General features: G+C 39.6%; 2 protein-coding genes across 2 annotated transcripts in view; one reads left to right on the plus strand and one right to left on the minus strand.

The window, feature by feature from the left end:
• zgc:101810 (uncharacterized protein LOC493612 homolog) overlaps window positions 1-1434 on the plus strand; it is an 8591-nt gene extending 7157 nt beyond the window's left edge. Inside the window, exon 8 of the mRNA XM_036562100.1 lies at window positions 631-1434. Coding sequence (XP_036417993.1) covers window positions 631-801 — 171 coding nt within the window. The 3' untranslated portion in view covers window positions 802-1434. The remainder of the gene's footprint in view (window positions 1-630) is intronic.
• Window positions 1435-2646: 1212 nt separating this feature from the next.
• Window positions 2647-38560, minus strand: si:ch211-168d1.3 (ras and Rab interactor 3). Its single transcript, XM_036562099.1, has 11 exons — window positions 38343-38560; window positions 24271-24396; window positions 23434-23542; window positions 21329-21401; window positions 20883-20974; window positions 18430-18791; window positions 15330-15828; window positions 9723-10028; window positions 6697-6828; window positions 6024-6190; window positions 2647-4339 (listed from the first exon to the last, which is right to left on the minus strand). Exons 2-11 carry the CDS (start codon window positions 24394-24396, stop codon window positions 4016-4018), a joined length of 2190 nt encoding a protein of 729 aa, XP_036417992.1. The 5' UTR covers window positions 38343-38560; the 3' UTR covers window positions 2647-4015.
• Window positions 38561-72089: the final 33529 nt, after the last annotated feature.

Raw genomic sequence — 72089 nt, forward strand, 5'->3', positions numbered from 1 at the left:
GGTGGTTCTTCATCACGAACTTAGGGCGTTTGCCATTTGAGTCCTGCTTCCTCTTAGTGGTTCTTCTTCATGCTCCTAGGGAGTTTTCCTTTTAAAAACTTCCATGCTCTTGCTCGCCAGTGTCACTCTAAAGACTGTAGCAAGCTGAATTTACAAAAATATAAACAACTGATTTGGAATTGAAAAGGGACAGTTCACTGACTTACTTGAATGATCTGGCTACTTTCATATTTTGCAACATCTTAACTACATCTGGATGATCAAAAAGAGTCAAGACTTATTAGATCTATCATTCACTGACATAATAAAGCAGTTATATTGTCTGTAATCAGCTAATTGTGAAGCACTGGTCCATAAACACATCATCAGTCTTTTGCATAACTGAAACTACATGTTAAGGCAATGAAGGAGTTCAGAACCTATGATCTCACACTGTAACAGCGTCTGATATACTTCAGCATTTGAACAGGCAGTGACATAATGAACGCTAGCAAGTTATTTAAAGCATGAATTATTATTAAAGCAAATTACTGCTTATGTAAGAGTATGCCACCCACCTCTTGGCTGCATAATCAAACCCCACAGCACTCTTTCTCTTACTCATTTCTCTCTTTTTCTCTTCCTCTGCAGAAGTTCAAGATCCGTATAGAAGATCCTCCTCGCCGTAAGCACATGGTGTTCATGGGTGGGGCCGTGCTGGCCAACATCATGAAAGATAAAGAGTCATTCTGGTTGTCGAAAGCAGAGTATGAGGAGAAAGGGCTAAAGGTTCTGGATAAGCTTGGTGGAGCTGTGAAATGAAACCTGAAACTATGCAGATATAAATGTAAACACTATACATCCAAAAGTTTGCAGACACCTGTTTATTCAATGTTTCTTTTGAAATCAAAGGTACTATTCTGAGAATGCTTTGCACTGGATTTTGGGCCATTGCTGTGAGGACTTGATTGCATTCAGCCAGAAAGGCATTAGTGAGGTGAGATGATAAGTTATGGATCACAAATACCACTTTACTCCAGACCTCCATTACTCCAGAGAACGCAGTTCCTCTGCTCCGCAGCTCAATGCTTGGGGCTTTATACTTCTCTAGCTGACTCTTAGCATTGGGTATGGTGACCTTAGGCTCATGTGTGGCTGCTTTAAAGGGTCCAATTCTATTGGCAGAGCTTTTCTAAAGACATTATACAAGCTGCATGTGCAGAACTGAATGCCTCTGTCAAAGGGTGAAGTTTAAGTTCCTGAATTAACCAATCAGAAGGGATGTCTGGATACTTTTGGACATATAGTGTGCATTTACACAGACAAACACAGTAAACAAAGGGAAATATGAGGATATTGTGAAAACCCACTATTAAGTGGGATAATCTAAAAGAAAAATAAATAAAAATCAATATTTGAAATTATAAATAGAAACAAAAGCACATTATAACATTACTCTCAGTTTTCTGTCTTCTGTGATAGTTTCCTTTACTTTACATGCCTAAACTTTCACAAGCTGTAAAAATGTTCATGCTTAATATCATAAAAAGCTGCTGGTCTACAGTGCAGTTTGTTGTACAGTACACTTTAAGAGAATCTTGTTCTCATCAGCGGAGCAGGTTGCTGAAGACACTGAAAGAAGAACCTGAATGCCATCTAGTGGAGTGTACTACACTCAGGGTACTACACAAATACAGGCTGATTTCTGTTTAGACAAAGCGTGTCCAATCTTATCCACGAGGGGCTAGTGCGGCTGCAGGTTTTCATTCCAACAGGAGCAGGAGCTCACATGGTCAGTTGTTGAACCGACTGATTAAACAAGTAGAGTCAGGTGAGCTCCTGTCTGATTGCACTGAAAACCGGTAGACACACTAACCCTTTGTGGATATGACTGGACACCTCTAAAATCTCATTTACACAATTTTTCACTTACCCCAGATGTGCTTAATCAGTGAAGACATGTTTGGTGTCCAAATTTTGCTTCTTTAGTTTTAAACTGGAGTTATGAGACTACCATTGCTAACAAACACCAGACGTTAACAGTCATTTTTCCATAAATCCATCTCCAAAACTACAACCAGGTTCCACAGACATGTGGAAATGGTTTAGAACACAATTTGACTTACTGTGAGCAATAAAAATGAACAAAAATTCACAGTAAAGCTGGACCCTGAGAGCAGCTATTTTAGACAGGTGTTGTGCTAAATTCCAACTCCCCCACAGAATCTGACTCCCCTTTATGTGAATAAATGTCACACAGGTATATTGATGCTAGGTTATGTTTGGCATTTCTGCTCTTTCTATTTATAAAAAAACGCCTTCAGTTCATAAAATAAAGATGAACAGTAATATATGAAAAAGAAAAAAACAGAAATTAATGTTCAGCTAAATAGTGAAGTTTTGTTCAGTTTGTCTCTGTGCAACCTTAAAGAACATGGATGGAGTTTAACGTGTTGAGAGCGGTTTTGGGGGCGTATTTATAGAACCGATTTGGGTGACTATTGACTTCTAGTGTTTAACTATCTTAGCCTCGTGGCTTCAGTTAAAACTAAAGAAGCAAAATCTGAATGCCAAAGATTCCTGTGTGATCAACTACATCTGAGGTAAGTGCAAATTGTGTCAAATAGCTTTTTACCAAACCATTATTTTAATATACTGGAAACAGTATTTTCACTCAGAGCATCCACAAAGATTTAATGCAGTTTGTTACTGAACAAAAATACAGCACAGTCGTATCAGTGCATTCAGGAAGAAAAAAAAATTAGATTCTTGCTTTAGCAGTCCAAACATGCACATTTGACATCAGTGACAACTCATCATCACAACTGACTGCATGCAGAAATCAAATATTTTGACGACATCATTCCAAATATAAAGTCCATTTGCACTGACTGGCAAATTGTTCCTCACTGGAATTGAATTCGTACTCATTTACTCACACAGAGTTTAAAAACCATACATGATAGCAATAAAGTGTTACAATATTAAGTGTCTTTATGGATCAAACACAACAGGAAATGACGAAACGGTCAGTTAACTCAATGTAAAACCAGTCAATCAGTGTTTTTGCGATCACTTAAACCACCATAGGGTGTTACCATTACAGCACATTCAGCGAATGCAACACGGTACGAAACACAGGCTGGACACTGCTCCTCTGTCCAGCCGGAACTTCTTCATGACGTCCATTTACATGGAATGTCTAGAGAATTCACCGAGATGAGAAACCAACAAAATTTCAGCTTAGACATTATTAATACAACTCAAAGACCTTAGCTCATTCAGTCAATACTGAGCAAAATAAAGTAGCTCTAAATTAAGCAAAGTACAGTTTTTCAAGTTTTACGGTTTAAAAAGATACCAGAGACAACCTTGAAATACTGAAAAAAATGATGTGCTGTTACAAGACCAGAAATGATCTTCTGTTTTCTCCTCATGTTAAAGCACTACAATACAGCTGAAAGAGTCTTGCTTCTTACGGACTCTATCACATACTGACACTTGGGGCATCTCAGATGCATACGTGTAAATGTACATAATAAATATATATATAGAGATTTATTATAGATTTTTTTTCACCCACCTGTTTAAAAAAGATGCTGTATAAAGACATCATGTTCAACACTTTGGTATTGAAGTTCGGCAGGCAAAGACCCTTGGCAACCATACTAATGACACTGACAACTAGAACCACAGATATTTAGATTCTGTGCAGCAAGAGTTTAAAAAAAGAACGATGGTTCCTGATTCCTTTACTGGCAAATATTGCTTTAAGCATTATTGCCAAGGATCTTTCTCCATTCCAGCTAGCTTTGTAGCCTGAAAGTGAGCTTTTCTGTGTCTTCAGTGGCAGACCGACACGCAAAACTGAGCATTTTTGCAACATCTGAAGTAAACAGTCACCCACACATACGCACACACATACAGGCACAGTCCACAGGCCTTCATACTAAACCTTAGTGGAGTTCAGGGCCAGTGAAGAGGATCTCGCGAAGCTGAAACTGAAACAAATCAAAGTCCTCTCATCTCTTCATCTTCACTCTTCGCACACGGACTCCTCGATGTCCACTGCGCCTCCTCTGGTCAGCCTGCGCATCTTGCTGAAGTCGTGGTCCTTGCGGAGGTAGGACAGGGTGGCCGCTCCCTCTGCGTGCGTGCCCAGCTCGTGGGGCTGTGTGTGTAGAGGAAGAGGCTGCATCTCCCCTCCGTTCCTCCAGAACAGACAGTAGTGCTGAGGGTCACTCACTCCGAACGCTCCAGCGCAGGTCTGGGTTAACATCTCCACACTCTCACCGGCCTTCCAGTGCAGGGTCCGCGCTGCACTCTGCTCTGTGTTCTGGAACAGAACCCGCACAAACCTCTGCACACAGACACACACACACACGGGCAGTGTGATTAGAGAATGTTGACTGGGATCTGTCTCCCTGTGAAACGTTTGGGGACACTTTCTTGCTTCCTTTTACTTCACAGTAAACAGGTTAAAAAAGTTAGAAAGAAATATTTTTAAAATGCTTTTAAAACAGCTTGTTGCTAGCGCTGAGTATATTTTGCAATACTCAGCTGGTTTTGCCTAAATAATAATTTTCCAAACTGTTATTTAACACAAATATTGAATTTATTTGGCCCAATGTTGGTTTAAACACTGCAAAAGTTTCAGTGCTGTACTGTAAGAAATCCTTTTTTATACTAATTTTCTTTAAGGCTGAAAAAGCTGGCGAGTCTTCATCAGAACCCAATGTTGTACAAAATGTACTGTTCTCCTTAAAACAAGCAAAATGATCTGTATTACTTCCCAAAACAAGCTTTTATTTTTTATTTTATTTTACTAGATAAAAATGACTTAAAAAGTAAAAACATAAAGAAATAAGCTAAATAATCTTAGAATATTCTTACAGCACTGTCATCATAAGATACATTAGATATGTTAACTAGATTTAAGATGTTTTCACTTGCCAAGATATAACTTTTTGTAGTGAGATAAGCGCTGCCAATAAATGTCTGGGGTTTGGCATTATTCACAAGATAGCACTGTCAGAAAAAGGTGATACTGTTTTTCTCAAAATAAACATTGTTAGTGTTTAATAAGTTATCACAAACCGACAAATAAATCATGCTTATTTGTATTAAAACATTGGTACCACTTCAGAATAAGACTACCCTTATAAAACGTCTTTAGAATGCGTTTATTAATGGTTATTAACTAGGTCATAAACACTTTAAAATCATTAATAAGCAAACACAAAAATAAAAAGGACAACAGTGAACTGCTGTTTGCTTAATAGTGAACCCACATTCACTTATACTGTTAAAGCTCAGATTTTGATGTTTACTGTTCTTACTTTGTCTTTTCCATCAGTCAGCATTTAATGTATCAGCCTCATCACATATTCATATTCATCAAATATAACAGCTCACTTTTTTGTTGTAACTGCTTATTAATAATTTTTAAAATGCTTAAGACATAACTACTAAATATTATTTAACTAATTGCAAAGCATTTATAAACGCTTTATAAGTGCAGTTTTATTCTAATGTAGTATCAAAACATTTTAAAACATTTGGCAGGCAGTGGACCTAAATTGATGGAATTTAAATAGCATAGACACTGAAAAAAGCTGTTACAAACCAGCAATAAAACATATTATGACCAGTTATAGTGTAACTATAAAATGTTTTGTTTTAGTTTCTTTTGTTAAGGTACAGTAATGTGGTAGACATGGCCTGAAGTGGGTGCTGAAGGACCACCTTCAAATTTCATGCAAACACAGAGCTGACAGGAGCACAGAGATGAGAAGGTGGTGATGGGGGTGGCGGAGCACATCACTCATCAAATGTTTGGAAAAAGACTGAAATGGGAGCCAAATCAGGTACCCAGAACAATAAAGGAGCGAAATGTTCAAGGTTATTCAGAATAAAGCATTGCATAGAGCATGCTGACAGCTGCTGGAGGAAGACAGTGAATAGAAACAATGTAAGCTAGACGTTTAGAAGTTTGTGTGGCTGGACCAGCAGATGAGTGTGAGTGTATGTGTGTGCTTTTAAACCTGGTTTTGTTGGCTTTCTCTTTGGATCTTGGCCTCTTGGCCCCTTCTTCTGCTCCACTCTCTCAGACTCTCTCTGGCTTCGTTGGTTAAGCCACTGGTGGATGGGGTCCCAGGCTGGCTCTGGATTAGGCACACGCTGGCGTAGACACTCGTCAAGTAGTACCCTCCTACAGAATAACATTCATGTGGCAGCTCAGGCTTAGGTCCTCATAAACCCATATATTTCCGTGTTTACCACAAGACAGTTACAGCTGAATGGCTGACAAAAAAACATGTCAACACAGTAGCTGGCAATGATTCACGCCAGTCGATATACATATTCTTCACATAATAAATTTGCCATTTGCTTAAGACCATCAGAATAGAGGGCCGTTTTAACATACTCTTAGAACAAGCTTGTTCAGTCCCACTGCAGCTTTAATTGCTACTACTACTACTTTTGTTCATCAACTCAGAGGGCTCAAAGTACAGATTTTGAAACCTATCCAATTATATTAAATACACAATTCTGAAAGTCGATATGTTCAAACAAAAAACTGAATATTCATGGCATTACTAATAAATAGATGTTACACACAGTGGTATTAAAGTGAATTACACTCTCAGTCAGAAACCTCCAGTGTACAAAAACTTCAGTGTTCTATGCTACTGTCCTTCTCCTAAGGGCTCTTACCTTCCCCTGTCAGCCATGATGGCTCCAGCAGCTCCATCATGTACTCCGTCTCCAACAGCAGTTGAGGGATGTTACACTGGACTACCACATAGGACAGCACGGGCAGGAACTCCTCCGAGCTGTAGTCCTGACCTGCAAGCCAGCAAATTAAACAGAGGTCAGAAATTCTCCACAGAAAAAAATGCATAGAAATTTCAAAATTTAGCTACAGTGATAAATATCCAATCACTGGTTTGCAAGTGCAGAGATGAGATAGTTCATGGTCCAAGGCAATGTATCTTTTATGGATGAACATTGAGAAGTGATATGGGACTATAAAGAGTAAGGAACCTGAATTTGAGCTGGAGTTCTGGGCTGCTTTTGCTTTACACTAAAGAGCTGAGAGAAACATTCCATGAACAAAAGTTTTGGGACACCTACACATTACACCCACTAGAGCTTTTATGACATCCTATTCTAAATCCATAGGCATTAATATTTATTAATTAATTAAAATTAATATGGACAGTTATAAGCATTAATATAACAGCTTCCACTCTTCTGGGAAGACTTTGTACAAGATTTAGGAGTGTGTCTGTTGGAATTTTTGCTCATTCATCCAGAAGAGCATTTGTGAGGTCAGACACTGATGTTGGACGAAAGGGCCTGGCTCGCAATCTCCATTCTAGTTCATCCCAAAGGTGTTTGATGGGGTTCAAGTCAGGGATCTGTGCAGGGCAGTCAAGTTCTTCCACACCAAACCCGGCCAGCCATGCCTTTATAGACCTTGCTTTGTGCACTGGGGCTCAGTCATGCTGGAACAGAAAAGGGCCTTCCCCAAAACTGCCCCCACAAGGTTAAAAGCATGCAATTGTCCAAAATGTGTCTGTATGCTGAAGCATTAAGATTTTCCTTCACTGGAACTAAGGGTCCTGGGCCAATCCCTGAAAAAAAAACCGCATAGCATTATCCCTCCTCCACCAAACTTTACAGTTGGCACAATGCAGTCAGGCAGGTAACGTTCTCCTGGTATTTGCCAAACCCAGACTCGTTCATCAGACTGACAGATAGAGAAGCGTGATTCACCACTTCACAGAATGCATTTCCACTGCTCCAGAGTCCAGTGGTGACCTGCTTTACACCACCCACCCTGCCCCCCATTTGGCATTGTGCATTTTGATCTTAGGCTTTTGTGTGGCTGCTTGGCCACAGAAACCCATTTTGTGAAGCTCCTGATGCACAGTTTTTTTGCTGATGTTGCTTCCAGAGGCAATTTGGAGCTCTTTAGTGAGTGATTCAACAGAGGATAGGCACTGTGCGCTTCAGCACTCACCAGCCACACTCTGAGTTTGCATTGACAGGGGCAGATTGAGCAGGACAGACATTTCACCAGCTCACTTGTGGCAGAGGTAACATCCTATGACAGTGCCATGATTAAAGTCACTGAGCTCATCAGTACGACCCATTCTACTGCCAGTGTTTGTCTATTGAGACTGCAATGCTCTGTGCTTAATTTTATTCATCTGAAACACCTGAACTCAACAATTAAGAGGTGTGTCCCAATACCTTTGTCTATATAGTGCATGTAGAAGGCAGGAGAAATAAGGGATGCAAAAACTGGTGGGAAAAACTTTATCATAGAAAATAGAGGGGAGAGATGGAATGTGTGGTCTTTCTCCAAGTTATGTCATATCTCATTTTTTCATCGATTATCCCAGTGATTTGTTATCTGACAACACTTTCCGGATTAAAGATTTCTATCAAATTACTACCCACTGTTTCTGTAAAGGCATTTATGGGTGATATTACTGTAAAATACCCTTAAATATCCCCCTAACGTGCTGTATTTTGACTACCACTGACACTCTATATGACTAATAACACTGATCTAAGTAAAGAAAGTCCACAAACAGCACTTTTCTTTGTGAGACACTGGGCACTCCTAATGAACAGAAAGGGAATAAATATATGAATAAAGTTTAGGATGCCCTTGCTACTCTCCTAGAGGAGGAAGCTGCCGTCTCCATGACTACGGATTGCTGTGCTATTTTCACAAGAGGCAAAGATCAGAGCTTACATTTACAGCTTTTAGTTTACAGAAAAAGATAACAAAAAGAAAACAAAAATCTACAACATCCTGCCAATGAAACAATCAACATATGCAATAAAATAAGTGTTTTAAATTGATGCTTGCAGGGATTCAAGTTTAATGTGGAAAGAAAAACAATTATTAGGCCTGTGTCCAGTGATGGTTAAATTACTGCAGTAACAGCGATGGTAAATACTTCTTTACCGGCAGTTTTAAAAAAAATGTCATTCTTTTATTGATTTACTTCATGCATACCGTAACAAGATAGCTGTGTTTCCACATGTGAACATGACTGAACCTTCAAACACTGGGTGGGTAAAGTGATATCCTACATTAATATCACATTTATTGTACCTAGCATAGATATGACTGTTCTAAAAACACTGTGCTGGTAAAACATGCTCAGTATGGCAGGCAGATATTATGTGTGTACAAAGCTGCATTTGTTAAGGCATACAATTTAGGACATCCTCACACCACAGCGTGAGGTCTCAGACTAAAAACTGACTTCATGTTTCAGGAAACACGTATGAGTAAACTTATGGTCTCAGGCAAAATGGCTTCAGAGAAAAAGACATCAGGCTAAGAGACCACACACCCCAGCATTGTTCGCACCTTTGTGCTCTTGGGTGTGTGTGTGGATTCGCTCTTACCTAAGAACAAATCTCAAATAAGAAAACATTGGTGAAAGTTAGAAACTTCGTGAAAACTGTGTAAGTGGTTTTTAAGAAGAAATTTCTTCGTACGAAGGATTGGTGAACGAGGCCTATTGCTCTGTCCTCCATCGTGCTTAACAAGTTCTACTTCAGTGTATGCAGGCTCGCTGTCAGAGGGTTTTAGCCCACTCCTGCTTCCACCAGTTACTTTGGGTTAGCTCTCAATATGGAGAACACTCCAGGTGAACATGCAAACGGAGGCGGAGTGGACAGGCCGGAATGAGACTGGAGGGCTCACTCACCAGGTTGTGTTCCCATGGCCTTGTACACACTCTTGCACACCTGCAGCAGCAGCAACACTTTGTCTATGGGCGAGTGGCTCCGCTGCATTAGAGTTAGCTTCTTCTTCGCTCTTTCAATGCCTTGAGCATCCAGGACTCCAGCACGCACACCCAGGCGCTCTAGCGTCCCCTGCTGGCACGCCTGCAGGCTGTTGGCGAATCTCTGGAGAGAGCCGTCTTGGGTGTGGAGGCAGAGCAGTGTCTGGCCCAGCTGGAGCTTCAGTGGTTTCAGAACACAGCCAAAGAGAGCTTTCTCCAGGGCCAGGTCTGCAAGGGGGACACAAAATGCATTATTGGAAATATTGAAGTGTGTCTGTGTGTCTTTATAGGTTAATGTGCATGGATTTTACTGAACAACCTGCAACTGGTTTGGTGTTGGTTTTGTTTCATTATATAAAATGATAAGAAATGTGCTGATAAAAATGGATAATGGTAGCCAAAGTCATTGGTATGGATACGTAACCACTGTAAAAAGTCTCAAAGTGTACTCTTCATTCCCCAATCAACACAGTCCATGTATGAAAATTAAGCTGCAAATATTGCTCATTTTGAATTCAATGTAATGTCACCAGCCTGGACTGCTTTTTTGCTTCAGCCAATCAGAACAGGAATCATTTAGATACGGTACTGTGCAAAAGTTTGAGAAAATTACAATTACAAAAGGCATTCATCTGCGCAGTAAGTGTTTATTTGCTCACTAATATTGGAATAAATACAAATAATATTAATATAGATAGTTGAGTATGTGAATGTGAGTTCATTCAACTATTTTCAAACCTCTCCTTGAGGAAGCCCAGTACTATTTGTAGTTAACATCCAACAGATGTTTTGGCTCATTCAGTACTTCATGTTAAATCAGGTTGCTGGTGATGAAATTTAACAAATCCATATAGTGTCTGGGTGGCATTGAGGAGAAACTTGGAACCAAACTTTGTTCTTCAGACTAGCTCACAAAATAAGACATAGGAAATTCTTATTACTGTATTTATATTTGCATATAGCATGATATATGCTGTTTTAGCACGCTAAAACACACTTATCGCCAAAATAATTTTTTAATTATTTGCTTTTAATTAACCTACTTTTGCACAGTACTGTATCAGTGCTAAAGGCACAGTAAGATAAACAGCATGTTGGAAAATAGTCAGGTAAATAATTCTGACTGTTTTTGGTACAACACACATAGCATAAGTGGCCCTCAGAGAGAAATACAAAATCCAAGAAAAAAAGCAGGATATGGGCACTTTAAGCTTTCAGTGCACGTGATATGCTGTGTTATATTCCTATTACATAATGCTCCATCTGTTTAGCAATTTTGTGGGTCTTAGCTAATAAATATGAATCTACATTCTAACACAAGCTGAGTGTTACAGTCCACATCCAAATAATCCAACAAATCTCCTTTTAGGAAAACATGATGCAGAGCTGTCATGAGGCGGCAACCAATGACAGATGGACCTTATCGTATTATCACACACACACACACACACACACACACACTAACCCGTGTGCAGAGCAAACTATATTCTGCAGCTCTTTATCTCTCCTCTATTCCCACCTCACACACACGCACACATCGCGCCTCCACTGACGAGAGTGCGTGGGACTATGATATGTGCTTATGATAAACGAGAAGCACAAAATGCAAATGTCTCCACCAACACAGCGCTGCTAACGCAACACCAAGCAGCTTCGCTCCAGAGACTCAGAGGCCATGTGTTTGTGCTATTCTCTGCCTAGTCACATGCATCTTTCCATTTTCCTCTCTCTCTCTCTCTCTCTCTCTCTCTCTCCCTCTCTCTCACTTTCATCCACACACCACAGAGGCACACTCGCCTTTAAGACCTATCATCCAAATTATTTATAAGAAAATCCCAGTTTACAATGTACACACTATACATGTTCAAACGTTTGAAGACACCCACTCATCCAGCATTCGCCCCATCACCCTCCAAAGCCCCCTCCTGCCCCCCCAACAGTCCCCACCATCTCCACTTTGCTGCAGTAATAGCTTCTAGCCTCTACTCTTCTGGGAAGGCTTTACACTTGATGTTTGAACATTGCTGTGAGGATTTGATGTCATTCAGCTACAAGAGCTTTAGTGAAGTCAGGTATTGATGTTGTATTGATGCCACTTCAACTCATCCCAAAGGTACTAGATGGAGCTCTTTCACTCTGGAGAATGGAGCTCCACTGCTCCATAGCTCACTGCAGGAAAGCTTTACACTCCTTTAGTTGGACATGGTAAAAAGCTGACTAAGGCTACTTCTCTTTCCCATGTAATGTCTTATAAACTTCCACCTCTACCTTCCATTTTCATACCCCACCACCATCCCATCTCCTCCTTGTTCCTCAGACATATCGCTCCTTCCTTTCTCTGTTCACCAAGTGGGGGTCCATCCAGCCTTCTACCAGACCGTATAAGACAATGCCGGAGTGGGTAATCAGGAGAGTCAGGAGAATTCCCGATGGGTAGGTAGCGTTTTGGACTGGTTGCTGTGACCTAATGTACAGCCCCGGTTTGTAACTGACTCTTGTATATCAGATAGAGATGAGATGAAGCCGAAGACAGCTTCTTATTTTCATTTCCCATTCCACCTTGAATGATGCAGCAGTTATAAGGGATGCACAACTCCAGGCCTGGAGGGCCAGTGTCCAGCACAGTGTGGCAGTTTCCCTCCTCAAACACAGCCACTAAACCTTGACATTAAGGTTGAGGTCAACCAGGTGTGTTTGAGCAGAAAAACCACCAAACTGTGCTGGATACCAGCCCTCCAGGACCAGAGTTGTGCACCACAGGGTTACATTCAAACACCTGAACTGGTGCTAGTTTGGAACTGCTACACCATTTAGGTGGAACTTATATTCCAATAAGACGATAACATTAGCCTTGAGAGATTAGCTTTTTAAATTCAATGCAACAATGCAACTGGCTAACACAACAGGCCAGGGGCATTAGAGGTGGGGGAGCTGAGGGGGCTGCAGCAACCCTGATTTCAGGATTGCAACTGTTAAATACAATAAAAATAAAATGTTCTGAGCTTTATAGCAAATTGAGTGTAGACCCATGTGTGCTTATTTTAGAGCGGAGTATGTATTTTTGTATTTGTATCTGCAGCAGATGCACTGTTCAAGTGAACACCGTATTTTCATTACAGTGAGCTGAAAACTGTTGGCCACTCTGGGGGTGCCGCCAAAACACACACAGGTTGAGGTGCAAAGAGGTAAAGCAAATGCAGTTCTGAGTCCCGAAGCAGCCTGACATTGTTTTTTAAGCTTAAAAGAATTATCTAATGTAACAGTCATATCTCCCACTCTGGGTGTGTTTCAATCTCATCGTGTGACCATGAGCGTCACATAATCAGTTACCGTGCTACATACCGATAATCTAATTAGTCACCACTCAGCTCATTTGCATAAAGTTTGTCCAGAATGAGAGAGCAATGATGTGCTTCAGTGGCTTGATGTGTCAGCTAGATGTATATATTGTCACCTCAATATAGCACTATATGACACATTCTGGTTGAAGTAATTCAGCACGAAAAATGAAATAAATAAAAAAAGCAAAAATCAAATTAAAAAGGCAAATCATTTCTCATGATGTCATTTGTCACGTTACATGTACTCTGCTCAAAATTTCAGCACTCCTAACTGAAAACACCTACCCACATCCCTGCAACAGGCTGTGCTCTACAAAGTTCAAAAACCAAGGAGGCACTGAGAAGACCAGAATGAAAAAGCTATTTAAGGAGGATGAAGATATAGCCAAACAGGTAAGCAGTGGGAAATGTTGACAGGACCTTAACTTACTTAGCTAGCACTAGATTTTTTCAGGTCTGAAGCAAGAGTGTAACTTTTTTTTAACTCGAGTTTTGGAAACTTATGTTTTTCCACCTATTTTCATTTGACTTGAATGCCCATTTTGACTGAAAACTAAATTAATGTAATGATTTCTTTGCCATTTGAAAATATTGTACACACACACACAGTTGCAACTGTTTTGCATAATTTGAAAATTCATCTACCCATGAATACATACATATATGTACACTGATCAGGCATTACATTATGACCACCTCCTTGTTTCTATGCTCATTGTCCATTTTATCAGCTCCACTTACTATATAGGTGCACTTTGTAGTTCTACAATTACAGACTGTAGTCCATCTGTTTCTCTGCATACTTTGTTAGCCCCCTTTCACCCTGTTCTTCAGTGGTCAGGACCCCCATGGACCCTCACAGAGCAGGTACTATTTGGGTGGTGGATCATTCTCAGCACTGCAGTAACACTGACGTGGTGGTGGTGTGTTTGTGTGTGTTGTGTTGGTACGAGTGGATCAGACAGATATATATATATATATATATATATATATATATATGCACCCTGTTCCTTCCTCTGCACGTCAATAAAGATATGAATTAATGCATGAAGCAATGCATTACATTGTTTTATAATCCCTAGATAGAATACACACACACACACACACACACAAACACACAAAGTGAGACACACAGTCTCTCAGGTAGTGAGTGTGATTTAGGACAGTGATATAACTGATAATCTTATTGGATTCTGATTTGCTGATCATGTCTTTGAGCCTCCCAGATTAAGACAGGCTGAACAATGTCTGTCAAAATGAATGAAATCATTATCCTGCCAAAGCACACAAGCCAGCTGTGATGACATACAGCTTACTCATCTGTAATGCATACAATCCAGAGCCTGCTAAACCAACCCTGTGAATGTGATTCTGATCTTAGTCGAGCCTGCTTCAATGAAGATTCAATAGGCAAAAAAAAAGAAAACACATTACATTTTCAACACTCTTAAGACTTCAGATTTTTTGCCACACAGCCTAAGCTTATAAATAACCTCAATGATTTGTCATTTAATCCTTAGAATTTACAGTTACTGCTAGTGAGAATAAAATCAAAGTTTAATTTGATATGACTTCTTTCTCATTTATTACTCATTGAAACATGAAGATATATTAAGGTTTCACACTTTCAATCAACTCCAAGGTATGGAAGGTATTTTATCATGATAAAAAAAAGACATAAACATTTATCTTTCTGTCTGTTTTTGTTGACAATGAAGTGCACAGAGCCATTTCCTGCTAGGCAGCCGATTAGGGCCCCCAAGCCAGCAGGGGGCCCCCCCAAGTAAGTACTTTTTAAAAATCGGTTGTGGAAAACATATCAGTAGATCTACAGATTTTCCTATTTTTTCCATACAAAAATAAATTAACTACTATTTATTTTTCTATTCTTGCATATGAAAGAAGAAGATTGGGATAGGGGACCAACAAATGTTCAGAAACTACCCTGGAGGTGCAAACACAAAGCTGTCAATATGTAAATGTAAAATTTATGTAATTGTAAATGATTATATAACTACATTTTAAATGTTGTAATTACATTTAAAGTGAACCAAGTACAAATCTAATTCACTATCTAGTTATGTAATTAATTATGTTATTATATTCAAATAGCAGAGTAACACAACAGTAATAACTCAGGACTTTTAAAGGGAAAAAAAGGACATTACACTGATCAACAGCCCCATACCTTTCTCATTCTCAGGTACAAGTGTTTCAATAGGGGGTTCCAGTTCTCCAGCCTCCAGCAGAAGGCTCTTGGCCTGTGAGAGGAACCTCCTGATTCCTTGCAGTAGCTGCATGGCGGAGCTCCAGCCTGGGGCTTTCATCTCCTCCTTCTGCTTCTCAAGGAACTCCTGGACCAAGGAGCCGAAGACAGATCTCCTGTCCCGGGACAGCTCATCCACCAGCCGGGCCACTCGCCGCTCTGGGGCGAAAACACACACAAAGGCAGCGCTCATGCGGCGCAGGGTGGAGGCTGGGTTAGCCACGGGGAAACGTGAGCCCCGTGCTGCAGGAGGCCACTGGATGCTGGCATCCAGCTGAGAGTCCTCCTCCTCCAAGCTGCTGAAGGAGCTGCTGCTGTCCAGCTCAGCCAAGGAAGGAGCACGACGCCGCTCCAATGCTAAGCAGACACCCTCTTCCTGGACCATCTCTTGCATCTCTTCTTGTTGCGGTGTCGATGTGTCCTGAAATGACAGAAAGGCAGTTGGGTTGGGAAAACTACTTGCATTGTAACTCAACAAGAAGCAGTGTTAATCTAATATTTTAGCAACTAAATGTGTTTTCCATGAAAAAAATGAAAAAAATAGTGTATGAAGTTCCAGTTGTCCAGGATGTGTGAAAACCCAGGTATTTTTACAATGTTTGTAAACGTCATCTGCTCCTTTTTTACGTGAACAGAAATTCTAAAAAAACAAACCTTTCATGTTATTAAGTTTCATTAACAGATGTTAAGTTAAGCACATTGTTTTGTTCTGCTGGAAAGCTTCTGTTTCAGAGATACAGGTTTTTATTTCGACAGTGACGATATGCATTTGTGTTTTTGAACATTAGCAGGTATGAACCTCCTAGTCAGGCCTCTACACACCAGCAACACATGGTAAGCAGCTGCTTACACATGGAACTGAGTGGCGGCTGGTCTTGACAGACCCCTATGTAACTGAGCACAAGAATACCAAAAAGAGCTACGAGACCTCCTGGCCTGAGAGGGACCTTTCCCTACAGCTAAGGATTCTTGCAGGGCCAAGCAATAAGAAGAGCAGAATGCTGGACTGTTCACTGTATGATCGCAACCAAACTTTATATTCCATTGCGCCCCCAACTACACCTCCAAAAGCTGAGTGAAGTTCAGTCAATGGAGTGCTGAACTGCAATTGTTCATGGAATGCTGAAGCAAAAGTTATGCCACTCTCTGGTTGACCATCAATAACCTACTAAGCACCTTCAGCAACCCTGAACCAAGCAAACAGGACAACCTTGAACAGCTCCTCATGCAGAACTGATAGGCAGCAATGGAACGTAGCTCACAGAAAAGTGCTAAAGACCATGTGGCAGTTGCAGAATGAGCAGTGGCTAGACAAGGTGTGAGAGATCCAAAGCTATCCTGAGAGGAAGGACCTGCACAATGAATATGACACCAATAAAACAGGTAATGGAAAACCTTTCCATTATCCCTGAGAGCAGCAGCATTAGCATGCACCTGTAGACCACACCATTCTAGAAGAAACCCCAATTATTCACAACCTCACCAAGCCCCCAACATTTATGGAAGTTCTAGCAGCTGCCTGGCACTGACAGCCCCCTGTAGAACCACTGAAGCAAGGAGGGTCAAACCCATCTATGATGACAGTAGAAGAATTTCTTTCCTTGCTGTTCATGGTAAAGTCCTAGCCAAAACGATACAACAAATGATACAAAATAATACAATCTCCAAGGCCTTTGACTGCTTAGACAGAGAGCTTCTATGGGGTGTGCTCTTCAAGTTTGCCTGCCTAGCCAAACTTGTTGATGTCCTCACGTGACCAAGAAAGGCTGATGGGTGGATGGCTCATGTGACCAAGAAAGATATGCCCATTGTATGCCTGTGTATGTATAAGGGTACGATGGGCTCACAAATGTTCCATAATTCCAGTATCTCGGCTGAGTCCTGTGGTCCTGAGGATAGCAGCACTGATCTTGAAGTTCAGCTAGCATGATCCGCCTCTGATCTGGAGATCTGGCACCTGGCCTATCAAAAGGTATTTTGTGTGCCCCATAGAGTGTTATATCATAGCCAATGCTTAACAAAAAGGAGATTTGAAGAGGAGAGTGCAATGTGGCATCCCACAAAGCTCTGCTTTAGGGCCCTTTCTGTTCCCTCTTTATTTACAGCTCCTAGGACACATAATTTTTGAACATTATGTTTCATTTTTACTTTTACTCACGCAAGGTCAGCGAGTCAGTGGCATGGTTACACATATTGACTTTTTGACATTTTGTTTTGCTGTCCACGAACAGGTATTCCTGGACTTCAATGACGAGCATTCAGCACCCAGGTTTCTGAAAACATCAACATCCTGTTTATCCTGTTTTTCTGAAGGCAAAACTTGACAGATGAGTGAAAATTTAACTCCTGACGCAGTGTTCTGCTGACTGTTGCAGTACGCTGTTGTTGCTGTTGTCGGTGTCAGAAGTTTCTGTATCTCAAAAACATCACATATCCATTTTACCACCATCTCTCCACCATTATGAGATTGCATTTTATCACTTGAGAAACATAACAGAAATACATCACATGCAAACCCTACAAGATGCTGAGAAATTAGCTCTCTCAATTATTCTTTCATAACTGCTACATTAGATTACTGTAATGTGTTACTGATTGGTCGCCCTGCTGATAATCACTTGGAAGATGCTGATGCTGATGTCACCTGGAAGCACTGTTCTCTAGGTGGGATATGCAAGCTAGAGGATGACAAAACAGCCAACAGACAGCAAAGGATCTAAAAAAGAGGATGCCCTATGTGGCTCCAGATTTGCTGTCACCAGTCACCAATAACTCAACATTAGGGGCAACAGTGGAAATTATGATTGGAAACAATGGACTACCTCAAACGAGTGCTTTAAAATGTGATGTTGCTCGAGTTGGAGTTAAACATACATGTGCTGAGCACTTCACCCTGTTTTATAATGTTTAAAAACATCACTGCTTTTCTGTAGGAGGAGGTGAATCTAGCAAAGGTTATGTTTAGAGACCTATATCCACCCCCTCTGCATGCAACTGCAAGCATACACACACACACACTTACTGGAGGCATTTCTCCCAGCATGTGCTCATCCTCTTCCTCGGAGGTGGGAACCAGAGCAGGGGTTCGTCTGAGCACACTCAGTCCCCCTGCCCTCCGCGAGCCCCCCTGATTGGCCCTCAGTCTGTCCGAGTCACTCCACTCCGGTTCCGCAGAAGACAGACAGAATGAGGACTCAGTAGAGACGCGCACTCGCAGGCTGCGTTTGAACCTGTGCCGCTTGTGTGAGGCCCCTCGGCTGGGTTGGGGGGGCTGCAGGAAGAGGGGGTTGATGAAGCATGGAGATCCTGCTCTGGATGTCCGACGCACGGACACTGCAGGGGGGCCATTAGGAGGACCAGGGGAGGTCTGAGAACTCCAAAAGTCTGAGAGGGAGTTAGAATAACAGATTATGTTATTCTATCTGTTATTCAGATTATGTCTCTTATATTATTTTCTTGTGTATTGATCTATTCTTTTCCATTCTGTTCTGTTGATTCTGTTCTTTTCTGTTTCAGTGGCAGCATTCAGTATTACTGGGCCCAGGGGGTCTAGACCCACCCACTTTTGTTACTGGCCCACCCAAAATGACTGCTAGAATTTTCAGTAACACTTTCTATGAATGTCACCTTTGTAAGCATCTATAAACACATTCATAACATGTTATAATGCATTCATAAGGCATTATAAACATGGCTATAAATATTTATAAAAATGCATTACACGTTATAGCCATGCTTATTATGCATTATGAACTGTTAACATAATACATCATAAGTACTGATCATAACAAATTATAAGGGCTCATAAGTCGTATTTGTCCGCTCTAAGTAAAGTGAAGCATACTGTACTAAAGCCTCCTCCAGTGTTAAGGGTGAGGCTACAAGTTGAAGTATTTACTGAAATACTTCAACGTACAAAGAACAGCACATTACAGGCTTCAAAAGTCAGATTTTAAACTGATTTTTTTAGTGCTGCCATCAGTGTTTTACCCAACATGGGGAAGTCAATGTACACCACCGTTAGCTTGGTATTTGTCTTTAACGCTCTCCAAGCTGGGACTGACTTCTTTGGCACTGACAGTATAACATGTTATCAACACTACTTATAATGCATTATATTAACAATTCATAATGTATAATAAACATGGCTATAAAGTGTAATTCATTTTTATAATTGTTTATAATCATGTTCATAATGCCGTATGAATGCATTATAACATGTTATAAATGTGTTTATAGATGCTTACAAACGTGACATTCATAGAAAGTGTTACCGAATTTTCTTTCAATATTAAAATCTTATGAATAACTAAACCAAAAATACAAATGAATATGCACTCACAGTAAATATGATATATTCAATAATATTTTTTTTGCTATGACCAATCAATATTCCAACTTCAACAATAACTGTGGGTTTGCTAAGTGTTGCTCCCTCTTGAGCCACCAACACACTCTCAAACACTCATCTACCATTCGCAGCACTAAATCTAGGGATTAGTTCTCATCATGCTGGTATGAGAAGTTTGATTCCTGTGTTATCAGTGAATATGGTCAACATTTAAGGACTGGAACACAGACTGTTTTAAGCACAAAGGAGCCAAGTAGAGCATACAGCATCAGCTAAATACACTACCTACAGTTATCCAACTCTGAATGTGGAATAATCGTCAATCATGTCCAAAGACCATGACCACCAAAGACATGAATGTTAAATGTTAGAAACTGGCAGCATTTTAAAGTTGTGTTGGACATTATTGCTCCTGTGTGCAAAGCAAGAGATGCAAGTTTAGATTTTTTTTTTTTTTTTATCACAAGCTCAAAGTTTTAAGCGTTCTAGTCAGCTAGATTGTCAGTTTCTCCTACTGCGGTTTTTCTACTGCAGTGTTTGAACACTTATCAAACGCCTCAGTTATGGTTTATACTTTTTGTATTGTGGCCTATAACTCCCCGCCCGCGGGAGTGAATTCATGGTTCAGCCCACTCGCGAAAAGGCAGTGCCCATCCAAAACAACAGTTCTGGTACCACTTCTATTCTATTTCAGTTTTATTCAATTCAATTCTATTCTATTCTCCTGTTTTATTTTATTCTGTTTCTATTCTATTTTATTCTCCTCTGTTCTGTTCTTTTCTATTGTTTCTGTTCTGCTCTGTTATGTTCTATTTATTCCATTTCTCATTATTTGTTTCTTTTTTCTATTCTATTCTATTTGCCTATGTTCTATTGTATTGTATTGTTTGTAGTTTTATTCAGTTCTAATCTATTCTCCTGTTTTATTTTATTCTGTTTATTTTTATTCTATTCGTTTCTATTCATTCCTTTTCTCCTCTGTTCTGTTCTTTTCTATTCTTTCCTGTTCTATTCGTTTCTATTCGTTTCTATTCTATTCTATTCTATTCTATTCTATTCTATTCCTCTTTCTCTCTAGCATTCTGTGTGTGTACACATTTGCACGTGTTTAATCATCATCTTACCCAACCCGAGGTGTGAGATGGTCTCTAGCTGTGTGTGGTTGGTGGCTTGAGCGATAGCTTCAGGAAGCTCCAGTGGGAAGGGCAACACATCCCTATGGATCACACAAACACACACAAAAACACACACATGAACACATTCACACACCCACACTTATTTTCTACTGCACTGCAGTATTGCGTTCTTCAGAATTCCTCAGAAACTCCGCTTCTGACTGTTATTTTACATTAAAAATGCTAGGAGAAACACAAACTTTAAGAAGTACATGGTTTGGGTGTATTGAGTCAAAATAGTGTAAAACTCCAAAGTTTTTTTCTTCTCATCTGTTAAAGAGATAAGACAGTGTTTTCCCAGGACATGATAGATTGTATTTGTGGGTGTGTCTGTGTGTATGTTTGTATGTTTGTGTGTGCGTGTGTGTGTGTGTGCCTGGATGTGTATGTTGTACCTGCTAATGCAGTAAAAGGCCACTAATCTGCACAGGTCAGGAAAGCTCAAGGCTGAACTCTCTAAAGAGAATGCTGCAGAGACACACATAAAACAGATCATGTACACATTGCATACACTGACTTCTCACTGTAAAATTAATCAAAGAAATAAAAATAATCAATAAAATAGTCAGTAATATGGTGTATGTTTCATTTATTTAAATTAAAGGAAACTCAAGGTCAAGATACCAAGCTCACTGCCTGGTCACTAAGAAACAGGCCTGGCATTAGAGGGTCATTCATCAATCATTCATTCAATCATCATGCCCCACTAAACCCATGACCATTTATACTTACTTCTATAGTGGGAAAAGGCAAAAAAACAGTCAAAGTGAAACTAAACTATAAGTGCATGCTGCTAAGTTGCTGTAAATGTGGTTTTCCTGTTAATTCTATCCAGAATGTGTGGCTCTGGACAGATCAGCTTTACATTTTATACTTCATATAACTAGTTTTATTGTATGTGTGTGTGTGTGTGTGTGTGTGTATGTGTGTGTGTGTGTGTGTGTGTGTGTGTGTGTGTGAATACACAGCCCCCTCCTCAGGACCCTCTGTGGTTTTCAGATGCTCCACTCATAACTGAGTTCTGGCACTGGGGCTGCTATAAAACAGATTAATTAAATGAAATCTGTGAATCACTGTTTAGTAACTGTTAAACTCTTTTACTTTTGACAGACTGCTGATATTCTGCTCTGCACCTGCCAAACACATGATGAAGATTAGACTGTGCTGTGACCATCACTGACGGACACACATTACTCATCATTTTCTCCTCAGAGCTGTGGGCATGATAGGTTCTGAGTGACTAACAAATTTGGTGTCAATGCTTAAAGCGGACAAAAGAGAAGTTGTATGAATCACAGTATTATGAGTATCTGCAATATGTATGTGTATAAATGTTCAAAATGGTATATAATTGGTGCAAAGCAAGTCTAATGTACTTAGTACTGTAGCTGTCTGAGGACCCATTTCCACCAACAGCAACACAATCTAGGAGTACAGTTTTTTTTTTTTTGTTTGTATTGACCATGCTGTCACTGAAATGCAAATCTGTTAACATTGTTAGTGTTAGTGAGTCGTAACACAGCCATGCACTTCCTGAGAGGTTCGAACAACTGTAGACTATACTATATGTAGTCTATATAAACTCTAGACTATATTAACATATTTCCTAACTGATCAAATTAACAAAGAAATATAAATAATGAAAAAAACATATATATTTCAGCTCAACATATGGTGAGTCACAGTTGGCCAGTAGGCATAAGGGTTTGATACACTACAGGCCAGTTTCCCAGAACCAGATTAATCCTAATCCTATACTAAAAAGAATTTCAGATGGAGATTTACCATTAGCAAAAACTAGACTTAATCCATGTCTGGGAAACCAGCCCTTGATGTCCAAAAGTTTGCAGACACCTGCTCATCCAATGTTTCTTCTGAATTCAAAGGTATTAATAGGGAGTTTGTCCCTATTTGCTGCCATAACAGCCTCTGGTCTTCTGGAAAAGCTTTAGACTAGATGTTGGAAAACTGCTGTGAGGATGTGAGGTCAGGCACTGGTGTACGATTAATTGTGGATGGGAAATGCCACTCCAGCTCATCCCAAAAGGACTGGATAGTGCTCCATCACGCCAGAGAATGCGTTTCCACTGCTCCACAGCCCAATGCTGGGGGCTTTCATACTCATTGGGCTTTGTGACTTTTATCATGTATGGCTGTTCCGGAGTATCCTATTCTATTGGCAATGCTCTCTATGGAGATTGTAGAAGCTCTGTGTGCATGACTGAATACTATTCTTTGTACTGAACTGTATCAGCAATACATGCACCTTAAAGTAGCTGAATTCACTAATTTGAAGGGGTGTGTGGATAGTCTTGGACAGACCTACTGGTTACATTACAGATATATTTCCAAGACGTCAACACAGCTTCAAATACTGCAATTGTTACATAATAAATGCATTATGTGAACATATATTAGGATCTGATGTGTATGCACTATAGTGTTTTAGTGTCACCTTCATGTCAGTGCCTGTGAAGATATCTGTGTGTGTTACACTCACTGGAGTCCTCCTCACGGATGGGGTACTGTGTGACACTCACGCTGCTCTCCTGGACTCTCACACACAACACCTTTCTTTGAGTAGATGCACACTTACATACCAAAAAAGTCTGTGAAGAGACATGCATAAACAATCAAAACAAAAACAATCAATATAAAAAAAGAATATTTTAAAATATTTAAAAATATTTTTATAATTAAATTTAAATTGTATAATTTTAATTATTAAGGATTTGAAATGAACAAACTGACAAATGAATTTCATGTTCATTAAAACAGAGTTCGATGCCACAGCCATCTGATCTGAGGCCAGGAGTCCAAGCAAGCATAACTGCTTCACTCTCTTGGACTCTTGGCCACAGATACCCCCCCACCCTTTTCCCTTCTTAGTGCAGTGTTAGCCAGCAAGGGAGGCCATTCGATGTTGTAACACATTTGGCAGTTGGTGTACCCCTCTAAGTGCACTGAGCTGTTACGTTGCATTAGTGGCAGTCTGAAAAGATGTGGTGGTGCAAAGTGGTAGCATCAGGTGAAGAGGAGACCTAACTAGCAATTGGATATGATTTAATTAGGAAAAATGTGTAAATGGACTAATGCTGGAATTGCTGTTGACCCTGTGTACGCAGAAAATGTTGAAAATGCTGCTGTTTTAAAGAGTATGGCACACAGCCGTAACTTTTTTATGCTCACAAATATGATGTGTCTTCCCAATGAGATAATCTTATAGGATCACTGGTGCAGCCAAACTGATGACAGAAATATGAGGGGATGATTACTGGCTATTTAGCATGAACTGATTACAAACTGATACATTTTAGTGATTCAGTGGCTACCTCACCCCAACTATTTCTCTCTGCAGAATGCAGAGGGCGGAGTCAGGATTGATTGATAGCTGAAGCCAGATGGAGTGTGTGAGGAGGAGGCGGTCCAGAACACTCAGACTCTTCTGAAGAGAGTCATCCATCTGTAATACAGAGCAGAGGGGTTAAAGCACAAGCACACACATACACACCATCCAGGCACAGTGTTCAGTGCCCACAGAGAGAACACACATTCTTGATCCACAATGTGGTGGGTGTCAATGGTGGTCATCATTTTTTGCTTATTTGATGGCAAGAATTCACCCTCCCTTGCTTTTTCTTGTGCTAAATAATAAGCATAACCCAACATTTGGCAAAATTTGGGTTCTCAAACTTCTCACAACACAAAATGGTTACTCAGCACCGGCAGCAGCCACTGATTAAAGCCACCAAATTCAAGTTGCTTTTTGAGTGTAAAAATGCGAAAGCCACTCTCTAGAGCCAGTGTTTGGTTTGACCATTATGAGAAACACAGAAATGCAACAAGGCAGCCTCTGTTGCAAGAGGACCTGCTGTAGATATGAAGGACTGTTGATATGAAGGGCTCATTCTAAGCTCTAAACAAAAACACAATGATTTGTAGTAAGAGGTGATTCTACACACTAATGAAACATGGTTTTGTGTACTACATTTCTGCTAACAGATTCCCATATATCTAACACATTGAACCTTTAAAGTCCTACAGAACACAATGTAAACAATACAAAATACAAAAATTGAGTGTTATATTAAACATTCAGGAATGCTTGAAAGAAAAAAACAAGATATTTACAATACAACATGACTTAAACACATGACTGAACAGACCTGAGAACTGTCTGGGTGTGGTCCTAATATTCTAAAGAGCGCACGTGATTCACAACCCTCTGTCCAACACTCTCAACCCGCTCCACCACTAAGCTAGCTTGATAGGTCAATCATTTGTGCTAGGTTAGCTTTTGCTTGGTTGTTAGCTTTCGCTTGGTAAGTTTCTCTCACTCAAACAGAGAGAGATCATGGGAAATACACAGTTTTGTTAAAGCTGTGTGGACAGGACAAGCCACATCATCCTTGTAATTAGTGAGGGACTTATACAAGAATAGGACCGCCCAGTTTACAAAAAAAAAGATTTTTTTTTTTAATTTTTACCCGATTTTTCTCCCCAAATTTAGTCGTCTCCAATTCCACCCGCTAGTTTGGACTCCCCCAATCACACGATGCTATCAACGCTAGGAGGGCGAAGGCTAACACAGGCTTCCTCCGAGACCTGTGAAGCCAACCACCGCTTCTTTTCGAACTGCCGCTCACGCAACGTCACTGGACAGCCGAACGCGCTCGGAGGAAAGCGCCAACCGCCAGATCTGTTACGTCAGCTAACAGACGCCTGCGCCGACTAGCATCGCGCTGAGTGATGGGGGGAGAAGGAGGGGCCATCCTACCCACCCAGAGAGAGCGAGGCCAATTGTGCTCTCTTGGACTCCCGGCTACGGATGGCTGTAGCATCACCAGGGATCGAACTCGCGATCTCCTGATGATAGGGCCAACGCTTAAACGGTTGCGCCGCTCGGGAGCCAGAAAGAATTTTTACTAAGTACATCTGCTATTTAGTGGGAAAATTATTCACAGGACTTACTTTGTATATTGTGTGCCCACAAGACCAAGACTTACGCCGATTAGCCATAACATTATGACCACCACCTTGTTTCTATGCTCATTGTCCATTTTATCAGCTCCACTTACTGTATAGGTGCACTTTGTAGTTCTACAATTACAGACTGTAGTCCATCTGTTTCTCTGCATACTTTATTAGTGATGGAGTTTTTAAACACCTCATCTCTGACTTCACATCTACAAGGTGGATTGACAAGGTAAAAGTGTCTAATAGAGTGGACAGTGAGTGGACATAGTGTTTAAAAACACTACACTAACACACCACCACCACGTCAGTGTTACTGTGGTGCTGAGAATGATCCACCACCCAAACAGTACCTGCTCTGTGAGGGCTCATGGGGGTCCTGACCACTGAAGAACAGGGGGGCTAACAAAGTATACAGAGAAACAGATGGACTACAGTCTGTAACTGTAGAACTACAAAGTGGAGTATGAGTAAGTGGAGCTGATAAAATGGACAATTAGTGTAGAAACAAGGAGGAGGTCATAATGTTATGCCTGATCAGTGTACATACTTGGTTGTCTGGGACTTTAAGGAAAAACAAGCACATGGTCGGAAATTTTCACCTTCGGTCATGATGTCATACAGAGATACCAGTGATTCCAGTGTCATAGTGACAAAGAATTGGCCGCTTTCTATCACTTAGGCCTACTCACACAAACATACACATGCACAACCATTAACACCACCAAAAATCACATTAAATTGATGATTACCAAACAATCTCCAACACTTTGTCTTTTCTCTCTCTATCCCTCTCTCTCTTTTCCGTCTGAGTATCGGCAGTGTGACACTGTGTGGGCAGCCTAGAGAGGGCTTGAGTGTAGCGGCAGATGGTTGCCATAGCAACAGATGCCTACACATGCTAACAGGCATTCCCACTCAGTCCCAGACACCTACTCTACCGCCACACACACACACATACACACACACACACACACACACATATACACACACCCCTCATCAAAAAGGCTGTAAAAACTTGGCAAAGTAGAGAGGGTGGTTTTCTCTCTCTACATCTCTCTCTCTATCTCTCTCTGTGTCTGGTTAGTTTCAGGAGAGTTCTTCTCATCATAACTCCTGCTCATCCCTATGCACTTCAGGTTATTTTTATAGATCGTGTTTTTGAAGCCCACTCCGCTGTCACTTCCTCTGCCCGGCTTACATAAGACAACAGCAGGCACAACAATGAAGGAGGGGAGGGGGGCAGTGATGTCAGAAAGGTAACGACAGAAGCAGCGGAGGAAGACGAAGTTTATTTTAGAGCCTGCACACTCACTTCCGAACTGAACCGTTTTAACACTGCCCTCTCTCTCTTGCTCACCAACGTCAGTAGGTCAGTTTGAATTTCAGAGAGCAGGATACGGGTCAAACACTTCCGTAGAGGCACGAGCGCTGAAAAACAAGCCTCCACAACGAGACTTAATGGAACAGTTCAGTGAAAAATCTGATTTATGTGGTTTTCACCGAGCCCAAATGCATAACCAACTGTTGACTGTTACTCATAAATATGAACAACAGGATGCTGCTTGCTGCTACTACAGCTTTTAGCTATGAAACATATTTTTGTCCATTTTTTGTCCAAGTTAGATTTTTCTGAGTTAGAATATTCTTTTAGGAACGGTTAACTGAACAATCACATGCACACAATTTATGTCCGTACTGCAGACATAGCCAAACAGCCAAGCAGTCTCTAAAGCTAACGTAGCTATTTACGAAATTTTACCTCACCAATTAGCATTAAACTTCATGCCTAAATCATCACAAACTTGCCACAAACCATGTCGAGTTGTTATGTCAAATAGTCTTGTTTATGTGGTTTCTGACACTGTATGACATACTGTTATCCATAACCAAAGATAGGGTGTGCTGTGGCTACTGTTGTTAGGTATGCAAAATTTGTCCAATTTTGACCCAAATTAAATTTTTCTGAGCTATTACACTACAAATCTGATCACTGAAAAAATGTCCATTTTAGCCCTTACCACAAAAATATTACTTCTGCTAAGACATGTTTTGTGTCTAAAGTTTGTTTCTTTAGTTTCGTATGTGAGCTAAGTAATATAAGTGTACATCACCCAAAATGGCTTTAGTGCAAAACTAAACAAACACCGGAGCTATTCCTTTAAAGTCAACGTGAAATCCGTTTTCTGTTTGTACTGTTATGCATCCCTTTGGCCTCGATTCACTAAAGGACCATTTCCCAGAACTCCTTGGGAGAGCATGTGACAGATGAACTTCCTTGTTCAACCAATCATTGCTCTAAGTCCCCTGATTACCTTCACCTGTTTTCTATGTCATATGACCTGTTTAGTTTAGTTTATAAGCCTGAGCTCTATCTTAGCCAAATTGCGAGGTATTGTTTCTCCTGCAGAACTACGGAGTGTTTCCATTATGCTTTCGGTTGCCCTTTTGGTATATTAGACTCTTTTCTGGATTTCTCATTTTTGTCTCTGTTTTGCCTTTTTGCTATTTTGAATTTGACCTACGCCTGTACCTCGACTATGATGTTTGCCAATACCTTTTTTATTTAAGCCTTATCTCGTAGATTTTGGTCTGTCACGTTACAACTGTGGCATATTTCTAAATAAAACATGGCATCAGAGAGGATTTCAGGGCTAGTTGAGCATTTCACTTTCACTTTTTTTAAAAAATGAAGCTCACACTGTGTGGGGTAGATGAACACATAAAACATACAACACATGCCCAGAACTTTTTATCTGCCAAAGTCATAATAAAAATAACATTATTCGATAATTAATGGGCTGAAATGGCATTTTCACTTCTTAAGCAAAAAATCAGTTGTTTATATTAATAACATGAATCAAATTAAGCGCTACATCAAATGTAAGAGGCAACTGGCTCATTAGCACAATGAGTTATGCGTCTATAAGCAGGATAAACTAAAGCTCAAAAGATTACTACCAGCTTCTCATAAAGCAGTACCAACAATCAGAATCAGTTTTTCAGGATTTAGTTGTAGAAAATTTTGTGACATCCACTGGAAAATATCTGACAAACAATATTCAAATACAACATGAGTGCAATAACATTATATCATTTATTGTGTTGAATTCAAAACTGCAAAACAGATCAGCCAATAAAATAATAAAATGGCTGATTGCTGAAGGCATGATTGGGGCAAAAATATTTTGGCTGATTCCGATTCTATCCCTATTGGTTAGTGTGATTTTTTGCTGGTGCACAGTGATGGAAACAAGGTGGGCAAAAGTCACTACATTTTGTTGAAAGATTACAGAAAAACAAGAATTTTGTCTTGGATATGATTTCCAGGACATTTTAAACATGTTCCCTGGAGAAAATGTGTTTTTATTTTCGCTTAGAAAATCAACAAAACATGTCATTTGAGTGTGGGTGATAAAACTTTTGTATATGACTGTATATCAGTGCTGTAAGAAACTGGATGTAAAATATAGTGTAGCTGCTGTGCTCTTTACTTGACATTTAAGACAGTGTCTTGTTTATTAGTCAGATCCCTGTTTATAATGTTGCCAAATGTTTTGTGACCCTGTGCACTGCACTGTGCATACAGCCTGCCAGATACTCACTTGGAATGGTTGGCAAATGTATCACAGTCCTACTCAAGCATTCAACCTCTCGTATTTTTGATGTAAACTGCATATTTGTGAGCTCAGAAATCTGAGGTATATGAGGTATAACATGGCTACATCAATCGGCCTGACTTTCCCATCTACAGATACACGCAATAATAATTCCAAAGAAATGGCTAACAATGACCGTATGCTACCACAGTACTAAAATGGTCCCTAAAACACATAATCGACTGAAAGCATTAGGCAGGGAGGGGGCCGTGCTTTTAGCGTGACCTACACCTGTGTAATATTAGCAAGAGGGAGAAATAGAGAAAGAAAAAGCAGAAATGAAACAGTGCTGTCCATTTGCAGTGTAGAATCTCCTTACATAAAAACCTGAACAGTGAACAGCCTACACACTCAGTTATGTAATGCAGCAGCAGGAGTTAAAACCGAGAACGAGAAAAAGAGAGACGAAATGAGAGACACAAAGAGAAGAAAAGAAAAAAGAGAGAGAGAACAGCAGAGAGAAATGCACACACACAAATAAAAAAATTTTTCGTAAACAAAGCATTACATTATATACTTGTGAACTGTGAAGGGCTAAAGTTAAAGACAAAAAGAAATGATCAGTCAACAGTGACAGTGGCACGATGAAGAGACTGAAACGGTTCTGCTAACAAGCATCAGGAGAGAAAGAGAGGGAGAGGGGGAGAGCGAAATGAGGAGGAGTTTGAGAAGGAAAAAGTGGGCGAGTGTGACTTCTGCAGGCTAAAGTGAAGATTAGATAAAAGACGAGTCACAGGAAAGGCCTGCTGATGGAGATCTCCTGAGACAGGAGCGAGAGAGACATAGAGACGGAGAAAAACAGAAAGAGAGGGATAAACAGAGAGAGAAAGAGAGAGGCAAAAAGAGATAAAATAAGAGACATAAGAGGCAGATACATACAGACAGTGAGGAAGAAAATGATAGACAGAGAAAGAGAGAGAGAGAGAGAGAGACAGTGAGAGAGAGACAGAAGGAGAGATAACATAAAGAGTCAAATACAGAAAGAAAGAGAGGGAAAGAAATAGAGATGGAGACAGAGATAAAGAGAGAAACAGAAATATTCAAATATAGAAAGAGAGAGAGACCAAGAGACATTAAAAGAGAGAGATGAGAGGTATGAGAGAGACAGAGAAAGAAAGAAAGAAAGAAAGAAAGAAAGAAAGAAAGAAAGAAAAAACGAAAGAAAGAAAGAAAGAACGAAAGAAAGAAAGAAAGAAAGAGAAAGAAAAGAAGCCTAGTTTAGAGCTAGAAGGAGCGTCCAGAGTGAAAAAGAGCAGCAGTAGCTGTGACAGAATGTGGGGGCAGAGAGACACACATCTCTTCAGTATGAAATCATACATTAGGAAAGAAGGCAGTAGGGCATTGGCTTGGCTGGCAGAGGGGGAACCAACACATGCACAACCTCACTGCTAAACACCTGCCTACAGGCCAATGTCACGGCATTGTGGCTAACAAATGCATACCACCCACAGAATGACACTGACATTTCTTACTGAGCCATTATTTACTTTCTGAGGTGACGACAACCTTCTGAAGCCAATGTGAAAAAATCTCCAATAACACAGTCTGCAGCCAATAAAAATCATGCTCATCATAACTCTTCACAGCAAAAAGCTCAGGCAGTTTTTGACAGGTTTGGGGTGAGTGTGCAGCTCTCTCTCTTTCTCTCTCTCTCTCTCTCCAGACTGCCAAGCTAAACTGTCAGAGTTGGAGACTTCAAGAACTCTGGGTTCTACTGTGCAATGTTGAAATCTCCCCGCAGAGGGATGAATGTGTTATAAAACTCCCAGTGGGCTAGCATGTCCTATCTCCACAGTGAGTAATGATGAGTTTGACTGAGACACTGACTAAATGAGGGTCTGCGGAGAGGAGGCATTGTGGTGGGTACAAAAGTGCTCTCGCTTGCAAACACAAACTCAGCCCACTTGGCAAAAACTCACTCCGCATCCTGGTGCATCCTAAAAAAACTTATACTGCTGGTAGACCAACAGGCAAGTCAGCCTGTCGAACGGCATCACGATCAGTGCGCAGGGCCAGTCTAGCTTTTTAACGGCAGCTTTTCAACAGTAAATGTCGCAAACAAGGGTTTCGCTTTGCAGACTTTCAGTAGTGAAGAAATTTCACATGCAAAACTTTTCAAGTTTGGCGAACTTTGCTTTGGCTGTGGTGCTACTTGGTGTTACTTCCACAAAAAAATCTAAGTTTTTAAAATCATTTAAAAAAAACTTCCATCCAAATATGTATAACAGTAGTCTGAACTTGGCTCAGCTCCAGCTTTCCTTAAAGACAGTCAAACATAGAAGAGATCCATTTTTAAACTCTCACTCTCAAACTGAAAAAAAACCCCCAAAAAACTAAAGTTTTTTTTCTCAGTAATTTTATTTCAGTTTAGCTAGTTTTGCAGTAAACATTATAGTTCTGGTTTAGAAACTGTCGTTTTTATTTTTATTACAGGTAACAAATACATAATTTCTTGTTTAATAGATTGTTTTCCATTTTAATAACAGTTTTAGTTAACCATCATAACCTTTGCCTGTATTCTGCAGTTCACCCTTCATTCTAATAAGGCTGCAATGAACATTCTGATTAAAATATTAGAAAGTGGAAAAATCTTTCGAATAACTGGGACTTTTATCTATTTTTATGAGGGCACACACTTCAGTGCATTGATCAGTCTGACAAGAAGCAAAGTTTTGTTCATAAAGCTAAAAGCTATAGCAAGTCAGGCATAGTCACAGCACATCTAACGCAAGATAATCTAACACGAGATAATCTGCCTGCCTTATTTCCTGTCAGTCAAATGGTCCTTTCCTGTCAAAGACATGGAAGTCGTCCGAGGCTGGGCTGTTCCTAAGTGTCTGGGGCAATAATGTCAGTTTTAATCACCTGGCTCAGTCCAAATGCTTTTCCCACTTTGGATTGCTTTTTTATGTTCGAGCACGCTGTCCATTTGGAGCAGAAAGAAATGTCTTTACAGCAGATTAAAGGATGTGGTCATATAGAATCTAAAACATGGTCACCTCTTCACTCATCGATGAGCTGACCAAAGAGTGTTTTCGGTTTTTAAAACAATGTGGTGAGAAGATGCAGTTTCCTCTGTTCTTCTACACTATTGAAAAGTGCATACAGCCTCAGTAATCTGGTCACAGTTGCCAGATTGGACAGGATCCCTCAGGACAACATTTGGTGACACTTTATTTTGAGTGTTTCTTTTGGATGAAACAAACACTCAACAGACTCAGTAACATGTCAACATCATATGAGGGTTAGGATTAGGTTTTGGGTTGAGATTAAGGTTAGGGTTAGAATTAGGGCCAGGGTGAGGGTTAGGTTTTGGGTAAGGTTGGGTAAGGTTAGGTTTTGCATAGTCAAAGTAAAATATTAACAAAACATCCACTTAATTTAAGTAATGTATCAACAGAACATCTTCAATATATGGACCTCAGTGTATTCAGATGCTTCACTACTGCTACTTCACTGATTTTTCATTAACTTAGTACCTTAGACTCATTAATTAATAATAATAATAATAATAATTATAACAATAATAATGACTAACAAGTTAAACAAAAAATATTTATTCATGTAATATTTGAAGTAAAACACATCTTGAGCTCTTCTTATCCTTACTGAATATTCAAATATTCAAGATAATATTTCACAGAATATTCAAAAATGAAAATCTTCAGTAGTTGCAGCCCTGCATTCCAAGTTTCTAGATTTGTGCTAAATGATGAGCAGTGGAATGTGGGGCAGAGCAGAGTGCCTGTAGGAGAGTCCCAAATATAAAGACTGTCCTTAAAATTGGAAAGACAGAAAGACGAGAAGGAACAAGTATCAAGGCAGCCACACATATAACAGTGTGTGGTGGAGAGAGAGATGGAGGGATGTCAGTATGACTGTGAAAGCAACCCATTACAAATGATTCAGTTTATGAATATGGAAACATGATTAGTTTGTGTTGACTCCTTGCTCACTTTCTCACCAAACGTCTGCCACTGGGTGCCTATGAGATCAAAAGTCATCATGACAACAACACAACAGCTTGTTTTACTGTATTACATGAAACACACTCCAATTCTCTCTCTCACACACACATACACACATACCTATAAAATGTGTCCATTCTCCAGTTCTCACCCCCACCCCCACTTATCCCTACTCGCTGAGTGATTTTGGAGAGTCTGTGATAGGTAAGTGAAGCACCTCTCATCCTGCTGAAGAGCAGCGAGGGTGGTCAAAGATGAGCAATCTTTAGAGATGCTAAATCTGCCTGGCCTGTACATGTGTAATATGTTGGACAGCCAGTTGTTGTATGACTCTTGAAAAGCATAAACTCATTTTAGGTGGAACTGTTCAAAACTGCACTTAGTTAGTGAAGAGAGCAGGTGACTGATAAGTACAAGAGGTGGCAGTGCATGCAGGACCAGTGCTGTCACTCACAAAATGTACCAGCCATGGTTTAGTGTAGTCCTTGGAGGTAAAATGATAACTGTGCTAAATCAAAAACTGCTTCAACATGGAACATGTGCATTTGAGGTATAAACCGATGCCTGCAACATGTTCCAAAAAAGTTGGGACAGAGCAAATTAAGAGCAGGAATGATGTGAAATGTTTAAATGTTGAAAAAACATCTTAACCCCTTAAAATCCCAGGCTTATTACATACTAAGCCAGGCCAAAGTGCTATGGAAATTAGCATTTACCCTCATCTAACGCTCTGAATTCAGTTCATGAAGGCCTTGTTAATTAGCTAAAGAGCTGAATCAGGTGTGTTTAATGAGGCAGTGTGCTGAAGTCTGCAGTGTTTTGGCTCACAAGGACTAGAGCCTGACACATGTGTACTAAGGCTTATTATTCAGTAACTACAAGCACTTCAATGCAAACAGGCTGAACTATTCTTATGTTATAGGAGCGTGTAATAAAACTTTGGGGTTGCCAGTGGGCCCTGGCAATTTAAGGGTTCCTCAACAACCATTTGAAAAGATTTGTGGTATTTCACTCTCTACGGGGCACAACATCATTAAAAGATTTAGAGAATCCAGAGAAATCTCTGTATGTAAAAGGCAGGGCTGGGTCGAAAACCAATACTGAATGCATGTGACCTTTGATTCTTCAGTCAGTACTGCATTAAAAACAGACACGGTTCTGTAATGAATTTAAACAGACTAACTTCAGAAAATCTTTTTCAGTAATCAGTTTGTTAATAAACTGTGTTTGATCTAATCATGAGAGGCTTTTGTACAAACTTGTGGAGTCTATGCCAGCTTGAACATACACTGTCATTAAGGCAAAAGGGGAACATACCAAATACTAATAAATTCTGAAATTCATGTCAAAATTTAAAAGACTACTTTTCACTCAAATTGTTTTACTGATAATATAATTTGCAAGGAAAAGCTTTTTATTGTATTAAAAAGGAATGCAAAATAAAAGCATTTTCTCTAGTGGTTTAAGCCTTTTGGACTGTATTTTCCCCATTGAATTTTCTTTCAGTATTAAGCTAATTCTTGTATTTTCACCTCACTGGCACTCTAATCTAATAATTTTTAAAAAGGTTTCTGAACTGACAACTTTTTGATAGTCTGTGCATGCAGAAAATAAATATAAGGCACAGAGTAATTTTTATTTAAAAAATGGACTACTTAAACTAATGTACTACTTACATAAACATATCATTGCTGTCAAAGGGAAAAATGTGTATCTCCATTTTTGTCAATTTTTATTTTTCCACATCATTTGAACATGGCAGCTGATCAATGGACCAATAGAAATGCTCCAGAAACTTTCTTGGAATAAAACCTTTTCACATTAACCTCTATAGAAAGTAAAGACGGTTTTTGCCCTCTCCTGTAAAGTTACCAATTTGGAGATACTTGTTTTTCTTTGGACAGCGATAATATGTAGTAGCTATACATGACCAGTTTGTGATGTTCTTCTCACCAACTACTGTTTGCTTTCATTACAAGAATTAAACTGTGGTTCTTTGCACAAGTCATGTATCATGTGTGTATATATGTAACACATGATAAGCAACAGGAAGCAAGCTGAATGATAACAGTATCATTCTGAAATGATAAAGTGTTCTGACAAGCAAGATTTGGAGCTGATTTGGAACAAGAATTCTAAAATCAGTCAGTACCACATGGAGTATGTTTCTCCAAGCACAAATGACAAGAAATGACTTCAGCAATGTCCTCTCAAGATCACCAAGGCAACAAGGTGGTCAGTAACATGACAATGACATCAACATGCAAACGACATCGTCACTGACACAACACACTGAACAGGTGTGAGAGTGCGTGTGCTCTCCGTGAGTCAGAGGACAGCGAACGATGGAGCACCATGTGTGAACAGGCTGAACTAGAACACGTGTGTGTGTGTGTGTGTGTGTGTGCTGTTTAAATGTGACAACAAGAAACACAGATACTGGAAAAACAATGGCAGAAAGAAGGGGACTGAGAGAGAAAGAGAGAGACAGGGAGAGAAAAAGTGTGTGTTCTCTCCCATGAGGCCCTCACAGTCTTCACACTTCCACCCCCACAGGCAGAGCAGAGATGCTTGGCACTATTTTCCTTAAACTTCACCACTGAGACAACCAGCACTCACACAAATTCTCACAAATAGGGCTGGTTATAGTTTAGCAACTTTATACATTTGTTTTTTAGCATTCATTCTCATACTACATACTACAATGGTCATTTACAGTAATGCCATTTTGTACTTTATTTTTACAAGACTACATATAGACAGCAGTACTGTAGTCCACAGTATCCTCTTTCTGAATATTATACAGTTATATTCAAATGTCTGAACTCCAATTACACTTTACTGATTTTCTAAATTAAAATAAGTTCACATAACCTCTACAGAAAACATATTATTTTGAGCCAATAAACAGTAATTGTGTGTTAAAATGTGCAGATATGTGTTCTCTGTGTTAATTTATTTTTGCATATAAAATTAGCATGTAACATGTGACCAGGGGTGCCAAAACTCTTGCTTACGACTGCATATTTTAAAATCGTTCTTCAAGTTCATTTAATATTTTTTAGAGAATCACAAATCCTAACAAAAGAGTCAATTGATTCATTAAGTTTTTCAAAAATACAAACAGCTATTCTTTCAAAAGCTAACAGTTAACAGGCTCCTCTAATGATACTCACAGATAATATTCATGTTGAAGTATTTACTAAAGGACTCACTGAAAAACTGCAATACACAAAGCAAAAACGTTACATGTATGTCTTACAAGCTCCAAAACATAAGCTTGCGCTGCATAGTATTAAACTCATCCCAGAGCTAGCTGAAATTAGCATTTTTGTAGCAGTGGTACTATCAGATCAGATACTAACAAAGAAAAAGAATACATACAAAGTGAAAGATTCTACATTAAACTCCACGATATAATGACATATATGACATATAAAATGTCTATGAACTCACTTTGTACAAGTTGCAGTGGGTAAGCTAGCATATTAGAAAGATAGCTACCATTAGCTAGCCAAGCTAACGTTAACTAAATTTATGACTAGTGAATGAACTTGTTGGATTTAATCTGGACCACAGATATTAATCCAGCTCAGTCTGGTTGTTTAAATTTTGAATAATAGAAAACTGAAGAACAAATTTTAGAGGGTGATTTTTCCAGATTTTGGATCAAGCATGCTTATTTGCTCAATTGATGCTAATAAGGCCAACTACTTAAGTACTGAAATTTGGTATTGAATGACAGAATGTTTCAATACTGAGTAGCAGTTTTGGATGATTCAAATTCAACATCACAGTAATTTCTGAATACATTACAGTATCATAATATCAGAATCAAAAAGTAATACAAATGTAATGAAAGCTTGCTTAGTACTGATACTCTACACTTAAAGAATATCTCACAAAACCGTCAAAGCACGTTTCGATTGAACGGTTTTCTTCAATTAAAATTACACTTATGAAAATATCTACCATTACAGTGAATATGATGCTCACTGTTTATAAGATATATCCCTTGAAATATGGTTAAAAACAGTATCACAGTATGTCAGTTTCGTGGCATAGATGATATCTCTCAGCCCTACTGCTAGAGCATCAAATTTGGATATGCAGCCCTACTCACAAAAGAACTACAGCAGAGCTCATGAAAAACATCAGTCTATAATAAGCACATGGCCGCAATTACAGCATGGTCACTGATAATGAGGCGGAAGATCAACCTGCCCTTCATCGCAACTTTGGAGCTGCATTCAGCTAGACCTCGCACTCATCCAAAGCAAGTAGTGTCAGTCTATAAAAAGCAAGCCAATACACAGCCCACCCAAAGACCACTGCAGAAAGAAAACAGTGAAACAGCAGCTTTAAACCCTTAAATTTGACTTACCACTATCTTTCCTTACTCTCATAATAACACAATAGCTACATAGTACTTACTGCATGAGTCATAGTAGTTACTGAATAATACGCCTCATTGTTATCAACTGAATAAATAGCCTAGAGCTTAATGGGTTAACTCTGTAAGGGCTACAATGGCTACGAAATATGGAGCACACACAACTCCAGTCAACTCAGAAATCAGGATTTAATAAAAAAATATGAGGTAAAGAGACTTCACATGTAGTTATACTAGTCAACAGAACACAATTCTTTACATAATATACAGAAAAACATCAACCCATAACCAAATAAACCCAATAATAATTGCGCATGACAGTCGCAGAACAGATCAGAGGTGTTAAAAGTTACATCCAGTCAGTTTTATACGTCAGTAAAAGCTTGTGGGAGAGCAGGAACATCAGCAACTTTACCTTTTCTTCTAGTTGTTAGTTCTGCATGTGAGATTCAGCATCAGCTTCACCAGATTCAGCCACAGGGATCCTCCACGCATCGTGGCTCATGGTTTCTCTGTTTTCTTTCTTGGGGAGTGGATTCATGGAGACCCTGAGCCCCTCCGGGTTTATCTGCTTCTCTGCTTCAGGAGCACATTTCTCCCTCCGCGCTCCTCAAGCCCAGTTTAAAATGCACACCCAACTTTTCCCATGCTTCGGTGCGCGCATGCGCAGTGCGCAGTGACAGAATAAAAAAAAACGAAAATGAGATTTAGCACTGGAAACGAAAACAACAACCTTGATTACTTAATGAGCCCAAACGCGTTAAAACATTTGCGTCATATGATTTTTTTTCCGTCTAGAAGCAGATGTTAGACTTTCTTTAGCAACATTTTGGAAGTGCACAGAAATAAATGTCACGTTTAGCTACAGACGTCATATATCTGAGGAGAAAAACACCCACGTAGTGAAAGAGAAGTGTGCTATTTAAGCGCGCGCTGAGCCAGTCCTCCATCCGTGCGTCACACCTCTCACCATGTGCGGCACTACTCCTCCTGTCCACTGGGTGGCGCCAAAGGAGAGCTTAACGAGAGCAGCGAGCTGGCTTTCTCTTCCAGCTTTCTCTTCACTGTTATGGAACCCTGTACCAGGTCAGTGGTTTTGTACTAGCTTAGCTCCAGTCCTGGGGACCCACTGTCCTTTTCTGCCCCCAACACACCTGATCCAGCTCAGGAAGGTATTGCTACTGTGGATCAAACTATGCTGGTCGTTAGGTCCACCAGGACTGGAGTGGAAAGCCACTGTACTAGGTCATAGCGCATGATGTGTTTATTATCGGGGAGTGTGTTAGGTAATATGGGGCTTTGTGTGGTAGAGGTATGATGTTACACACTTTCAGATTCAGTATGATTTTTGATTCAGAGACAAAAATTCTGTGTTTTTAAATGTTAAAATGCAAAATAGTGATCTTATACAATAGTCCAACAGGGATATAAACAGTATGAAACATATAGGTAGACGGATACATATGATTGTCCCAGATGCCTAGTTTTGATCATTGACACTGGTTTAAAAGAGGCGTCACTAGAGGTTTACGTATGCGGGGTTAAGCAAGTACTTGGGGGCTCTGGGGGCTTGGTCCCCCAGGAGAATGTTTTAATGGCCCAAAATGTCTGTTTATAATGAACTTTCAGTGTAGCAACAGTAAAAAAGGTATCAAAACATGGCTGTTTGGTCAAGTTGGTCCATAGTAGATCTGTATCATCATAGTTTGTATTAAGCAGAGAGCTAGTATGACTTAAACACTATATCCATCAACTTAGACCAGGCCATAGATCAAGCAAAGACACTGAAATCAAGCAATGTTTTCTCCTTTCTCTTAGATAAGCTGCAGGTCCTAAATATATTATTCAAATACACAGATTATAGATCAGTTCAGCCTCAGTTGGTACAGTCAGTGTGATTTTGCTCTGTAGACATGTTTATTAAGCAAGGGGACAGAATTTCAAAGTCATAGTGACAAATATGTTTTCTGTTTTTCTTGATCACTAACCTCTATCAGATCTTCTCCTTCAGTCCTGTCAGTTTTCTTTCAGGTTCTTTCTCTCCCTCTCCTGTCTGTGTTTAGTAATACTTTAATTTTATTAAACTCAGATTTACAAGAACTCAAGGATCAAAATATTCCCATTTAACTGTGTTTTGATGGAACTACCGCCTTATTTCCATCTTCCATTTCAAACATTTTTCGATATTTCAATGTTGTATTAAAATCATTACACTCTTTGTGTGAGGTAACCTGTTGTGGGACAGTGTGTTAGGGAATCAGGGTTAATGCATTTGGTATTGTGAGACTGTGTTTGATACAGGATTTCAGCTGCTCAACAGTTCGGGGGCTCATTTGTCGTATTTTTCATTTCATAATGCGCCAAATGTTGTCAGTGGGTGACAGGTCTGGACTGCAGGCAGGTCAGTTTAGCACCAGGACTCTTTTAATACGGAGCAATGCTGTTGTAAATCATGCAAAATGTTGTTTGACATTGTCTTGCTGAAATAAGCAAGGCCTTCCCTGCGAAAGATGTTGTATAGACGGCAGTCTGTGTTGCCAATACACGTATATATCGTTTAACATTAGTGGTGCCTTCACAGATGTGCACGTCACCCATGCCATTCGCACTAGTGCACCCCTATACCATCATGAATACTGGTTTTTGAACTGTACGCTGAAAACAAGCTGAGTGGTCTTTAGCCCGGAGGACACAGTGTCCAACGTTGATTTGTTGGACCACAGGACACTTTTCCACTTCCCCTCAGTCCATTTTAAATGAGCTCTGGCCCAGAATAGCCAGCGCCATTTCTGGATCCTGTTTATATATGGTTTCTTCTTTGCGTTTTAGAGTTTTAGCATTTGTGGACGCAGACATTTCACAGATTTTACAGATAGTGGTTTTCAGAAGTGTTCCTGAGCCCATGCAGTGATTTCCACTACAGAATCACATGTTTTTAATGCAGTGATTCAGATGCAGAGATGGGGACTGAGGGCCCAAAGATCATGGCCAGCAAATACTGTTTTTTGGCCTTGTCCCTTGCATACAGAGATTTCTCCAGATTCTCTGAATCTTTTAATGATATTATGTATCGTAGATGATGAAAAGCGAAAGTTCTTTGCTGTTTTACATTGAGAAACGTTATTTTTTAATACTAAACTGTTGACAATCAACCCCCAGGTGCTTTTTTTAGCATTACACAACTTCACCAGCTTTTTGTTGCCCCCGTCACAACTTTTTTGAAATGTGTTGTTGGCATCAAATTCAAAATGGGCATAGATTTTTCAAAAAACAATAAAATTCTCAGTTTCAACATTTGATGTGTTGTCTATTTTCAATGAAATATAGGGTTTAAATGATTCGTACATCATTGCATTTTGTTTTTATATATATTCTGCACAGTATCCCAACTTTTTTGGAAATGGGGTTGTAAAATGAATGAATAATTCCTATCATGTTAAACTATTAATGTTAAAAGAGGTAAACTGTTTGTGTGAGGTTTTAAAACAGGTTCATTTTACCACCTGTCACTCATCATACTGCAACAAGAGCGCTTAAATAGTAAGCATGACCAAAATACAGACACATTTAGTCACTCACTCGCTCACTCACTCACCCAAAGCCACTCTCCACTGTCAAATATAAGATTAGCTATTCATTATGGATACTGTTAATAAAACCACTGCCATTTTTGTAAATATGAAAGGTCCTAGTCCACTCTGTTATCTACATATTGTATTAGAACAAATTGGTAATTCTTCACAGTAAAAAACAAACCATTATAATTGATTTATTATACATCACAATGGGTCAAGTAGTTTTCATTCTAAGTTTTATTCAAAGATATTCAGTGTTACCGTTGTTTGGGGAATAAAAAGATGTCTGATGCAGATATGGTGGGGAAAGAAACTAATTTTATAACAAAATCCACACCTCTAAAAGATTTTGAGGGGCCATAAGAATCACTGTTGAAAAGGGGACACAATGTCTGTCTGTTGCTATATGTGCAATACTTTAGAAACACAATTTTTATATGGTGTGCTTGTCCATGACAGGGTAGACACATGTTGACTTGCCACTGCAAAAACAGTTTGACACACATGTGTCCTTGGTGGTCTATAGTCACATTACTATGATGAATATCCAAAGGAATTAAAAATCATAATTCGTTTTTTTGAAAGTTATGATGAGGAAGCTTTCAGAAGCATTTAAAGCATTGGACATCTGGTTAAGATCACCATAGTGAACAATTCTGACTCTCAATAAACAAAACCATACTAGATCATTTTGTTTACATCTCAGTGATTGAATTGTGAACATTCTTCTTTAAGTTTAAACCTTCAACTAACACAGACTATTCCTAACCGGGGGCACTGAGAACGCATACACACAATGCTGCACTATAGTGTTTCAGACTTGAAATGCTGTTGTTGTTTGAAAGCCTCAGTTGCTGCACTACCAAAAGCAAGCCCTGCTGATTCAGCCTTTAAATTAGTTATGTACCTCATATGAACCCGCTAAGATGCATATGAGGCCTAGTTTACTAAAAGCACTGCAGCACTTAGCTAGCAGAAAACGTGTGCAGAAGTGATACTCACTCTAGCATCGTCTTTAATGCTATGGACCTTTTTGTGTTCTTGATTCTCATAGCTGTTTTTAGCTGCTTTGTTGCTGCAGTAGCAGTTTGTGGCATTATGATGGAAGCAGTGTGGGTATATAGGGATATATGGTCAGAAGATGGTAGCTCAGACTTTAGATAGTCCTCACTGCTCTTCCTGTCTTGAGCTGTGGTTCTGCATCTGCAATAGGAGACTGTGATAGTGCTGAAGAGCATAAGCAATAAGAAACTGAGCAGTTTCAGCTTGTAAGTAGGCAACTACATTCACTGTTTTTTCACTGCTTTTTAACTAAATTGTTTACCTAACTGAGATGCAGTACCTTTGACTAAAGCCTGAGCAATGTAAGGCACTGTGAGGCAAAATAGTCCATGAAGAAAACATATTTTCTAAGATTTACCATTATTTTTCATCATCAACATGTCATTTTGGATAGTAAATAAAACGACTGTATTTGCACTGTATACATTGCGACCCCCTGACTCACCCCATCACCACAGTTGTAAAATGGTTTCAGTTAGTTTCTCTGGAATGGCACATTTCTCATCAGAACACTATGAATGACTTTATTCACATCTCAATGATTTAATAGTGCAGCAATTGTATATTAAAAGGCTATAAATAATTGGATGCTAGCATTTTCTCTCTCACACAGAAGTTCTTCGCTCAACAGAGAGAAAAACACATGTACACATAACTTCATCATTCAGCTATTCATAATAAAAGCTTGTCTGTGCCTCTTTACAGGAGTGACCATATCCACTGTAATGTCAATTTCTGCTGTAATAGTATGAGATAATATTCATTATAAAGTCTATGATTTGGACAGATTTATCACACAGTCACCCAAAAAGCCATGCTTTCTTCCAGAAACAAAATCATGAGAGGCATTGGAATTCTTGTGGAATGTGTTTTATTTAGATCCAATAAGGATTTAAATTGCTATGCTCTGTTAACACTGATCGTCAAGCCCCTGGTGCCACTGAATTTCTACATCAAGAGGTAGGAAGACTGTGTCCATCTTAAACACACTCATACAGAGTGTTTTCACTTATCCATTGTGGCTTGGCTTGTGACCCATTCCATGCCCCCTTATGTCAAATAATGAGTTGCTTTGTTTTGCTGAAATGCCAGGTCAGGCTGTTATGTCACCTCTCAGGCTCCGCTTCTTTTTTTGTGCCTACTATTTCATCATTAACCCAGCTTCTATAGATCCTCTGCATATATGATGATGCAATTGCAAACGTGTTTTGCAGTGCTGATGTAAGGGAAATTACAGTTTTAAGCCTTTGGAATTGATTTTTCCCTCTTCATCACCTGCAATCTGCTTTTTAGGAAAGCTGATGGAGTCACATAGGCCAAGCTTCCTCAATTTAGTAGGCCAGCTTATGTGTGTATATGCTGATATAGGGGTGGGCAGGAAGATAATGTCATTATCATGATAAATTACAATGTGCTTTTGTGAGTATAGCATGTGTGTTGTCAGTACTTCTAAAACACTGAACAACTGCAGACATCATAAAAAGACCAATTATAGGGATCCTGTAAACAACAACAACTAGTGCATAGAAACAGTCAGCTGATTGGACGTCGGCCTATCAAGACATAATCTTACTCTGTTCTATTATTTTTAATTGGGGATGCACAGTAGTATTGGAGTCATATTGGCTTTAGACAGATGTTTAGATATCACAGATATTTCAGACAGATATTAAATGATGTGTTTATTGTACTCCAGAAGATCAGAACCTACTGGTGATGCTGGGTTACTGTGCTAAAATGCCCACATTTTATGCATTTTATTGCATTGGTAAACCTCTGGATTACATCTGTAATATTTACGCAAATTTAGTCCCACTTTCTGTGTTTCATAAATATGTGTATCGGCATTGACCATTTAATTTCCCCCATTGTTTTTAGAAAGCTTACTGTCTAATGATAGAGATGTTATTTTTAGCCATATCGCCCATCCCTACGCTGAAGACTGAAGGAGTGGACATAATGCTGTCATTAGTGTTCCTCCTGTCCAGGTGATGAAAGCCAAAGGGAAGGTCTCAGTGGTCAGCAGTCCTCAAGAATGGCTTGACAAATCAGTGCTGCTCCTGTGCACATCACCTGACTCATATCCTTAGACATGATGATGCCGTCTGGAAGCTATTTAGGTGTGATGTCCTAGTTTCTCTGGCAGTAGAAAATGGCCCTTGTGAAGCACAGTGGGACAGCAGGAATAGATGGTGATGGGGAGGGGGTCTACTGTCAAAATGACACTTTCACCTGCAAATGTAGTTTTGGAGGGTTGTTATATGAATAGCTGGTTTGTTTTTGTCAACCCCTAAAAAGGTGCAGCAGGGAAGCTTCACAAAGAGAACTGTTTATTCTGTATTTTATCAACCTGCTAGCCACTTATATTAGCAAAGCTAAACTATTAAAATAAAGATGACAAAAGGAATGACAAACAGTTCTTTGGTGAGTTGCCAGAACAACCTCTTTTGGTTCCCTACAGTACCTTTCATTACTGCAGCAGCTTATGCCCCACAGCCACCAGGAGGCCCCCTAACTTCCAGGTATTTATCGTATCATTTTGTTTTCTATGATGCTTGAGTGAGGGGGAAAAAAACAATAGGTCAGTCATGTCTTAACAAAGAATGTACGCATCTGGAGCCAAAAAACAGAGATAAAAAAACATGATAAGAAAAAAAGCAGATAGTACAATATCTGTTCAACTGATTAATAAACTATCTAGAGAAAGTCAGTTGATTCTCATAAGTGTTAGCGTTAGTATTAGTACCAGGGTTAGGTTTAGGTATTGGGTTGGGTGAATTCAATAGATAATTCGTTGCAAGTCAAATTAAATGCAAAGACATTAGTATGTTTTGCTCTTTGTTTTTTTATTCGCGTTTTAGTGTTACTGTTACGCCTTTTGTTTGGCTTGTAGTTGGACAGCTAGAATTAGTAGATCAGGATTCTGTCTAACAATACAGATATAGCCTAGACAGACTTTCAGACAGACAGAAGTTTCAGCATAACAAAACCTTAGAAACACAGACACGGTTACCTCATTTTACAACAGCAGTTAACAACTTTCCCTGTCAACCCCATAAAATCCCAGGCTCATTATATACTAAGGCTTATTATTCAGTAACTACAGGGACTTCAATACAAACTAGTTGAGCTACTCTCAGGTTATAGAAGTGTATAATAAAACTTTGGGCCTGGCAGTGATCCCTGACCATTTAAGGGTTTAATCCAAGTTTAGATACTAATTCTCATGCACATGAAAGTGCAATGTTTATGAACAGCCAATCACAGATATATAGACAGTAAAGCATTTAAAAAGGTAAGAAATTAGTGCTGCCACCACTAAGCTTAATGTTAGCAAAAAATAGACAGAGAATGCTGAGTTAGTTATCTGAAATTAAAAATGTAACTTATTAGAACTCCATACAAGCATCCAATAATCAGCAATGCACAAATTAGCCAATTATAAATGTATACAATTTAGACAGCTTGTGGTAGTCCTTGTTATTAGCCTCTAATTTTGCAGCATCAGCTACTAAGGTGAGCTGAAAAAATGCTGCTAAGGGCCCTGAAATGCCCTGCCTCCAAGCCATAAATGTCCACAGGATTTTTTTTTTTAATCATTTAAGTCATTCTTTGTGGTATTAGCAGAAAAATATAATCACTTTGCTTCTAACAAAAAAGAACACTACATTTTAATAACACACACACCTTAAACACAGAATAATTATTTCATTTGTATTTATTTTTCTTATGTTTTACTTATTTCAATTAATTAATTCATTCATTCATTAAAATAACACGACAGTGGAAGTTGTAGAATGGTGCTGACGGCTTCCAAATATTCTGAAATATTAGCATGCAACATGTATGTGACATCACTGAGTTTTTATGAAATTCCATCACAGCTGTTCAGCTCCTTGTTGCACTAATGTCAGAAGGTGAGCTCCACGGCTGAAAGCAGGTGCAATGTCTCATGGTTAGGCCACACACATTTAGTCTTTTAGGTGAGTCATCCAGCTGTAAATACCTTCAGCTAATCAGGTGGTAAACTGTTAGAGCTGCTGGTTTCACACTACTGCCAATTGCAGATTGCAGCACCCTGCAGGCCTTTCCACTGGCAGCATGTGGTCATGTCCTACAGCAATTCTCATTTGTCCTTATATTCCCTTTGGACACGGTTGATGGTCCTCTTACCTGAACAGTTTTGTTCTATTATCTTCAAAGAGCCCAGAAGAACTCCAGCCAGCCTATTAATATAGCAGCTACTGCTAACACTTAGCTCCTAGTAGCCGGGCAAATGTAGCCTGTACACTGAACTGCACATTAGAGCGGTCCGCAGGCTTGAAATGTTGTTGTTTAAAAGCTTTGGTTCTTCAGTATGAAAAACAAGCATTGCTGATTCAACACTCAGATCTAAAAAACACTGGCAAAAATTCTTCGACTCTCTCTCTCTCTCTCTCTCTCTCTCTCTCTCTCTCTCTCTCTCTCTTTCTCTCTCTCTCTCTCACACACACACACACACTTTCCTCTGCCCTGCCTGCTGTCTTTTCCCCTCTGCTTCTACAAAGAACTTTCCACATGAGCAGTGTGTATAAAAAATCCTGCGTGCGCTGCAGCGCTCATTAATTAGCAGCAGAATCTGAGCTGTGGCAGGAAACGGGCGGTCTTTGCACTAAGAAAAGGTAGGCAGCTGCCTAGGGCCCCCATGAGCCAAGGGCCCCATTAACATACAAATTAGACATACTGTATGTGCTAAAGTTAACCTCTTCTGAAATATACACTGATCGCCACTTCATTAAGTACACTTAACACCAAAATAACACTTTGTATCTACACACAATGTCCATTTTATTAGGTTTTACATTTACAGACTGTGGTCCATCTGTTTCTCTGCATACTTTGTTAGCCCCCTTTTACCCTGTTCTTCAGTGGTCAGGACCCCCATGGACCCTCACAGAGCAGGTACTATTTGGGTGGTGGATCATTCTCAGCTGTATTAGTTTGTGTTGCACTGGTAGGAGTGGATCAGACAGGGCTGGACTGAGAATAGTCCACCAACCAAAAATATCCAGACAACAGTGTCCTGTGGGCAGCATCTTGTGACCACTGACAGAAGACCAGAGGAAGACGAACACAAACTGTGCAGCAGCAGATAAACTACTGTCTCTGATTTTAATCTACAAGGTGAACCAATAAGGTAGGAGTGTCTAATAGAGTGGACAGTGGACCAGTGTTCAAAAACCTCCAGCAGCACTGATGTGTCTGACCCACTTGTAACAGCACAACACACACTAACACACCACCATCACGTCAGTGTTAATGCAGTGTTGAGAACGATCCAACACCCAAATAGTAACTGCTCTATGGTGGTCCACTGCAGTCCTGACCACTGAAGAACAGGGTAAAAGGGGGCTAACAAAGTATGCAGAGAAACAGATGGACTGCAGTCTGTAATTCTAGAACTACAACAGTGCTCCTATATGGTTAGTGGTTAACTGATAAAATGGACATTGATTGTATAGAAGGTATGAGTAATTAATGAAGTGGCTGGTCAGTGTTTACATTTTAACATAACTATTTTTGCGATTGTAGCAGTTCTTTTCAGTACTTTCAATGCCTCACTTTCCTGTTGTTACATGATGACACAACTGCGTAAAGACACACTGGTGAACAAAGAAATAAAGTCATAATCTTTATTTTGGAGAGGAGGGTCTTCAGTGTGATTTTTGATAGTTGAGATGGAAAATCATTCAAAAGTTATTCAAGTGCAGCAGAGAAACAAAGCAAAAGTTGGTCGCTACCCCACAGCTAACTTCATTTTTTCAGTCAGAATACAGTGCTGCACAGACTCAGCAGACTATACATAATGCTAGCGTTAATGTTAGTACAGATAGCTCCATTGTTGGTTTAATTACTCAAAAAAGTCATCCAGCGAAGTTACTAATTACTTTTCTCATAATATAATGATTATTTTACTCATTACTTCCTGGAATCTCATTACTAGTTTCTTCCGTTCTACGTTACTCTGTACCAAATTATCACAGTATATTGGCAGATCATTTCTGATATGCCTCGAGCCCCAGAATCACTAAATCTGCCACGATAACAGACTATTCCATGTTGTCATATGATGATAGACTGGTATGAACAATTCAGTGATAATCTATATTATGGAAAGTATTTGTTTCTGTATGATTTTCGGAGATTTTGACAGGGAGAATCAAGTAAAAGTTAGGAAGGCAAATAGTTTGCTACTACAGTGCCAAAGCTAACTTTGTTTTCTCAGTCAAAACAGAGTGATGCCCAGGCTCAGCAGACCATAATAATAATAATTAATACAGATAGCTCCCAGTGTTAGGGGTATTTACTCAAAAAATGACAGGTTACTAATTACTTCTCTCAAAATGTTTTGAGATGATCTCATGTGCCAATTAAGTAAAACAATTTCACTCAATAAAATTACCCAAGCAAAAATATCTTAGAATATGTTACATAATCTTCTAATATTCTTTCAACAATCTCATTTCAAAATGAGAAATATTAGATACATTGACTAACACTTCACTTGCCAAGATAGTATTTTTGACAGTGTGGGTGGTTGCAGCACTCCAGGCGAACGTTTACACCAGCACACAAAACTGCACATTTTAATAGATGTTATATTAGTGGTTATTTAAATGCTTTTGGAAGAGATGGGTCTGCAGTAGGATTTTTAAGACAGTGAGGGACTCTGAAAACAGACTAGACTGGGGCCAAAACAAACAAGGGAAAAGATGGACTAGGGAGTCCCTGACAATGTCCTACATTTTTTTGCATTTATTTTTTTTTCCCTGAGGTCCTTTTATAACTTTTCTTTGGTTTTATGTGCCAAAAATGGCCATGATACTTCTGTGTCTGACCATTTCCCAACTTATAATTAAGGGCTAATTTTATTACTACACCTTTAAGACTGATCTAAGATAAATGGCCTGTGTTCTGATTGGCTTATTGGTATTATGTGTATTATGGCTCATTTGCGCATGCGTGGGCCGTGCATGCAGCCTGTTACAGTAGCTCCCGTTCGTGTTTTTCATTTTTCTTTTTAACTTTTATTTATCTTTCTAATATTTTACATATTACAAATTTCTCTCTTGTTTTAAATTATTAGAGTGTTTATTCTTTTACATTAATGGTTGAAACTGTAACAACTGCAATTTCCCTCTGAGATCAATAAAGTATTCTGATTCTGATTCCGACTGAAAAGCACTCTGAGCTGAAACGCTCCTTAGAACTTCAATATGAATAGGCGGAGCTGAACTGATGCAGGCTTAATAGGTGAACATATAGAAATGAGTTGGTCCTGATGACATCACAGAAACAATAAATGTTTTTGGTAAGATACATTTTTAAACAAAATTGACACATTACTTCTTGTGATTTAAAAAAAAATAGTTTTCCATGAGCCCTTTGAGTGCATAAAACTGTTCAGGGAAAGGCTTACGTGACACATGGAAAAAAAATCCACAATTGTAGCTTGAGTTTTAGATCCTTCTGTAGACCCCCAAATTTAAATTTAATTTTTCAGCCTTGAAGTTATCCCTTAAGAGTTTATAAGATTCATACTTTTTATGTATACTTTTTAATATTATACAAGTAGCCTCTGGTTCTTATCTAACTGAACAGGGATAAACCTCAAACTGATAGCCAGGCTAATGTTTAAAAACCACGTATAAATTCACTTGCAAAATCTGACAAAAAATGCGTGTGTAATTTGTAGTGCTTGGCTCAAATAACAAACCCATGCACATCTCCGCAACAGGGACGCTCAAGCCTTTACCAACAGCATGACCGGCTCTTTTTCTGAAGAGCTGCTTGTAATTAGCCACCATGTTATGTCCTATTCATGTTTCAACCTGTGAATGATCTCCTCCTCCTTTCAGAATACCTCCGGAACGTCTACTATGTCAAAGTGATGGACAGTGGGTCTTAGGCAAACACACACACTGCAGCTTATGTGAGGTGCTGGTAAAACTACTTCTAAACACAAATCCACACACTTTAGCACCATATGCTAAGCTTAATTACCAACAATCTGGCCAATGTGTCCAAGGGGGCTAGAACATTGTTAATTAAACGAAGCAAATGTGAGGCTTTTCTATTCTATCTTTCATTTTTTTTTTTTACTTCTATATCCCCAAATGCCCTTCTGAGTTTGCTGTTTAGCAGATCTAGCAAACAGCTGAACACAGCTTCAGTACATCAAGCAGGTTGCAGCTCCTGCAAGTCTCTTCCCCATTTAACACAGATTTGGTCAAAAAAGTTATAGCTTTATGCAAATTATATGTAAATCAGACAATGTACTTATACAAAATTGTATCAATGTTGCTGATTCTTCAAATCAAAACTACCATAATGCAGACTTGGATTGAACACAAAACTGAACACAGTGTCATTAAAGAGATTCAGTTAACGAAAGTAGTGTCCATTGTGTGCATCCTAATGACATCAGCAAGAGACTACCCAGTGCCAACTCCTGTACCAAAGGCCACCACCATGTCTGGTAGGACAGACTGGATAACCTCATGTCACAGCACCCTTCTAAAAAAAATTCCACAAGTCTCACAGAGATACAGAAAACCTAAGAACTTTTCTTACACCTCACAGGTGTAAGAAATATTCTTAAGAAAAATACTTTATATTAAGGAGATGCAAATTCTACTACAGGAGATAATCTACCCCTTCAAAGCCAACTATCTTGGCTTATTCACTACATTTGGGATGTGGAGAAATGTGTGTAAATTAGATTTTCTGGCCGAACATTAATTAAATAAGTCTTAGAACAATAGCATTGCCGTGAGATCACACTTCCTTAAACCCTGGACCTCTTATGTGTTCATGTGTTCTTTTGTGTAGAACAGATTGAGAACACTCATTTACACTCCAACCTTAATCCAACACGCCACATACAGCTAATCCTGGTCTTTAGCGGCACCTGACTATTCAAGCTAAGTGTTTTCTATTAGCATTTGGATTAATTTGTATAAGTAAGTAAATCTCCAGAGCTGAGGTGGGGGGTGCTGAGGGTGCTGCAGAGCATCCTATTTTCAGGATATGTTATATTACAACTGCATTATCAGTACTAAAGAGTCCAAATCATGGAAAACCATATGTTTTCATTTTTTTCTGAAAACATGTTATTCACTCCTCAGTGAAGTCCATATATGGAAACTAAACTGCAAAAACAACCTGTCTTGAATTTATGTTATTTGTGATGTCATGAAAGACCCTGTATTTACATATAGCCACCAGTTCAGCCTACAGCAGTGTTTCAATCCAGACTGCTTTTTTTAACTTACAGTGTAATAGTTCAATGTATAGTCGTCAAATTATGTGTTTTGTTGATTTTCTAAGCAAAAATAGGTTGACACATTCTGTACATTAAATTTAAAATATGCCATAACAGGCCACATTTTAGGTTTTATTTTTCAATGTATAGTCGTCAAATTATCATTTTACAAAATCAACATGATGTTTTTGCATATGACTCCATATGTACGATACCTCTAGTCCGTCATCAGTGGTCACACAATGCTGACAGCTGGATATTTTTGGTTGGTAGACTATTCTCAGTCCAGCAGTGACACTGAGGTGTTTAAAAACTCCAGCAGCACTGCTGTGTCTGATCCACTCCGGCACAACACACACTAACACACCACCACCACATCAGTGTTACTGCAGTGCTGAGAATGATTCACCACCCAAATAATATCTGCTTTGTGGTGGTCCTGTGGGTTCCTGGCCATTAATGAAGGTGTACTTAATGAAGTGGCCAGTTGATGTAAAGTTTCAGTTCCCCAAACTTACATTCCATTGCCTTCCTACATTCCTTGGTCCTTATGTATAAGTGAGTGCTAACACAGCATTCTATATGTTTTCATGTTCTGTATGAGTGAGCTCAGAGGCGGTCCTGGAGCATGTGTGGTGCTGCTTCATTAGCTCCCAAGAGGGGCTCTACTGACCCATCAACAAGCACGCAGAGCCACGTGCTCACACACACACATGCACCTAACTCCTCCACAGTTGAGTGACAAAACGTCTGAGTAACAGAGAGACTGAGTGAAAGTGAGTGAGAGAGAGCGAGTGTGCAAGAAAGTGTGAATGAGTAAGAAAGTGCGAGAGTCTGAGCGAATGAGTGAAAGATACAGTAGGTGAGAAATTGAGTGAGTAAAAGGGAAAGAGAGAAATAGAGGGGGGACTGAGACAGAGAGTTAGAGAGAGAGAGAGAGAGAGAGAAAGAGAGAGAGACTCGGCTCGTCCACTCAGCTGTCTCTTGCTTTCCTCTGCTGGGTGACTCAGTGGTGCTGGACAGTGAAGATGACACCTTGCCGGATATACATACTGAATCATCACAGAGACACTGACTGAGATGAGATGGGTCCTCCAACAGGCTGGGCAGTCTCACTTTTTGTGTGGGGATTACAGGCCTAAATATTCTAACTAGTGGTCAGCCAATACATTGGTCTTGCGGGGTCAGATGTGATCTCATACTGAGAATGTCTGAGGACAATCATGAAAAGTTTTGGGCTTTATGTGGGTGGGAATATAGACATATTATGGTGGGAACAAACTAAGTGTGACATTTCTAAACCAGTCCAAGGCTTTGTGAAAACTGAGCTCAAAGTTGGGGACGATGGTGCGCTCATCAACATCTGACAGAAAACAACACCCTTGGAAAAAGAAGTACTAAACTGTCACTATGGTTGTACCCCTCAAGCTACTGAGGTGGTCCCTCAAGGGGATCTCTGCAGTACCTTTCATTAGAGAACATATAATATTCTGTTTCAGATGTACTTTTAAGTTGACTCAAATTTTTCTATGAAACGGTACAAATATGTCTGTTTACCCTGGTGAATGTAAATATAGTGCAGCTTTTAAACTTATTTAAGCTACACACTTGCAACTTAAGACCACTAATTATACAGTTAGGGGAGCGTGGGGAACAACCTATCATGGAGCACAATTTAACACAGACTATTGTTATACAAGGTCAAGCAGAGTGTGCTTCTGGCCACTGGCCACATTTCCTAGCCGGGGTCTCCCATGAAAATTCAGAGCAATTTATCAGTGTTTTGAAGAGATTTGTTTAGGGCATGTAAGTAATTTTTTCAACACAAGTTTGTTTCAGTTACTGAGCTTTTATTTAAATCACATAATCCAACATTACATTAATCACCGTCTTGTTGCCTACATCGTAGCACCATTTTGAAGCATGAGACAAGCTCACAGCAAGTGCTAGCTAGGCTTAAGTACAGTCTCCATACTGCAGGGTTAGTTGTTACACAGTGTTACAACTAAGCCACTTTTAGTAAACAAAGACAAAGTAAATTTTGTTGGGTTTTTTTTTTGTTCCACGTCTTTACATAGATTTTAACAGTGAAAAAGAAAAAAACATCTGAAAACAGGGATTTCCTTCTGCTTTATTAGTATCTTTCAGAAGTTAGTATTTTGGTTTTAAATAACTATATTATGGAAATTGACGTTAACTCATGTCAGTTTTCATATATAATTTGATGTTTGTGAGTATGTGTATCTACTAACTGAGCTGTCTGTCTGTCTTATAGATAGATAATATAAAATGCAGTATGGTTGGAAAATGTATTTGTTTCTTGCAACATAGAATTATACTGAATTAACTTTGCACTAATTCATCAGACTTTTCTAGCATGTGCTACAACTACTTTTCTGCAGAAGTGTGCATGAACGGTAGGTGCTAGAAGCAAGTTTAAGTGCTCGTTTGTAGCAGAGATGTATATGTTGCTTGTATAAAAACACGATTATTCAACTCATTCATCTTATATATATATATATTTGTGCCCTGCTCTCCCCAACATTGTTACCATGGTGAGCAAAAATATATAGACCATTCTACTGAACTGGTTTCAACTGCAGTCCCACAGTTAAAAAAACTACTTAAAATGAAGTATTCAGAACTCAGATATTTACAGAGGATTATGTTATGATCTATTTAAACTCAAGGTATAAACTGAGACAGTAATGAGCTAAATCTATACAAAATGCTCACCTGTAGGTACTTTCTGCTGAGAGGTGGCTATTCCAAGCCCTAGCCCCTAAATTTCAACTTGTAAATATAATCTAAAATAAAAATATTTATTTCTTTTGAAGTAAAGTTGAAAGATACAGATTTATTAGAGTTTAATTTTCAAATTAAAAAAAATGCTGTCATGCGTTTTCTTGTCACTACCAAAACACAAAGAGTTATAGTCCACAGTCGGAGCCATATTTTAGCCACACCCCTGCATTTTAGAGCAGGAAGTGAAACTGCATCCCTGTCCCTCATGACCACACAGTGAGCAGTTAGATCCCATTGTTTTGAAGTAAATGTCTGCCAAAGTCTGAAAATAAGTGTGTAATCTTGAGAATCGTCACTTCAGTTTTAAGGCTGCCATTTTTGAACTGTTTCTACTGGCTAGTTTCTACGTTTTCAAATACCATCAGTCATTCATCATTTTAATCATGTATAACTGGTTGCCTTGTTCAAAGGCAGGGAGATTTCTTTGCACAGCATGAGAGCTTGAGAAAAGACTCAAAGTCTTACGTCAAGACTGTGAGAGTTGGCAATCCTGAATTTCAAGTTGTTTTGCCCCTTTATTTTAAGCACTGTATTTACTGCATGTAGCGCTTCAGTTCTGTTCTTAAGACAGTATTTTTTTCTGCAATCAAAGGCTTGTTATTTAAAGCCATGTCAAATTTGACAGGAGTCCACTCCGAGTCTCATGAAGCAACTGCATCTCTGGTGCATACATACACATGCCTGTGCAAGCTTCCTATCAATTCAAAGCAAGATTTATAATCTTTTCTTTTCTTCCACATCTAGCAGCTAAGATACTTTATTTGCAGGTACATCTCCTCTAGAAATGAGAGAGAAGGAGATAATCTGAGACAGAGAAGGTGACAAGAATGAATACATAAAAAAAGAAGAGCAATGAGCAACCCAGTGTGACGATAAGTGAGAGACAGATTTGAATAGAAGGCACATTTCACTTGTTGGTGCCACTCACCCTCCTGTTGTGATGGAAAACCTCACTTGGATATTATTTAAAGTAGAATAAACTATCCATCATCACTTGGCCCTGAGCCCCTGCTTTGTGCTTGAGCTGTAGACTGCTTACTGTTGCATGGACTCCTAACCGGTTCTACACATTGCACATTGGCCTCACGCTGTACTGAGTTCCTCACCCGTTCATCTTAACATGTTCTCATAGTATGATGTTCTCACTACCTCAGTTGCTTGTCCACTAGATATAATTCTGTTAGTCTTTTTAAATAACCTTGCATAGTCTAATGTTTACATTGGTTTACATTGGTTAATCTCAATGCTTCTGTTTGTGGTGAATTCTCATGGCTCACAATGTTGTAATTTTGCTATCTAGTCTCAACCAAAGAAGGATAGACTCCTTTTGAGTCTTGGGTCTTCTCAGAGTTTCTTCCTCACGCTCTTAAGGAGTTTTCCTTTCAAGTCTTAGTGCTTCTCAGTGCTTCTTCCTTATGCTCGTATTGGGGTACTCTTGAATCTGGGTTCCTCCTAGTGTTTCTTCTTCATTCTCTAAGAAAGTTTTTCCTTTTGAGTCTTGGTTCCTCTCAGTGGTTTTTCCTCATGCTATTATGAAGTTTCTTCTTTTGAGTCTTGGTTCCTCTCAGTGTTTATTTCTCATGCTATAATGGAGGTTCTCCTTTTAAGTCTTGGTTCCTCTCAGTGTTTATTTCTCATGCTATTATGGTGGTTCTCCCTTTGAGTCTTGGTTCCTCTCAGTTTTTATTTCTCATGCTTTAGGGAGTTTCTCTTTTGAGTCTTGGTTCCTTGCAGTGGTTCTTCCTCATGCAATTATGGAGGTTCTTCTTTTGAGTCTTGGTTCCTCTCAGTGTTTATTTCTCATGCTATAATGGAGGTTCTCCTTTTAAGTCTTGGTTCCTCTCAGTGTTTATTTCTCATGCTATTATGGTGGTTCTCCCTTTGAGTCTTGGTTCCTCTCACTGTTTTTTCCTCATGCTATTGTGGAGGTTCTGCTTTTGAGTCTTGGTTCCTCTCAACGGGTCTTCCTCAAGCTCCTGGGAGTTTTGCCTTTAGTTGATCTTTTGGTGGCTGGGGTTAAGTTTAGTGTTGGGTTAGGTGAAGTACAGCAGCTGCAATAATACATGAGCCAATAGACATACCCAACAGAGGCAGAAATTCAATTCAATAAAGAGAAATACAAACATCATGCATGTGCATGTTTAAGTAATGTTCTCTCTTCTTCATTGGCTGTTGGTGCGCTGCCCGTGTTGGCACTTCTGCTCAGCTCCTGATAGCACACAGTGCCCTCCAATCACATCCCAGCAGTGAAAAAACACATAACAATATGAAATAATCCACAACCATTAGATTCACAATCCAGCCGCACTCCAATCCCAATCCCAGCTACAATCCTCTTTCAGATATGTGTCAGCAGCAGCACTCCATTACATACTGCACTCCACTGCCAAGTACAGAGAAGCATTTTAATGAGAGAGAGAGAAAGAGTGATGGAGAAATACAGAAAGAGACAATCAGAGAGAGAAAGAGGAAGAGAAAGAAAGAGAAACAGATAGACATGCAGAGAGACTGCGAGATATATAGAGAGAGAGATACAGAGAAAGAAAGAGTGCCAGAGAAATACAGAGAGAGGTAGTCAGAAACAGAGAAAGAAAAAAACAGAAAGACACACAGAGAGAAAGAGAAACTGCAAGATACAGAGAGAGAAATACAGAGATCGAGATATATAGAGAGAAACAGATGAAGAGACAGAGGAAGATACAGAGAGAAATAGAGAGAGAGAGAGAGAGAGAGAGAGAGAGAGAGAGATAGAGATATAAACACATTGAAGGATTCTGGAAATGTGACCAAAAACTAGATTGTCACATTTTTAGTAATCCCTCTTCATCAGACCCAAATTAATCTCTCTCTCTCTTCTCTCTCTCTCTCTCTCTCTCTCTCTCTTTCTCTCTGTCTCTCTCTCTCTCTCTCTCTCTCTCTCTCTCTCTCTCTCACACACACACACACACACTAGAGAATAATGAAAATATCACAAAAACTGCAGTGTAATATTTACCCAGGGATTATTGTTCTAATCCGTGTTCTATTTTGAAATAGCGAATCTTTTGACACCTGTGAAAAATAATAACTTCCCCTGGAGACCCACACTAAATCCCTTTTTATTTCAGCCTTCAGCAGCCTCTGCGAGAAAGACTCTAACTGAAAATAGGTCCTGGAAGGATTCTTGATGGGGTTTGTGGGGTTTGTAGTTACATTGAAACCTGAACTACAGCATGAACAGTGGCTGAGGTCGAGTGCTCTGAACCACAAAATTACAGGTTCAAATCCCAGTTGAGGTTACAGGTTCTAATCCTCACAGTTTACAGAGCAAGCGAGTTAAATGTTGCCAATTGGCTGTTAACATGGTGTCCACTTTTAGGTTGTTTTGGCCAGTTGTCATCAACCCAGAATAACAGTGGGCTTCATTTTTTGGAACTGGACTAAAGGAATGGTCAAACAAATGGTTTAGGTGAAGTGTAGGGCAAAGATTTGCAGAGTTTAGCCAAATGTCATTGATAATAAATTCTTGGTTGCACTGTAAACAGGGATGGGAGATAACAGAAAACAGAAATGAAGTAACTGTATTCAGTCCATGTTACATATTAGAGAGGCAGCATTCAGGATGCAGCTACTTCTTAACATTTAAAAAAAAAAAATCTACTAAATAAAAAAGAAACACCATCAGTGCTTGTTTATCAACTATTTTAAAATCAGCAAAGACTCTAAAGATAAATTTAACAGCTTTTTTGCAAACTAAAGCTAAAGCATGAGTAGACTGATAAAACTACATGTAGCGCTAAGTTAATTTCAGCGTTACTGAGTTCTTTTGAGGGGTTATTAAGCTGAATAGTCTCCTCAGCAGTGGACATGTTTGTGAGTGATAAGCTCAGAGTGATAAAGCAGTGTCCTACTTTACAAGATAAACTTGGAATAAACGATGCCCTACTGTGTTTTCAAGGTATATATCATCAAAGTAAATATTTGATACAGTTGTAACACGACTATATAGCTTTTATGTGGGTCTCCTGATACATTTACCAAAGACTGTCCCGCATTTACTGAATTTGTAAGACAGGTGGTCCTTGCACTGGAGCAGTGAGGCTAATACAGCTAATGCATAATGGAAGCTTAAACCCCTCTTCCCAAAGACACAAGGTCAAAATCTGGGCATCCACAACACAAATTCAGATGGAAAAACCGAAATATACCCTGGAGAATAACTGGTTAAAATGTGATTGGGCACATAATCTAGGCTACTTTATTTATTTTAATAAGTTAAAAAAAATCAGATATCAGCAGGAAGGATTTAATATGCACTTACATGACAATAAAACCAGCAGAATGAGAACAGGGTGGATTTAGTGATTCTGGTATCCTAGGCAAAAGACAGAAATGGGGCCCCTGAATCTTGTTATTTTGAGATTGTTGTAAGAATATTAGAGAAGATATCTCACTATATTGCGAGATAATATAGCTTGTTTTAGGAAATAATGCTTGAAATAAGCAAAATTATCTGATGAGACCACCCTTGAATGAGAAGAGGAGGATGTACCATTACTACTTAAACAGCAGTCTCAAAAAATTGTACTCTTAATATTCCAATGTTGTGCTTTCTGAACTCAACACTCAGACTCCTTGGCCCCCTCAAATGGCAGGGTCCCTAACAGCCCGCCCCCCCAAGCTGGTATTACTGTTTTTATCCATGCAACCTATTCATGTCTAATTTTAGTGAAAACAGCATGTCATACAGTGACATAAACCACATAAGCAAGTCTATTTTAGATACTCAACAACATAACACAGTTAAGATACATGTATGACGACTTCTGAACAGTTTCTGCAATGCTAATTGATAGACTGAAGTTTCCCTTATTCATCAGCTACATTAGCATTGTAGCTCTAATGAATTTTCTCCTAGACCACAATGAGATCAGATGGAAAGACATTTGCTTAAGCATCGCCTGCTGCACAGATATTCCTGCTGAGCAAAAGACCTCAGTAATGTCAGGTCACCTCTTGAGTTTTAGTCGAGATCTCATTGAAGTCACACATTGTGCTCAGATTTGCCTAGAAAATAAGGCCCAAAACATACTTCATGCAAAGACGCGAATGCAGACACTTCGAGCTACGCAGACGGGGTTTCGCGTGTAGTTGTGTTCAAAAATGTGTTAAGACGCATTTCATAACGCAACGCAAGTACGAGCTGCATTCTGAGTGTTACAGCAAGGGGTGCTACAACAGCCAAGCCTGACCAAGTGGTCTTGTACCCCCAGCATGCTTTCTCAATTGCCATAGCAGACGAGCAATTAAGTCTCACGCAAAATAAAATAAATAAAATATGATTAATTATTGCATTTCCAATCCAAGAGAAGATGTAAAGCAGCTCACTCTCCTCTACTGTCCATGTTTAGCGGTTGCTGGAATAACAGTAGATCCCTCTCTGATTTGTACTTTATTGCCCCCTTCAGTACTGAGTGTTTTAACTTCCACAGCAACCTAAGAACGTACGGTGAGTTTGTACAGAAGGACCGAGCGTTTGCAGTGCATTGGCTGAGCGCTGTCATTCGCGTTCGTGTCTTTGCATAAAGTATGTTTTGGGCCTAACACTCATGTCTGCAACTGAATTATCATTTCTGTTATATCACTCTGCCATCTCACATCTTCTTTCTAATGCTGTTTCTCTTAATGAACTTAGGAGAATCATCATTAAGCCTCCTGAGCCATCACAGCAATATTTGAGCAATAAACTATCCTTTGGGCTGCTGGGCCTGTGGATCTCTGTAGCGCTGTTTACTAGTCTTTCACTATTGTCCATCTAAGAGCTTGTTCCTTATGAGCTGTTAAAGGGGGTTGTGTGTGTGGTGGGGGGGGGGCAGGCCTTGGACAGTGGGTATGTGGAGGGGGGTTAAAGAACGCATCCGAGGGGAACAGACCCCATTCAAAAGGCGTAATCTGATTTAGAAAGCTGTCCATCAGCAAGGATCCTCACAGCGGCCTGAGCTTGATCTCAGGCCCTGAATGCTTCTTTAAAGCTTGGGAGAGCTGGAGAGGAGGTCACATTACACATTTACACAGGCACAAAAACAAAACCGACCAATCCAAGCCCCCCGCCCGGCCCAGACACCCACCACCACACCGCTCTGATTACATTCAGAGAGAGAGAGCGTGCTTTTATTAGAGAGTACAGTTACACAGCATGGAGGACTGATATACAAACACTGACACTGAGAGAGAGAGAGACAGAGAGAGAGAGAGAGAGAGAGCAAGAGAGTGAGAGACAAAAAGACAGAAAGAGAGAAATTTTGAAAAAGAGAGATAAAGAGAAAGAAAGAGAGGAGAGTGAGAGAAAGGAAAAAGACAGAGAGAGTCAGACAGTGAGAGACAAAGAAAGAGAATCAGAAAAAAGAGAGACCAAAAAGGAGAAACAAAGAGAAAGAACAGAGACAAATAGAAAGAGAATCAGGAAAGGAGAGAAAGACAAAGAGAAGGGATAAGAAAATCAGACAAAGAGAGAATCAGAGAAAGACAAAGAGAAAGGAAGAGAGAATCAAAGAGAGCAGGAGAGAAAGTAAGAGAAAAAGAGAATCAGAGAGACAAACAAAATGATAAAAAGAGACAAGAAACTGTGAAAGAGAGACAAAAAGACAGAGAGAGAGGGAGAAAATTGGAAAAAAGAGATAAAGAAAAAGAAATAGAGGAGAGTGAAAGAAAGGAGGGAGAAAGAAACTGAGACAGAAGAGAAAGACAAAGGAAAGAATCAGAGAAACAGAGGGAGAGAAAGGAGAAAGAAAGAGAAAGTCAGACAATGAGAGACAAAGAGAATCAGGAAAAAGAGAGACAAACAAAGGTACTGAAGGAGAGAATCAAAAAATAAAAAAAAATAAAAAACAGAGAGGCAAACAAAGAAAAAGAAAGCGAATCAGAGAAAAAAGAACAGACAAAGAGAAAGAGAATCAGAGAAAGACAAAGAGAAAGGAAGAGAGAATCAAAGAAAGAGAGACAAACAAAATGACGGAAAGAGACAAGAAACTGTGAAAGAGAAAGAGAAAAGAGAGAAAGATAGACAGAGGAAAGAGGGATAGACAAAGAAAGAAAGAGAGAGAGAGAGAGAGAGAGAGAGAGAGAGAGAGAGAGAGAGAGAGAGAGAGGGAGCAGTTGGTGTATTGTGACACTCCTGGTCTGTCTGTATGTATTGAGCAAAGGCTCTTTAGTAAAGAGCTAAATCTTGTCTGTCTTTAAGTGGCGGCTTCTCACTGCTCTGTCATTGTTCTCTCTCTCTCTCTCTCTCTCTCTCTCTCTCTCCTTGTTCTAGATGATGTCTTTTCTGTATCCCATGGTGAAGCTCTGTGAACTTAGACTGTAGTAAATCAACAAACAGGCTTAACAGAGGACCTGACAGGGCTCATATGAACTTGTCTTGTAGCAACGTGTACAGTGACCTTGTACCCGCTGAAACACAATGGATCAAACTTCGTCAATCTACGTCTTTATGTACTAGGAGAAGGTCAACAAAACCACTGAGCTTAGAAAAACAGCTTTGTGTTATTGTATAGCTCACTGATGTGGCTGGTGATGGTTGAGCCTTTCCTTGCGATCAGCTCTTGGGTGGCGACATCAAATGAATGAGCAGCAGAAAGGGGGAAAAGAGGGTCTGACCTTTTTCACAACCTCAAATGTTCAGGTTTATTCTAGATTATAAATTAATGACCACCTTATTGTATCAAATCCAATAATTAATTTTGTGAATTATTATACCTTATTATACCTCCTTTATTTTTTTGTTTAAGCCTTGTGTCGAATCACGACCCAGCCATGTGTTCAGAATAATTTATGTGGAAACGAAAGCTGTAACCTGCCATTTAGCAAGAGACATTGTTTCTTGAGTGGGTTCCTTAACCAGGATTAATAAAGGAGATCAATAATTTAAGGCCAACTTCTTCAATATTTAAGCAGTATCCGAGTATTTGAACGGAGCATGGTGCACGTCACAGAGTTTCACTATTTAGGCTCCTCCTTTGTAAAGGAAGGTGTAGGGTTACAATGTTGGAGTGAATATGTGTAGAGCAGTATTCTTCACTACTCTAGATGATCAGGACAGTGTGTTTTAGTCTTGGGCCAATAATTGACAGTATTGAATATTGCGATAGTTTAAATAAATACCCAAATTATGCAAATTATTGTTTGTTCTCTTTTATATGCCATTCTTTTTTGCCTTTGAAAAATCATTCTAATCTATGGTTAGTTTAATTTATGTATTTATGCATTTAGTTATAGCCTTTACAAGCAGAAAAACTGTTTAACTCCACACACACACACACACACACGCACCACACACATACACCGATCAGGCATAACATTATGACCACCGCCTTGTTTCTATGCTCATTGTCCATTTTATCAGCTCCACTTAATATATAGGTGCACTTTGTAGTTCTACAATTACAGACTGTAGTCCATCTGTTTCTCTGCATACTTTGTTAGCCCCCCTTTTACCCTGTTCTTCAGTGGTCAGGACCCCCATGGACCCTCACAGAGCAGGTACTATTTGGGTGGTGGATCGTTCTCAGCACTGCAGCACTGACATGGTGGTGGTGTATTAGTGAGTCATAATGTTTTGTATATACTTTCAACTCCACTTGAAAAGATTAGAATGTATATTTTGCATGCAAATGAAACAGATCAAATCTGGTACATAAGAATTATTAAGTAATATTAGAAGGTAGATGTTAATTATTTGGTTATTTTATTACCATCAAGGAAAATGACAAATTAATTTGGACTGATACTGCAGACAAAAATCACTTGTCTAAATTTTATGTTATTGTTATTGCCCAAGATTAGCATGTATTTGAATTCAATGTTCCTCAGTAATGGTTTTTCACTGCTCCTTAGTCTACTGATCCTGACTAATTTACTGCCAGTGCTGTTCACACTGCAGGTTTGTTCTGAGTTTTGTCAACTTTTTCTGACACTTAACTGAGGACATAGTGCTTAGAAATGGCTGTGATTGGCTGACACCCTTATGTGCTTATCTCCAGCCACTATGAGGTCAGGGTGTATACTTGTGGTTCTATTGTATTTATTTCATGACACAATGATAGAGATCTGCATCCCCTGACTGAGATCTAAATGCCTCCACAGTGAAAGCGATCTACATGCCCCCACAGTGAGAGATTTTCATGCCCCCACATTGAGAGATCTACATGCCCCCACAGTGAGAGATCTACATGCCCCCACTGTGAGAGAAATCTACATGCACCCACAGTGAGAGATCTACATGCCCCCACTGTGAGAGAAATCTACATGGACCCACTGTGAGAGAGATTTACATGCCCCCACAGTGAAAGAGGTCTACATGCCTCCACAGTGTGCATGTTTATATGTGTGGAGAAGGGTGTGTGTGTGTAGGTAGGTGAGTATTTGTTTGGGGTTGTGTCTGGATGTGTGTGGTTTGTGTGTGTATGATTAAAGCAACTGAACATCATTTTTTTCTCTATCTGTCTATCTATCTATCTATCTATCTATCTATGTAAATGCTCTTTACCTTCATATCTTTCTGTCTTTCTCTGCATGCCTCTCTCTTTGTAATGATTTCTAATATTCTCTCTCTCTCTCTCTCTCTCTCTCTCTCTCTCTCTCTCTCTCTCTCTCTCTCTCTCTCTCCAGCATCTATGCTCTGGCCTCTCTGGACTCCTCTATGTAACACCAGTCTGTTTGTGTCTTGCAGGTTTGTTCAGCCCAGCTCATTTCCCTTTCATCATTTGTTTACCCTTACCCACTCTGCACTTTCTCTTTCATCCCCCCTCTCTCTCCCAATCCCTCACTCCATCATCATCTCTTCTCTCCTCTCACACACATGTACATTAACTCTTTATCTTTTCTCTATATCTCATTTTATATCATACATCGATATATTAAATGATCTTATGTTTATCTTCATAAACATGAGAGATTTGATATAATAATATTGATTTAGTATTAGATTAACAGCGAAGGTAACAGTAGCTCCAGCATTTCACTGTTGTACTGCTCAGCTGTTCTTAGGCTGATACAGTACAACCGCGCTATGGCCGCAGTCATAATGTATGGGCTAATTTGTTCAGTAAGGCATTGCTATCAGAGAGGACAGACTTTGCTTCGATTCATGCACACACGCAAACAGCTCATTTAGCTGCTTTATGCTGCAGGGCTACCGCCTACAGATCAGCACCACACAGGACCCCCCCATACACACACTCACACACACACATATTCTCTCCCGCATCACACTCCTACATGCTGACCCGCACCCACTCTGATGTGCAGCAGTGCTGGAGGAGACACAGCTTCTATCACACAGCTGTGTGTGTGAGAGAGAGGCGAATAGAGAGGGAGAGAGAGAGAGAGGGAGAGAGAGAGAGAGACTAATCTGTAAAGTCTGTGCAAGGCTTGGAATGCGCATTATGCTAAACAAAAATTATGTACTGCATTTAAATTGGGCCTGTAAACCTGAGAGAGCATGTGAATAACTAAGGATTCATCTTAGCCACATATCATGTTGGAACACAAGCCCAGGGAAAGCATAATAAATAAAAGCAATTTTTCTCACTGTTATCAATTGTGCTGGAACTAAAAAAGCCATGCTTAGCCAACCTTGTCACTCTAAATTTAACATCCCCTAAAAGTCAACACAAACCATACCTAGTCTCGCAAGCTGTACCTCCGCCTCTTGTCAGCAGAACACGGTAAAAGTCGAGAGTTACAAAAATGTGATTACTCTTTCCTGTGACACATTACAGGTTAATTGCTTGTAAACACATTACAGTCACTGAATAATAATAATAAGCATTACGTTATGTGCATTTTTCATATATCTCAAGGCTGGCTTTACACTGTGAAACATTCATGCATGTTGTGAGTTGCATGAAACTCATAACATGCATGAATGCAACTTGACATGAATGCGTGAATGCAACTTTTTATGCAACTTGACAGTCTCACGAAGCAAAATTTATTCATAAATAATCACACAATACATTAGATTACTCCAATTCTTAGCCAATCTAGCAGCTCATGCTTTTTAGTACACTCTCACTACATAAACTCATCAGCATGGTGTTATTTATTTTTTCGGCATTTTACAGGTTTCATATCATGTCAGCTGTCACTATCATTCTTTTCTATATCCATATATCTGTCTTGTATCTATCTATCTAGGGTTCATTACTATAGAATTTAGTTTTTAATTTGCTCTGTGTATGATAAGCCTTTGAACATTAACGATAAAAAAGATGTTACAATACCTGAAGTCTTGCTCGTTCTGTCCTAGAAGCACAAGTTCATCAAGGAGCACATCTCGGCCACCTGGAATGATTTGGATCCCAAATGAATCTGAGCTTTGTGTAAATTTAGGGGCTGTGAAGAGGGGAGAAAATAAATAATCTAGCTGTGTAGATCATGGTAACTGTGGGCTAAAGAAGAATAAATGGTGATGCAAGCAGCCATTTAAATAGATGTTACTGTTAGCTCTCTGGCTAAACCAGCCTGTTATGTTAGCTTCTAGTAACTCACATTTGTTTGTTGTCATGGCTCAGGAAACTGGCAAATGAAAAACTACCAACCTTACATGAAGTTAATCAAAAGATTCTCCCTTTCAACAGGCCAAAAAAACATCTTATGTTTTAATTTCCAGTCCATTGACCCAATGAAATCAAGTGTTTGAAATGATGTTGTTTGGGATTATCACGTGATGCATTGTTGACATTTTGATTGGCTGTTTTGTGAAACCTGTTTCACAAAGCTGAGATGCCTGCAACTGTTATAGAGTTTCAAATGAGTTGTGTGACTCTTTACATTAAGCAACTCAAGTGCAATTTAGTTTCATGTTGATTTAAAGCAACTAAAGTTGCATGTCAGTCTCACCGTGGAAAGCCATCTTAAAAGAACAGTATTAATTTCACGTCATGCTTTAAACAGCACATTTCCTTTAAATAAAATTATTCATGCCTGGGTTTGTATGTCATTTGCATGCACCTGTGCTGCCTGTGACAGCTGACTGCACAGCTTTGTGAATATGACCAGTGCAGCTCCAGTGCTGGAAGTGTCATAAACTCAAAAAGCAATATGTCAACATTGCTAATCCTGCTAAAATGAAACTGATGGATAAAGATCCCTATTCTAAAGAAGAGAAAACCTCATTTAAACAGGCCCTACTTGATTTTTATTCATGAACACATCATTAAGCTTTACATTTTATTCATGAAGATTTTGTTTCGAGGAAGATGTTTTAGTTAGGTTTTTAAGTAGCATTAACTGTTCAGAATTTTAATAAAGTGTTTAATAAAGCATAAATGCCTTATTCAAAAGCAGGGCTAGTCACAGGCCATTTAAATGATGTGTACTGTGTTTGGCTATTTCTACAGATTTGTGTGAGTTTTAGAAAATGGCATAGAAGAAAAGTAATGAGTAATGAGATTTAAAGAGGAATTTAAAGATTACATTTTTGGACTTTTTTGAATTTAAACTTTAATTTAACCAGGCAAGGCATCAAGAATATACAGTCGTTTAAAGCTACAGTAACACAAGAAATGTGCAATTTATGTTGGTCTGAGAAATAGGTGAATCCAACGCTGGATGGGAACAATCCATCTAATACAGTATCCAGATGGACTGAATAGTCTTTCTTTATGTGTTTATTTATAGCCTGTGGTTAAGAAATGTTTATAGGTTTGGGCTTAGACACTGCTAAAATTAGCATTCCCAACATTTTGGATCTTCAGCATTGCTACAAGGCCCAAACCTTCAGAGGGCAACAAAACCAATACAAATGCCCTACTGGGCAAGGATGTGAATTCTTTGTTCATCGAAGTTAACCTGAACACCGAGTTTTGCATGGGAAATTTATTCACTTCAGAGGTCTGTGAAGCAAAACATCTCATTGTGGCAAACTCCACTGAAATGAATGTAATTTTGCCCCTGAATTTTTTCCAGCAGAAAGCTAGTGTGACTGGGTCTTAATGTGGTAAAGAACTAAGTGCCTTGACAGAAGAGAGCCATTTGACTGACATGCAACTAGACCAAACACAAGTTGAAGCAGGCCATTCTCAAAATGGGGCATCAGTAACACAATCACATGTAACCAAAAGGTATGCATTGGCGAACACACAAGAATTTCTAGTTTAATAGCAAATAAATGCTTCAAGGAAAAAAAAATTCCATTTTGTTTCAGTTCAGTAGCTGTCTTGCCCAGAAATGTCCACTTTTGTCATTGCAAGCAGAGCAGTGTGTTTCCCATTGGACTGATAAAAACCTGATGTACAGACATGCGCATATAAGGACATAATGGGCAGCCAATCAGAACAAAACTGACGAATTCCCAATAGTTGTGGCCATTTTAGCATGCAATATGTATCAGACCTATACCTATATCTAACATATACCTAACTCTCATCCCAAAAGAGTTTACCAGGTCTTAATATGCTATGTCCAAATTTTCCAAAATTTCCAAAAAGTGATTTTTGCTCCCAAAGCTAGTGCTAAAAAATAAAACAGTAAAAAATAAAGAATAGAATAAAGAAGCAACTACATGTCACTGAAAATGAAACTAGAGTGGATGCTTTTCCTCGCAGATGTACTTGAGAATAAGTGCAAGTATTATCAGTTAATACTCCCACAGGTACAGATTAAAATTTATTATATATGTAAATACTGTCATGGAATACTTGTTGTGGCTCTGTTCTACCATGCCTCCTCCTGCTCATCCTTGACACGTGTGCATTGTTTGTTTAGGGATTTTATCTGTGTAGTTATGTTGCTGTGTGTTTATATAGTCATTGTGTTATTGTTTTCTTTGGCCTTCCCTGGTTTCCCTTGCAAAGTTTGGGTATGGATTATGCGTCCATGCGAACTCACCTGGGGCCTGAAAGAGCACGTCTTGAATTTCTATGAAAAAATGAATGGAAATTGTGACCACGCACAATTTCATAACTGTGCTCCAAATCATTTTTTGTTACACCTTTTTTTTTATAGTTTGATCCATCAGGTTATGAATTACATCTTAGAAATTAAGTAAAGAATGATTAAAATGAAACATTTGAATTTATATGAATTTCATTCTCTGTCTGGGCTGACACGTCAGCTTGAGTCTTTGTCCTGGCTGATGATCCAGGTCTAGTCTCTACTCTGGCTGAAGATCCAGCTCTAGTCTCTGTCCTGTCTGATGCTTAAGCTTTAGTGTCTATTCTGGCTGAATATCCAGCTCTATTCTCTCTTCTGACTAATGATTCAGCTCCAGTCTCTGTTCTGGTTGAAGATACTGCTCCAGTCTTTGTTTCTCTGATCATTTGGCCTGAAGATTCAGCTCTTCGAGCTTGCAACAGAAGATTGCAGGTGGATGAAAAAGGTCTGGGCTGTCTGCCTACTCCCCATGTTAATGGCGGAAGCCCAACTCGTCACCCAGCAGCTCTCGGCCGGACTCCTGAGCAACACCAACAGCGTTTGTGGATGCTGACACTGCATGAGTTTGATTAGCCCTTTATGTTTGCTTAGCAGCTCCATGAATCCTGTAGGAGGTGACTCGTACTTGAGTTCCCTGTCTTCCCCTAGTTTCTCCATTTTCAGCTATCTCTTGCCCTTCTCCCACCTCTTCTTACACAGGCAAGGATGGCTGATTGAATGTGAACTGGGGTAAGACCTGGGCAAATGTGATGGCATTACAGGGAATCCAGCATTCCAGGACACTAGTCGAGATCCCTGCATCACCATACCTCTCCCCTGATCTCCACAGGAACGTACAGCATACCAGTGAGTATTCAAGGGGTACATATTAAGCCTTGGTTGATTTGGCCTGAAATTAAACCACAATACTTAGACTTAGACTTAGACAGACTTTACTGTCACTCAAATTTACACCCTACAGTGCGCATTAGAACAAAATTACGTTGCATTGGCTCAGAGTAGATCGGGGAGAAAAAAAAAATACAATGTAGTGCAAAGTGCAATGTAGTGCAAAGTGTAGTGCATATGTAAACATATGTATATTAACAGATAAACAAATTTTAAATAAGTATATATACAAGCTCTTTTTGAACCTGGCTGTTCTGCTTCGAAGACTTCGGAACCTCCTTCCAGAGGCCAGCAGTGAGAACAGTCCATGGTGGGGGTGGGAGGGTCTCTGTTTATGTTCTGAGCTCTGGTCAGACAGTGACTAGTTGCAATGTCCTGTATGGGAGGAAGTGAAGTCCCAGTAATTCTCTCAGCTGTCCTTACCACCCTCTGCAAGGACCTCCAGTCAGAGGTGCTGCAGGCTCCTGCCCAGACAGAGATGCAACTGGTCAGTATGCTCTCTACAATGCCTCTGTAGAAGGTGGTGAGAACGCCAATGCTTGGTTTAAGATGTGGCACTAGAGAAGGCTTATTGGGTGAAGGTGCAGTGTGTTATTCACGATATTCACAATTATCCACTTGTACCCATCATTATTGATTTTGAGATGAAAAGCATTGTATTTAAGTAGAAGTTAGTCTTCCCATCCTCTGATTTTGGGTACTAATTGGCATCAGGGTTAGTGCAAGAGATGGTGGTGGATGGGTCCCACAGTAAGAAATGGTTTGTGACATGTGCCACATACCAGAACCATACCCTCCACCTTGTTTTCATGACTCCCCCTTTGAAGCAATCATGAGATGAGACGCTGAGACATGCTTTTGCCCGAAGGAAAGTGATGGCCAATTGTTCAAGTCAGGAGTTGGTTATTAAAAACAGATCGTAAAGTATGACATGGGACACTCAAACAGAAGAACTGATCACACAATAGTTGATTCCAAATAGCCGAAGGGAAATGCTTTTCCATGTAATTTATAATAATCCTAAGGTGGGGTATTTGGAACAGGAAAAGATCCTGAACTGTTTAATACTCCATTTTTATTGGCCGGGTATTCGTAGGGATGTATGCAGGTGGTGTGTCACTGGCTTTCCTTTGATCAATGTCCCTTTTGAGAGAATTGCCATGGACCTCAATGGACCATTGGATGGGAGTGCTTAGGGGTACTGCTTTGTGTTGGTATATGCAATGCAATACTCAGAGGCAGTGCCACTCCACAACTTCTCAGCCTGCAGTGATGCGAAGGCACTTTACCATGTTGGGATCCTAAAAGAGTGGTGCCTGACAAATGTCATGCACCCTATGTGAACTGTATGATCATTAAATCAATGAAAAACTTGGTCAAGCAATTTAATCAGTTCCTTAAAAATGTGCAAGAGGTCCTGTAAGCCTCCACAGGGTTCTTCCCATTTGAATTATTAAATGGGCAGAGAACATGGAGCATCCTACACGTCATCCAAGAGCATTGTGAGGAGCCATCTTCAAACAGCAAAAATTAAATTTAGCACATTCTTCAGCTGCAAGCAACACCATTACTATGGCATTTTATGTCAGATCCACACATACTACAGAGACAGTCAGCTGCATAGGTTTACACTGGGAGATAATGTATTCATTTTACTTCCCACATTGGGAGCTAAATTACTCGCCAAGTGGTATGGGCCATTCTAGGTCACACAGCAAGTTGAAGAAGTCCACTACGGGGTAAGGTGGCCAGATTACAGCAGGACACTTCAAATATACCAGCTCAATCTTCTGAAATCATGGTGGGAGGTGGTCCCTGTTTATCTGGCTTTGGCAAGAGCTGAGTTGGGTCCAGAGATACCCACAAAACTCAATCGTTCTCCAGTCCCCTGTGGTGACAAGGTGTCTCAGCCCCAGAGAACAGAGGTTGCCAAGTTGCAAACAGTTTTCTGACGTGGTTTTGCCTCTTCCTGGTCATACTGATTTCATAGAGCACCATATTGAGACCCCTGCCAGCGGTTGTATGCAGCTGCCCATATCACTTGCCCAAACACAAAAAAATGTGATTAGGGACAAAATCAAGCCTATGCTTGACATGGGTGTATTTGAAGAGTCACACAGAGACTGGAGCAGCCCTGTGGGGCTTGCTCCCAAGCTCAACAGGACTGTTCGGTTCTGTGTGGAATATAGAAAAGTCATCTAAATTCGATGCCCATTTAATACCAAGTATTGATAAGCTGCTCAATTGGTTAGGTGCGGCTTACTTTTACTAGACACTAGATTTAACCAAGGATTACTGGCAGATCCCCTTGACTCCAATATCCCAAGAAAATTCAGCTTTCACCAACCCATTTGATTTACAGCAATTTGCCACACTCCCATTTGTGTTGTTTGGAGCACCATCTATGTTTCAACGACTAATGGACAGAATTCTCCACCCTCACTGCACATACGCCGCTGCTTACTTTGATGACAATCATTTGTAGCAGTTATTGGCAGCAGCACATTTAGCATTTGAGGGCTATCCTGAAGTCCTTGAGCTGGGCTTATGGCCAATTAGACGGGTGGAGGTATGGTATCTAGACTTCCACTTGCATCATGGAGATAAGACAGCA

The sequence above is a fragment of the Colossoma macropomum genome, unplaced genomic scaffold (assembly GCF_904425465.1).
Source record: "Colossoma macropomum unplaced genomic scaffold, Colossoma_macropomum, whole genome shotgun sequence".
NCBI classification, from domain to species: domain Eukaryota; kingdom Metazoa; phylum Chordata; class Actinopteri; order Characiformes; family Serrasalmidae; genus Colossoma; species Colossoma macropomum.

What these genes read in the sequence shown, in the direction of transcription:
- si:ch211-168d1.3 (XM_036562099.1), bottom strand. Translation starts at nt 24,396, where the DNA reads ATGGATGACTCTCTTCAGAAGAGTCTGAGTGTTCTGGACCGCCTCCTC. An exon ending in GCCTTTTACTGCATTAGCAG is followed by an intron (nt 20,975 to 21,328) that starts GTACAACATACA and finishes TGTGATCCATAG; the next exon opens with GGATGTGTTGCCCTTCCCAC. An exon ending in TGTACCTGAGAATGAGAAAG is followed by an intron (nt 10,029 to 15,329) that starts GTATGGGGCTGT and finishes TCCCCCTTGCAG; the next exon opens with ACCTGGCCCTGGAGAAAGCT.